At 32.3% G+C, this 72,089-nt stretch overlaps 4 protein-coding genes across 4 annotated transcripts; 3 read left to right on the plus strand and 1 right to left on the minus strand.

The window, feature by feature from the left end:
- Positions 1–7,593: 7,593 nt before the first annotated feature.
- Positions 7,594–43,384, minus strand: LOC134261815 (uncharacterized). Its single transcript, XM_062744211.1, has 5 exons — positions 43,137–43,384; positions 14,045–14,085; positions 12,548–12,776; positions 8,301–8,420; positions 7,594–7,721 (listed from the first exon to the last, which is right to left on the minus strand). The coding sequence occupies exons 1-5, from the start codon at positions 43,198–43,200 to the stop codon at positions 7,594–7,596; spliced, it is 582 nt and encodes a 193-aa protein (XP_062600195.1). The 5' UTR covers positions 43,201–43,384.
- A 4,065-nt stretch (positions 43,385–47,449) lies between these two features.
- Positions 47,450–49,678, plus strand: LOC134261816 (uncharacterized). Its single transcript, XM_062744212.1, has 2 exons — positions 47,450–47,653; positions 47,810–49,678. Exon 2 carries the CDS (start codon positions 47,900–47,902, stop codon positions 49,676–49,678), a length of 1,779 nt encoding a protein of 592 aa, XP_062600196.1. The 5' UTR covers positions 47,450–47,653; positions 47,810–47,899.
- Positions 49,679–49,823: 145 nt separating this feature from the next.
- Positions 49,824–51,641, plus strand: LOC134261817 (uncharacterized). The gene has a single exon (XM_062744213.1). It carries the CDS (start codon positions 49,824–49,826, stop codon positions 51,639–51,641), a length of 1,818 nt encoding a protein of 605 aa, XP_062600197.1.
- Positions 51,642–52,664: 1,023 nt separating this feature from the next.
- On the plus strand, positions 52,665–54,842 carry LOC134261818 (uncharacterized). The gene has a single exon (XM_062744214.1). The coding sequence runs from the start codon at positions 52,665–52,667 to the stop codon at positions 54,840–54,842; it is 2,178 nt and encodes a 725-aa protein (XP_062600198.1).
- Positions 54,843–72,089: the final 17,247 nt, after the last annotated feature.

The raw sequence follows: 72,089 nt of genomic DNA on the forward strand, positions 1-72,089 counted from the left end.
ATATGCACACATAACAACTAGTAAATAAATTTTTGTTAGAAACGCCTGCATATGGTCCATGTATTACAGTCTTTCTTTAAAGGACAGCAACTTCTTTGAACATCAACAGTATAAATTCAATGTGTTGAACACGTTGCCTTCTTTTGACATTGATCTCACTATCAGTTGTTTATACAAAGGCTGAAATACATCTAATTAATCAAATTATGTTATGCAAAGGAAAAATTTGCATGTCCATGCATTATACTTTCATGTAAAGTTGTTGAATTTGATACATCGAGAAACAATTATTAAAAAAACAGTAATACACGCTGAAAAATAAAGCCACGACCTCCACCGTATCAACAGTCAACATTGCTTTACGACATGTGATGTTGCCAGTTCTGAATTTCTGCACACAAGGATCGCTGTAATTTGAAACATTCAGTATCACTTAATAATCATTGTATGTAGCTGAGTGTAACATTGAAAATTTCCACCCCTCTTAAACCTTCTTCGACCTCTACTGCACCTAGTTTGGTTGAAAATGGTTTTTGGGGGTAAAAATTGTCAACTACATGTAATATTTACACATGTATAATGTAAACACATACATACAGACCACACATAATGACATTAACTTCAGAACAACAACACAGTAAAAATTGCATTATGTCTTTAGAAGTTAATGTAACCATGTCAGACTTAAATGTGTAATCATCATAAATTCAATGACTAAATATCAGTCAGACTGGTTGGTTCTGAAGTTATATGACCTGAAGACTAAAGAGCTTTCTAGCCTGTTAGAGAATCTTATAGACATTTCATATATTTCCTGATCAAAGCACTTGAGTCATTGGAAAAGTTTGGCTAATTTCCTAAATTTGACTTGTTATATCCAGTTCTTGATCCTCCTCTTCAATATTGGTTTTTGTTGATATACTTTAATCTTTATTATGCAATCGTTAAGGATCAATCTGCATCAGTCTTTTTTCTGCAAAAGTAAAAACAAATCATCTAGATCTGTAATTCATCATGTAGTTTCTACAAATGTACTTTATGTACAAACTCGCTCTTCTTCATTATTTTAATTACCGAGTAATTGTTTCCTGCAGTTAAGTACAGATATAATTAGGATAAATTACAACCTTGTACAGATTAATTATCAAGTGTGCAATGAGATACCAATTAAGTCCATCCTAATTTTTATCTCTTTTCGTAGTCTGTACTTGAATATGTTTATAATTAGGAAATTCATACAAAGTTAGATCTCTTTTGTAGCTTCAAGTTCTGGCGCAGGTGACTTAAAAACAAAGTGAATTGTTGCCATTCAGTATTACATAAGAATCAGTTGATAAGGAAGTAGTTTCATTGGAATATTTTTTGTGATAATTTTCTCAATAGTTTCTCATGTAATTTAAGCATACAAACTCTTTAGTTACTAAGGTATTCAATTTCGCTATCTAAATTACATATTAAAATGGTACTTATTACAGCTTAAGCGAAGTGTTAAATTCATGTAATATTCAAGATATCCTTATTGGGTAATACTTCATTTCTTAATTTAATAGGGTATTCAGTTTAACTATATTAGCTGCACATAAAGGGATATCAATTATAATTGAGGCAAAGTGTTAAATTTAAGTAATATTTAAATTATATTTAGGTTTTATTTCATTCTAAAAATGACTGAACTACAAAAGGTAATATCTTAGAAGAAGGCTGTTTGTTTTACATATATTAAATACCGTTTTATAAGCGATAACTAGATTCTGCGCAGAAGGTACAAAGCATACTTGTATATGATCAAACATTAAAAATAATCATTATGTTTCCAAGCATAATACAATTGCTTAAATTACAGTACCTCCTGGAAGAATTAAACTAAACAGTTCCAAGGAACGCATTTGTCGCCTGCATCTAGCTTCTATATAGATGAAACTAAATTTAAGAGTGGTGATATACGACGGGTTATCAAAAGGTTCGTTGACTAGCGCCATAAAATTAAAACCGATTTAGACACATCAACGAATTTCAAAATATCTAGTAAGCATCATCTTTTCTATCTAAAGAATAAACCATAAATCATAAATTTAATTTTTTTATTAAATAAGGATTTTTTTGTAAGCAAAGACATATCCAGGCGGCAAGCGGTATATCTAGTCTTCCCGACTCCCGACGGTCCCGGATTTGGGATTTTTAGCGATTTCTTTTTTACCGGTGCACATATTTTATTCAAACTTTTCAGGCACATTTTCTGGGTTTATATGAATTTATTAGTGCATAAAAACTTTACGAAATTTGTCTTTTTATTACTGAATCAGCAGTGTCACCTGCCAAAAAGCGGTAAATCTAGTACTCTGTTATAAATGTTAAAACCAAAAACGGACACCGATGTTTTCGTAGAATCGCGATTAAAAACAACAAAATGAATAATAATTTTTTCAACAAATAAGCAGAAAACCTTATTTACATGCCAGATAATTTGTACGCCTAAAAACACCCATATGATTTCTCTTTTCCGTGTATAAATCGTTCATTGCCACATTATGTTCACAGGCTCTACGTACGACATTGACATCCGTTGACATAATTATACCCATATATCCAGGCGGCGCAATCTTGAACACGACGTTTTTGCAACTTATGTGTAACTGAGAAAAACTCTTTTGATATGACATTTAACATCCAAAAATCTAGCTAACTCAGGTATGTGTCGGGGCAAAATTGTTCCATAAAATATGAAAATTTCACTTCATTTTGGAAGTTCTAAATGAAATTTTATCGTTAATGTCCAAACAAATCAGGCCTTGCAAATGACATCAAAAGTGGGGAGGAGTTTCCTTTCAAACTTTTTTTTAAGTTTTGCCCCTGAAACAACAGGTATAAACCTAAGAAATTTTAAACTGGCTACAGAGAAATAATATGCATCCAGAGTACTTGACTTTTAATTTAAAATAAATTCGGAGAGAAAAGGGATACACAGGTAAGGTCGATTTGTAGTCATTAAGGTGTGAGAAATCAATCACGTCAAAAATGACGATCATCTGTTGTACATGTAGATAATGAACTCCATAAAGCAAAATATCAAATCAAACAATGATGTTTCCAAATGTATAAATAAATTTGGAATATTATATTCATTGAAAGCCAATGTTCACGACAGTGTAAAGTCATATAAACAAGGGGGGTTTAAGTCCTTTCTTAAATCCAGGGAAATCGCATCCAAAAATGTGTATGAGGTAGAAGAAACTGATTGAAAAAAAAAAACAATGACGTTGTCGGACGTCATGAAAATAAACGACGACAGCGCCGAGTGATCATAAAATGTGTTTTATTTTATAATAATTTGGCAAATAATGAACGTATCAAGCTAATTTCTTTAATTTTTGTTGTTTTACGTTTCAAATAAATTTTGAAAGCACATACTACATAGTACTAATTTTATAGCCTCAGTTCACAAACTATTTGATAACCCCTAGTATTTATATCATGCTATCTGCATAGACTGTACTGATGGCATGTCAAACGTTGCAATATTCCATCTTTATCATTTATATTGTATAATTTTTCATTTGTATTGTATAAATTTTTATTTGTATTCTATAATTTTCCAATTGAAATGTATAATTTTCCACTTGAAGTGCATAATTTTCCACTTGAAGTGTATAATTTTCCATTTGAAGTGTATATTATCCTATCTGTATTGTGAAATTTCTTATTTGTATTCGATAACTTTTTATTTGTATTGTTTCCGAGGAATGTTTATTTATTAAATGGAAAAGATCGGATACTGCAACGTTTGACTTGCCATAAGTATTTCATGCAAAACAATCTAACTCTTGTAATTATCATAATATTTTATGATTATCACTTCAAATGCTAAATAGCATAACATTTTCCTTAAAAAATGTCAAACATATGGAACTTTTTAGCTTTTTAGTAAAGTAGGTCAAAGGACAATATCAGTGTTACGAGATCAGTAATCATGGCAATGTACAAATGTAACAAGTACTTTTTTTTTTACAATATACTCGAATAATATGTTCAATGTTCCTTAAGATTGTGAATTTTTAAAATATACATTTTCAATACTAGATTAATTAATATTGTGACGATTTATATGAACACAGATATGGTCTGACGGCACATGAACAAAATCCTTAATATTTTTTTTACATTTAAGTACGACTTTAAGGAGGCTATTGGGTCAACTAATTAATTTTTAATTAACTAACAGATTTAACTCAAATTTTGCTATATGATACTAGTATCTTAAGCTATCAACTATCATCTGGCAAAGAAAAATTTCATATATTTTAGCTTTAAAATTTGTTCATTTTATTATATCTTTATATGGAGCTCTTCTTGTAAAGGAGATCAAAATAGTCTAAATATGGCCACAACTACCCAGCCTCTTTGAACAATAAACATGACAACAATCATCTGGTTTTTATTTAAATCTGACTTCGATGTTTTACAAAATGCCAAAGAAATAAAAACAAATATTAAATGTCATAATGAATATAATATTAAATAATATAAATATTAAATAATATAATAAGGAGTACTATTGGAGGAGAAAGATTGTTTACAGACAAACAGACAGCTAGCTAGACGGACAGACAAATGACGGTCTATAATATCACATAAGCTCCTCTGGTTTTAACCAGTAGAGCTAAAAAGTAGGTCACATTGAATAATTTAAAGGTGATATATGTTGATGCCTTCAGGTGCCTAGACACAAATGTGATATTAACATTTTCTGTATAATATCACGACTTATATATTGTAATAGCATTTCCCACGAAATTATATATAATTTTTTTATCATACTCCCTGCATTCAAGGGTATTTATACTGCATTAATTCTTAATGATGTCCCCTTTAACATGTTTAAGTCCTTCTATTGGGGAAAATGTAATCCCCTTTACACTAGCATTCTCTGTGCCAAGTTTGGTAGAAATTGGCAAAGTGACTATACGGAGAGGAGAAAAGGAAATTCTGAAAAGCTCATACTGTAACAACAAGAAAAACGTTGACAAAATGCAACAACAACAGACAAATTTTGATCAGGAATGCTCACTTGAGCCTTTGGCTCAGATGAGTTAAAAATTACATTTTTAACATGTATCTTTCAGTATTTAATGAAGCATCAATGTGACAATTATTACCTGATTTTCCATTGTCCTTCATGAGTAGTCCATTCACTTTTATTTGTTCAACTGTTTTAAAATATTTTAAAAATGAGTAAGAAAGTCTTGCATTTGTTTAAAATTGTAAGTTTAAATCAATGATCCCATGCCATGATGTGCATGAATGAATGAACGAATAATTTTCATAAGTTTGCTAAAATGGATGCTGATACATATGATAATTAATAATAAATAACCAATATGAAATACAGGTACACTTTTAATTAATACAGATCCGCGTAATAGATATCCTGAGTAGGGATCGAATTCTGATGCCAGTTGCTTATAAAGTGAAATAACATAAACTGGAGGGGGTGTGGGGGGGGGGGGTGCACTGACATGTACTGAATGGTTGCTTCAACTAAATTAACTTATTATATAATTAGTTTATCATTAATTGATAATAAAAATGATTGATTGATTTTTATTGTTTAACGCCGAGGCGGCAATATTTCAGCCATATTTCGGCGGTATAATCACAATTGATAATATCAAAATTACCTAGTAATGCAGAGAGATAAGGTCTTTCAGATATAGGTTTGCATTTTCTTTGTGCATAAATTACAGCTAAAGCATTTCCAACCATTAACAGAATGACTCCAACAGTGATTCCAATGATAAGTCCCAAGTTTATATCTTCCATATCTGACCTATAAATGAAGGGAACAAAAGAGCAAGCATTGATAAATCTCTTCTCAAATAAAACATAATATAAACTGTATTCTTCATCACTTTAATCATAACTATTAATTGATGCTAGTAAATGAATAATTGATGCTCTTGACTATTGATTCATATTTTATGAAATACCCGGTAAATGAATATGGGGCTCAAGGTTTTCAATGAGAAATGGCAACATGTGCATATATATATATATATATATATATATATATATATATATATATATATATATATATATATATATATATATATATATATATATATATATTTTTTTTTTTTTTTACAAGATATATGAATAAAGTCATTAATATCACTAACCAATTGTTTTTACACTATATTATTTTATCATAATGAAATAAATAAATTAAAGCTAGCTACAGGTGAGGCCCGAAGGCTCAAATGACAAATGACCCAGGGATGGGGTAATTGAATAAAGTAATTGTAATTGAGTGTAATTAATTACATATTTCAATGTAATTGGAAGTAATTTGTATTTGAGTGAGCTTTCAATTACAAGTAATTGAATGTATTTAAATACATTTCATAAAAGGTCATGTATTTTCAATTACTTTTCAATTACATTTCAATTACTTTTTTCAAAATAAAAGTTTATAAAAAGTTTATATACTGATACACAGTTTTTACACTGGTCGATATATACTGCCTATTTCCACTTTTTGAAAATCTCAATTCTACCTATTCCCCACTTGAAAGTAACAATAGATGGTTTAGATAGTTAATTTGTTTTTACAATAATTATAGACTAACTACATCCTCTTTAAGATTTACATGTGCATGTATTCTATACATTTTAAGATAGAAAATACTGAATAAATTTGTGAGAAATATTAATTTATTTTATTCAAAAACATGGATTCAAGAAAGTAACAAACTTCTTGTCATACACCATGCTGGTGTAGCATGGGCTTGTGTTTGTACAATAATTAAATGTCTCATTGTGTTTAATTTAATTTGTTTATACAGTGTGTCACACTGCCCATTTAGTCATTATAGGTAAAGGTCAAAATTGGTCTAGGTGTGAACCCCTGTTATATCCAAGAACAAAAACACCGAATAAAAATTCACTATAATTTTTTTTTTTTTTTTTTTTTTTTTTTTTTTTTTTTTTTTTTTACAAAAAAATCTTTCTTTTTCTTTTTTTTTAAATAAAACTCAAGTAATTGAAATGTATTTAATTACATTTGTCAAAGTAATTGAAAGTAATTAATTACATTTGAAAAAATCAAAGTAATTGTAATTGCAAGTAATTGACAAAATTATCAATGTATTTGAAAGTAATTAATTACATTTCAAAGTAATTGACCCCAAGTCTGAAATGACCAAATACATGTACATAGTCATTTATTTTTTTTTTTACGATATATGAATAGTCATTGATATCATTCACAAAATTTATTACACTATATATATTTTTTTCATAATGAAATAAATGAATCAAAGTGTCTGCATTCAGATGAATTTTCTATGTTTGATGATGATTATTATAAAGAACAGGTTAAGATACCAAAGGAAGGATAACTCTTTGAACAATGAATCTTCTGAAATTGAACATAGTATCTTAAAAAGTTATCTCTCTTTGCATACAAGAGCATATTACTGCAAAGTGTACAGGTAGTGTACGAGAAACAGCCGCAGAATGTGTCGATACATTTATTTCCTAGCATTGAGAAAAATAAACAAAAGGACTCCAAACAAGTACTAAAGTGACACTTGTTAATTATATAACGTACTCTTTAACCTTGGACACATTTTGAGTTGGTACATTTGTGTCAGAGGTTGGGACAGAGGCAACCGTAGTTGCATTTTGTACTGTGGATTTCTTTGTCAGCTCATAGCAACCGGGGTCTGAAAAATAAGATTATGATTATAATTTTTGTTTATATTATTCAATGACATATAATTATAATCTTTGTTTACTATCAATTTACATGTACCCGGTAAGTTATCTATAAAGATATATAATGTAGTGTGTATAGACATATGTAATTAAGGATGTCAAATTAATCAAATTTGACTGATAAAAAAATTGAATTATTCATCGGCAAGGTGCTCTTACATAAACTGATTGTGGTGATCAATATATTAAAAGGTAAAAACTGTTTCTAACTTTATATTGAAGTTCCCTTTCTTTATATCATTTTTTTTTTCAACTTATTTTTTCAAATATCTATGATTTGACTTCATGATATACAAGTAGACACACTGTAGGTTAAGTGCAAGTATTTAAATCTAAACTTCATTATGACCTATTCAGGTACAGTTGAAGTGCCAATACAAATAGTACATCTGTTTAATTAAACTGTGACAAAGTCACCCCCTTCATATTTATTTATTTATATTTTTTTCTTATTCGACAATTTAATTGATTTAAGTTTACATAATAAAAAATATCCAGTATAATTGTGTATTTCATTGAACACTTACATTTGTATGCTTCTGTGGAGTGGTAGCCACTGGGACATGGATTCTGGGTAAATTGGGAACAGTCTGTATCATAATTCTGCTGGACTATATTGCCACTGTAGCTGTACTCTGTACAATAACCTGTTAATATTGTCAAAATTAGATGTTTGTGCATATAGGTAATGTTATTGTATGATTGAATAATTTCCATCTCTCTGATTTGCTGAGATCAAACTATAATGTTAGAAAAATACTATGTTATATTTACATCCACTGAATATTTTCTCCTTTATTTCTAAAGAAACCCCATTGCGTTCATCACTGCATAAACTACAGTAGGCATGTCACTGGTACAGATTTCTTAATCAGTGGCTGTTCCATCAATGAAACGTATAAAGACGTTCGCATCATTAATACAATAATTAATCTTTCTAATCCTACTTTAATTGATTATTTAAACAGATATAAATATAAACAATAAAATGTCTTTCTTTGTTTGTTATTACTGGAATGAACGGTCGCAGCTATTGCAGAAAAAATTTACATAACCCGCTTACGCGGGTTATGTATTTTTTCTGCAACAGCAACTTCCGTTCATTCCAGTAACAACAAACAAAGAAAGCATTTTATTGTTTAAGTATTCCCGTACGAAACAGTCCGGGCGGCTTGGACACGGCCCAGGCACGGATTCCGTCTCCAGAAACCCATGCTTTAGCATTCTGTGCTCCTATGTAAAGTATGTTTGGAAAGCCGTGCCTTAAAGTGGTCTAGGCACGGACACGGCACGGGATATTGGCCGAATTATTTAAATGAGATCACACGGTTCTACAAATCCCGAGTCAGAAAGCCGTGCTAGTTTCCATATATGGACTCATGGATTCTGTAAACCCGTGTCTGTCCTTTTCCATATATGGAGACACGGTTTTTTTGGAAACCTGTGTCAAAAAAGCCGTGCTGTATACCATATAAGGAGTCACGGGATCTGAGCATTTGTTTAGATCTAGGTCATGGCCATTAGAGAATCCCCTGATATAACTGTGGATGCCAAAATGGTGACTGAAACCAAACTAACTTCACATTGTTTACATTAATGCTTAGTTTTAGAATTTTAAAAGTTAAAAATCTTTTATGAATATGTCTATTTACTTTCTGTTAAAGATTAACTTTATCAGTTACAATCCATGCTAGTTTTTAATTAAGATTTTAATGATAATGTACAATATTCAATTGTAATTTAATCTAGTAGCTAGTTAATTTTGCACAATCTAAGAAAGCATTTAATTTAAATAAAACTTTCACAAGCACAGTGATGTCACACAAAATATATACTATAAAGGATTAGTGAAAGTCCCACTTAAGTCATTCTAATATAAAACTATTTCATCATGTTCATTGTCAACATTGCAATTCTGGAAGATCATGAAAATTGAAAAATTGACGGTTATTTATTCTAGATTACACTTACTGCATTTAGTTCAAAAGTAAAGCAATTATCCCAGACTGATATAAATACAATTCCAACTGACATCTTAGTTTAATATCCTTTAACTAGAGCAAAAAAAGACATATTCTTAACTCAGGGCCATGAATCCTTCCAATTTCAGATTCAAATAATGGAAGTTATGATTGAGCATGCTCAGTAAAAACCCGTGAGATATAAATAAATAATTTGAAGCAAAACCCGCCTGAGTTAAAAACCGTCTCCCTGGGACACGGATTCCGTGCCTTCACACGGATTTCTGTGAGTGAGGATTCCTCACTTTCAGACACGGAAGCCATGTCCGTGTCTTGGACATGCAGAACCCGTGCGGCTTTTTAAAAACCCGTGCGTATTCCGTGTCTTAGCCGTGCCCTAGCCGTGCCTATTCCACCTCAAACTTTCGTACGGGTTGACCTGCACGTGACGTTCCAGGTGAATACAAGGATGTATTTCCTCTAACATTGATCTAAAAATAGATTGGGAAATTCCAAATTGATACAAATCATTTAAACAACTATGACTTTTTATTCATGTGCCCTTCGGGCTCGGTGAATATTGTACTCCTCAGATAGCTAAATCATTGTATTGACCTCAAAAACAGTAATAATTCAAGCATCTGTAATATGTATAGTTGGTATGTACATGTAAACTGTGACTGAGATTTGGTACAGACAGACACATGGATTAACAGTTAGGAGGTAAACTTCTGATTTTTACAGTTATTCATGATCATCCCAACATATGACATTAACAAACAAAAACGAAGTGCTAAAATTTCATTTAACATCTGGTAAAAATCACTAACTGAAACTTGTTACAGACAGACTGACAAACAGAAGGGTAAAACTGTTTTACCCTCATCTACTACTGAATAGGGGTATAATAAATTAAGAATAAAAAACATGTTTAGTTGATTACACAGCATGAAATGTCATGATATGCCGTTTTCGACCATGTTTGATAAATATTTTAAGCAAAATATTATGAATATTCAGAGTTAAAAAAATAACTAATATCAAATTCAAGGGCAGACATATTGTTAGATCACCCTAAACCCCTTATAGCCCATACACCCCCCCTCCCACCCAAACACAAACACAAAGACTATACACATGTGGAAAATATAAAAAATATACAGTTTGATGTGATACATATATCCTTAATTTAAATTGATAATTTGCTTAGATATCTATATGGGGGAAAAAATTATAAACATTAATGTTTTTGAACAATTTAATATTTAATTTGAATTTGGTATGAAGTGTAATTATGTCAATGCCTTCAAATTTAAAACTCTTCATACTTATTAATTGATCAAGGACCCATTTGCTCACCTGAGAACTATGGCTAGGCAAAAATCAAATTGTGATCAGAAAATCTCACATGAGCTTTCAGCTAAGGTGAGCTAAAAGACTTTTTCCTTTTAATCTGAGACACAATCTAACAGGTGCTAGATAGCTTACGCACTTCTTTGAAGTAATCTTAGGTGCAAGTTAACTGAAAAATTGATTTTCTATATAAATGCACATTTGCTTGATTTCAGCCAGACAAATTGCACTCAAGACAGTCTGTCCATTGTCTACTTGGTAAATATACACTAGATAATTTTTTTCAAATTGTTTATTTCTCCATTTTTTAAAAGACCCCACTTCAACATGTGCATGAGTTTATTAAGCATTGCACTGTGGTCTACATTATACCTATCATTTGAATGGCCTAGTGCCCTAATTGTATGTAATAAAATGTTTATCGAATTTTGCTTTTATTTCTGGTACTAGTGTCTTAAATATACATATACTTTCTTTTAACTCTCCAAAGAAGGATGTGTATAGAAATACTGACCTCGCTTTCACTGCCAAAAATTCAGAAATGAAAATGTAAGGTAGCTGAAAAGGGCTTATTTTAAAGAAGAACATCTTTATACTAGCATTAAGGTATGTGTTGTTTAAGTCTAAAGGGGACAAAAAGTAAATACTCTCTGAAAAATAATAAATTAAAAAAAAAAGTATTTGTATGATGAAAGGGAATACTTAAAATAATAGTGCACACATCGTGCTTACCTGTACTCCATACTCTGTCTATCAAAAACAGTACAAAATTCATGAAAGCTGCATATCCTCTTTATGATAATTGTTGCATAATTTTTATCAAAACATGAAGAAAATCACAAATGCTCAATATCCTAAGTCAAATGGTAACGTTTGAGGCTGACTGGACTTATGTGAAAGAAATCATACATTGATAAAATAACTTTAAACAGAGAGGTCATTATGATTCTTGACCTAAACTCCGTTCAAGGTCACTTGCACATCAATTGGCTAGTGGCACTCTGTGAGTGGAGTATGAACCACGTTGGACCAAGGAGAGAGAAAACATGCTCCGGACAAGGAGTTTTCATATAATTCTGCTTTAACCTTAACCTTACACCTAGAAATATAGTTCAAGGTCATTGCATACGTCTTATCCAGAAATACTCTGTGGTAAAGTAGTAAGCAAGATTGGGCCAAGGAGAGACAATATCTGCTCCAAAAATTATATCCTGGACAGACAGATGGATGAACAGAACGACGGACGTCCAGACTAATCATTAGGAGTGCGGTCCTAATTATTGTATAACTTCTACCTATAAACTATTGTTAAATAAATGTGAAATTCTCTAAAAAATTGTGAAATTGAACTTAATTTTAATGAAATCCATGTTTCTTGATTTTCTTTAATCAATTTCATTTTGCCACATATACATGCTCATCAGTGAAAGATAAGGAATTAAAAAACATATTCTTCGTACCTAAAACAATATACATCCCATAAGCACAGACTTCCAGTGTTTGATTTACAAATGGATTGATCACACAGTGGCACACAAGTTTGTTAGGCTCACTACACTGGCTGGCAAAAGCTGAACAGTTCTTTCTTTGAGAAGCTTTGTTCCATTCTGATTCACTGGTTGGACAGTTTGGAACAATATCCATAGTTTGTCTTGATACTGGACAGGAAACACTGTTACATTTGACTTCCTGTGAAAGAAGCTTAAGAAATTGAATTAAATTTAAAATAAAAAAAAAGACTTCATTGCTTTCTGTTTAAAATTTCCTTAAAATGAGCGTTAAATATTTAGGGGGGGGGTTTGTTCTTTTTTTTAAGGCATAGGTTGATATTTTAAAACCCACTATATTAAACATGGTACCAAAAGAATGCACAACTTCATGTACATACATGCAAAGTTTAAATAATTTATCTAAAATTAGTAGATTGGATTGTATTATATAACAAACACACTAATGAGTGAATGAAAACTTGGAGAGAAGTGATTTTTTTCCCTGTGGACTGTGGCTTTATATATCCATATATGTAGATATATTATACATGTGAATTGTAAACTTTTCAGATGTTATAAATTATACACTTTTAGCAAAGTAATTTAATTTGTCCATCCATGGCACTTGCTTGTATAATTTTACCAAGTGTAAATGTGCACTGTATTCACAAGTATACATTTAATTCTTCAAGGTGCATTGGGTATGGACAGAAGGGTAACAGATTGGGTTGTGTGCACATTTTGAAGATAATTGTATCTACTTTCATCTTTATAGATGTCAAATATTTTTATTCTCATTTATATAACCCTCAAATGGATTTGAAGAGAACATACCAAGGAAATTCATACTTTTTCCTGTTAATGTATATAAAAAAGAAAACTTAAGAATATGTATAGAAATCTAAGTTAACAAACTACATGTAGTACATGTAAGTATTTAGAGATAATAGAATGAATATATCAGAGTATAAGATTCAAATTTCAAAAATTTAACAGAATGACAGCTAGGTGTAGTTCCTACAACACAAATATTTAATAATACGCCCCAGCTGTTTAAAAAGACTGTTTATGTTTCGGTACACTTTTCAAGTTAGGTTGACAATAACGTATATATATATATATATATATACTTAGGAGTTGTAATTTAAACCCCAACTTGATAGAGCATGTTATCATTTTATATCTGTGTCTGGGACATCCACTTCAGAATTACATTTGGAAAAGTTTCAAATTGAGAAAAAAATGCTATGCTTTAATGATTTCAATGACCTTCGCAACATACATCATATCCTTTTATATATATATATATATATATATATATATATATATATATATATATATATATATATATATATATATATATATATATATATATAATTGCATTTGTATTGCGAGCACCCCCTTAAGTTTTAATTTAATGAAATCGATATTATAGTCTTATATATAAATTATAATACTAAAGTATACCTTCAGTATCAGAAAATTGATCATCAAGGCTTCCAATATCACTGCAATGATAAATTTTTATTGAATTAATTTGATAATTATACAATGCTTGATAATTTTTTTGAATAAGGACACTATTAAAAATATTCGTGTATTATAGTGCATAGTAATCTTTTTCTTAAAAATGTTTTCAAGATCTGTGACATCATTTTTATAGTGATAAAATGTGAAAACTTCAACATGTTCAACATATAAGAGGAGTAAAGTAAACCTTGTAATTTTTTGTAACAGGAAATTCGAAACAACAAAGAATCCAAGTTGAAAATACATGTAAATAAACCACTTTAAAATCAAGGTGACAAGTACAAATGAAAGAAGAACATTTACTTATTAACACCTTACCAACCCCTAAATTATTGCCAAAAAGAAAGTAGAATCATAAGAATGCGTAACTATTTCTTATTTAATCAAGAAAAGCGTCAGTATAACTCTCTTCTGAAATATACTTCATATAAGCTGCCAAATTAAAACCCGTCATTACCAGGGTTCTCCATGAGCTGTTTTACAGTGTTGCTCCCGAAACAGTAAAATTTTCTCCGACACAGTAACGATTCAAATTTTATGCACGCAACACAGTAAAAATTTTGCCGACACAGTAAGATCTGTGATAATTAGAAAATCTAAACAAACAAATTCTCTCTAACTGAGACTTTAATTAAACAATTATATCTTCTTTTAATTACAAAAGTTAGATCACTTAAACACTAGGGCTTCACCTTGCATAAACAATTATCTCCTAGACCCTCACCGGACTTTAGACATGACGGAACAAAGACAAATAATTTGTTTTCACACCTCCATGTAAGGGTTAATTGGTAGTTGCAATAAAATACATTGTATTATTTTTTTTAAAAAATATTTCAATATCTTTTCTATAGAGCCACGGCTCTAGAATTATTCTAGCACTGTAAGTCAGAATTGTAATCGTATTGAAGTCATTTACTTGATGTGAATAAATTGCTTAAAATTTTGAACATGTTCAAGGAACTCTTAAAATATTTTACTGTTCTGAAGTTTCTTTCTTTTGTAATGTGATAACTCAATCAAGAAAACTGATAAATAATCACTGCAAATTTACTTTCAAAAATATTAAGTAGTACGACTGTATCGGTCAGAATTTCCTCCACTTTTCAGAACGTGTTTTTACGTTTATCAATATGTATGACCATACCATTTTTGTAGCTAATTAGCGATTTTTAAATGTGTGTGCATGTATTCTTTTGTAATTTTCATTAAGCTTAATAGTGATTTAGTTGCGAATTTGATCGCGAAAATACCGCGAAATTTCAGTTCTTCGCGTTAACTCTGCAACACAGTAACATTTCAAATGATGGGGAACCCTGCATTACATTTGACTTTTACTAAATTAGGCCCTTTCATTTTCCTCCTTTCAGAGTTTTCGTGATCGCTGATTGGTCTCACATGGAAGTCTTCGAACTAAAAAGTATTCCCCACCATGATGACTCATTGTTTACCCGTTTCGTCAATCAACTGAGATACCTCGTGTGTTCGCTAAAACAAGAGGCCCAGGGGCCACATCGCTCACCTGAGATAATCGGCTAGGAAAAAGCACAAATCAAATCATTACTGAAAAGTTTACTGAAAGGGGGGTTTGAGTGGGGGGCTTGCATTTTAATACTACTTGAGAATGCCTTCATATTAATACAGCATATAGCTTTGCTTTTCTTAATTAATTAAAAGATTTTTTAAAAACATTTTCTTCCTATATATAACTTCATGATACACTGTAAATTGAATTTGATTCCCCATTGTTTCTGTCACTACCCCAAAGGGTCATGATTTGAATAATTTAAATCTTCAATCGTGAGGATGCTTACATATCAGTTTGACTAAAGAAAGCTTTTCTGTTCTTGGGATTTTTCCCTTTAATTAAGGTCTTCCATTTCCAACGGAAGACTTTCTACTGATTCTGTTGGTAAAGATTATTATACCCGCACTTTCTAAAGAAAGTTCGAGTATATTGTTGTTACTCATGTACGTCCGTCCGTCCGTCTGTCACACTTTTCTTCCCTGAACTCCTCCTACATTTTACACAGTAGCTTAATCATCTTTTAAGAGATGGTTGGTGGTGTCATGTAGATGTGCAGTAAGCTTTCGGAATTTTGATTTTGCCCTGGGGGGTCAAATGGGGGTCTTAAAATGACGTTTTTTATGCAAAAAGCCCCGTCTTCCCTGAACTCCTTCTACGTTTTACTCAGCAGCCTAATCATCTATTGGAAAATGGTTGATTGTGTCAAGTAGTTGTGCAGTAAGGTTTCGGAATTTTGATTATGCCCTGGGGGGTCAAATGGGGGTCGAAAAATGACGTTTTTTAATGCAAAAAGCCTCGTCTTCCCTGAACTCCTTCTACGTTTTACTCAGCAGCCAAATCATCTTTTGTGGGATGATTGGTGGTGTCATGTAGATGTGTAGTAAGGTTTCGGAATTTTGATTTTTGCCCCGGGGGGTCAAATGGGGGTCGACAAATTATGTATTTATGCAAAAAACCCCGTCTTCCCTGAACTCCTCTTACATTTGACTCATTAGCCGAATTATCTTTTAAGAGATGTTTGGAGGTGTCATGTAGATGTGCAGTCAAGTTTTGGAATTTTTGATTTTGCCTTGGGGGTCAAATTGGGGTCGAAAAATGATGTTTTTATGCAAAAAGCTCCGTCTTCCCTGAAGTCCTCTTACATTTAACTCAGTAGCATAATCTACTAAGAGATGGTTGGTGATGTAGATGTTTGAATTTTCATTTTGCCCGGAAGGGGGGGGGGGAGGATGGTGTCAAATGGAGGTAGAATTTTTTTATATATATATATATTTGATATGTTTAATCACCCTGTTTTCAAGAACTTTCCTAATATGTTATGCAATAGCTTTAAACCATGATCATTTGGAAAATGATTGGTTTGTTTTCCATATGTGTAAAATGGTTTCAAAATTTGAATTTTCATGTGGATGGCAAAAAGGGGCAGGAAAAAAATGGCCCCTCCCTAACCCGGGGGTCATGATTTGTACAAACTTGAATCTACACCTCTTGAGAATATATGCATATTAATCATGCTCTTGTTGTTCTTGAAAAGAAGAATTTTGAAGATGTGTTTCCTTCTATTCCAAATAAAACTTTGATCCCTATTTGTGGTATTAGTGTATAAAATTTGATGAAAATAGCTTGAACAGTTTCTTTAGAATTGAAACTAAAATCTAAATAAATTGGATATAGATATTAAGTTCTCACCAAATTATGTATAAGTGCATGCTAAACATAAAAATGTCTTAAATTATTCCTTTAAAACTAAACAAAATAAAAATTAAAGAGGAGGGAGGTTAAGGTCACAGGAAGTGCAAGGTGAAGATTTTGATGCAGTTGAATAGCTCTCACTAATACATATCAGCATATTATGTTTGATAAAATATCTTGAATGATTTAATGAAACTGAGCTTAACATTTTTTTTAAGAAATGAGAGGTCAAAGGAAAGGTTGGGGTCAAAATGTTGTTGCTGTTGAAAAGCTTATATCAGTGTTAATTTACTATTAGCATATGAAGTTTGATAAAAATATAATTAATGGTTTCTTTAAAACATAGATAAACACATATTTTTAAAAGTGAGGTCAAGGTCAAAAGAAAATTAAAGGCCAAAATAAGTTTATGCATTAATAGCTCTCAGCAGTATGTATTAGTGTATAAAGTTTGACAAATATATCTTGAATTGTTTATTCAAAACTAATCTAGACATTAATTTTAGAAAAATGAGGTCAAGGTCACAGGAAATGTCAATGTAAAAAAAGTGAAGCATTGTAAAGCTTACATAAGTATGTATCATCATGTGAAGTTTAATTACACAACTTGAATGGTTTCTTTAAAATAAAGCTAAACACTAATTTTAAGAAAAGTTAAGTGAAGGTCAAAGGAAAAAAAATATTGCTGCAGTTGGATAGTTTACATCAGTATATGCATGAACATATGAACTTTGATAAAAATATCTAGAAAGTTTCTTTGAGCTCGATGGAAAGACAGATGGAAGGGTGGAGGACGGACATGACAAAAACTATACATGTATTCCTAATCATGACGTGGCATAAAAACCTTGAATCTACATTACATGAGGATGTTTCAATATCAAGATTATACAAGCAAATTCAAAGAATTGTGGTCCTCTGCTTTCTGTGTTTTAGTGAATAGGATGCCATAATTTATGGCAGATTGTGTGTCAAATATGCACCCCTATCATATGTCAACTTTTGAAAATTAGGTCAAAGGGGAAAAATCATAGCATGCTTGGACATATTTTGTTGCAGGTAATGCACATGTCAGATATGAAAGTCCCGTCTCTTTTCAATCAAAAGTTATACAACTGTATATATATAAATATATAATATAATATTTTTGAAAAGTAGGTTAAACTTCTAGGTCAAGGTCACAGAGTCAAAAGTCATGATATATTTAGAAAAGTCTTTTCACATGTAATATATATGCATAATTTAAATGTCCTATCTTTTCTCTTTCAAAATGATTAATTTAAAATGATATTTTTTGGAAAGTAGGTAAAACTTTAAGGTCAAGGTCTCACTTGGGTTAAAAAATCATAGTACATTTAGAAAGTTTTGTGCTAATGTACATGTGAAATATGAAAACCCTATCTCTTATTATTCAAAAGTTATGACCAACTGAGGTTAAAATTATTGTGACAGATGCACATACTGTCAAAGATGGACAGACTGAAAGACAAATAAGATTTAATGTTCCCTCCCTTTCCCAAAAACGGGAGACAATAATGTCCTTGCTGTTCTCGAGAAGAAGATTTATGATGGAAAAAATCCCCTGCATATTTCTTAACGCAAATATCAATATTGTGTTTTTATGTCATTGTTTGTTTGTTGTTAAACATCCCTCTCAGGAATTTTTCACTCAAATGGAGACACCACCACTTGAAAAATAATGAGGACAAGTCAGATTTGAGGTCAACATTCATTTTAGGAGTTTTCATCCATTAAGTCGTAAAGAGATATGAACTCAATCCTTCCCCCGATCATCCCTTCCCAGACCCCTGTTTATTCATGTATGCAAACTACGACTTGTTTTTACATTAAAAAAAAAGTTAATATATACAAATACTTTAATGTGGTCCATCTCTTTGAATGATTTTCATTCCTAATTCTTAATGCAGTCCTATTGTGAACATTTCCAGTTCATTAGGAGAGTGGAAATGACCTCCTGCGGTTCATAACCTTTATACCATTAAAACTTTACATAACATAATAACACAAGAAACAGAATTATATACAATTGTACAGTGAAATGGAAAAAAGTTTCCTTCTATTTAGGAGTCACATGATTATTTGTCATTACAGGGAAAGGCAGTGCATTTGGGAGACCCCCCCCCCCCCTCGGAATTTGCAGGACTATCCTGGTTGGGTGATATTGATGTTAATCAAGATATTGCACTGAATAATTTTCAACTGGTCCACTGTAGCAGTAAGAACAAACATAAAAAGGCTAGGCGACACTCAGGAGGAATATGTATTTTTGCAAAGAGTTGTTTTATGAAAGGAAGAATTCAACTGAAGAATAGTCATCCAGATATAGTACGGATTAAACTTGACTGTAACTATTTCAAACTAAATAGAGATATTTATTTAGCTGCAGTTTACATTTCACCGGAATACTCGGGTGGAAATAATACCGATTTAGAATCAATATATTTACTTTTACTCAATGACATTGAGAAATATAGTAAATTAAGAAATATTATTATTCAAGGTGACTTCAATGCATACACTAACACTCAACCAGATTTTATTTTGTTTGACATTGATTCTCATCGAGTTAATGATGATGATTTAAATTATCGATATGATAATACATTGTCAAGAAATAATCTTGACCATAAACACACTAACAATAGTGGCAAACATCTTCGTAATATATGTAAAGAATCTGGATTAAGAATCCTAAATGGTAGAACCACTGGTGATCTTACCGGTAAACACACCTGTTTCACATATAATGGGAGCAGTCTTGTTGACTATACACTTTCCTCGCAAGATTTACTTAACACACCTCCCAACCTTATTAGCATAATTCGGAAAATTTCGGAAGAACACATTGACAAATTTGAACGAAACCCGAATACGTCCGAACTACTTTGGTCGCGAGATTTCGACGTGACGAGATTGGGACACCTGAAAATCGAGGAACGTGTTGTTCTTGAAAAAAGAGGTAAAACTTTATGTTCCTTATAAATACAGGGGTTACAAATAGCAAAAAACTAGTTAATTTAAGATATATTTTCAGCTCAACTTAAATTTATGTGAGTTCTTTTATTCAGTTATGAGATATTGTACTTGGAACTGGAAAATTTTGCCTCTCGATTTTGTAAACAGTTTAACACGTGCAAGGGAGAAGTTGTGTTGACATGGCATGTCGAATGAAGTTGATAAACTAAATTAATTGGGCTCGGAAGTAATTGTCAATGATTTATTTCTAACGCCTGTGTAACAAAATGGCTAAATCTTTATGAATTAGTTTGTGATATTGTCATTATAGCATATCTAAAGTGACAGCATATGTGCAGGTGTATTATAGTCTATTTCTACAGAAGCTGTCACAGAATAACATTATAAAATATCCCTTCAGGATTACCTGTGATTTGTGACAAAAGAAAACCTTGTATTTTTATATAAACTTCATGAGACACATTTTGAATCCTGTCCTACATGTATTACCATGTGCCATACCGAATTTCCTCTAAATTTAATTGCTTATAGGATTACTTGTACGTTTGTTTACATTGTGTCATGCTTATAACATTTTGTCAACAGTAATAACCAGTCATCATTAGCTTACATGCTAAGTGGAGAATGTTACTTCTTTTATATGGTGTTTGAACACAAACCCGTGTAAATCACAGTCTATGAAAACATGGGATAAATCTCAAATTACATAATAATTAACCAAATGAATTATTTCATGTCAATAAATTAAATTTATGTTATTGCCTATGTGCTGTGCTGAGTAGACCAAACATTGTACAGTTGAACATGGGCTAGTAAAAAAATAAGACTTTATTTCTACTTATTGAAATTATTAATTTTTTGACATCTCAAATCTTTATTACTTATTTAGTTTTTTCTTTGATTAAGTCCATTTCAAATGACATGTACATTTTTGTGTTTCAGGTTGATTTATACATATCCCTGTCAATGCCACTGCCTATTCCATGAAATGGTAAGAAAAGAACAGAAATGTTTGTTAATGTATTAAGCAGTAAATTAAAAAAATATTAAATTGACATGTTTATATCATGACAATTAGGAATATTTATACATTTAATATAAATTTATGTCATTTGAGCTGAAAGCTCAAGTGAGCTATTCTAATCACAATTTGTTGTCCTTCACCCTGTCTGCCTGCAAACTTTTCACATTTTTGAACCAGTGGGTTAATTTTAACCAAACTTGCCAAAAAGCATCTTTGGGTGCAGGGCTTTAAGATTGTTCAAAAGAAGGGCGATGCCCCTAATTCAAGGGGATATAATTCAAAAATAATGAAAATTTAGTGGCATATATTTTTACTTTATTTACTTTATTTACCGAACATATCATACTATCATTATATTTATCACAGGGATGTCACTTTGTAGAGATTTTATTTAATTCCTCCAATAAAAATACAAGGTCATCTTTTTTTTAAGGATGAAAGATTATCCTTTCATATTGTTTATTTATATTCTGCTTTCTATTTCAGCAATTATCCTGAGAGTCATTGGCTTTAAATAGAAATGTTTCAACCAGAATTCGGTAAGTTTGTAAGGAGAAAAAAAATCTATAAAAGAGATATTGTCAAAAAAAAAAACATATCGAAATAAACAAATTATAATTATGAATTTGTATGTGTGCATGTCAACATGTTTTAACTACAAAAGCCGAAGCATATACATGTATCAGTCTATTCTAGAAAGATTGCATGAGTAAACTTAATGCAAACCATACAGGTAAAATATGTGATATTAATGAAAACATTCTTTTTATGCCCTCAATGACCAGGGTATATACAGCTGTGCACTTAGTGTTTATATGTCTTTCTGTCCGTCATTTAATCAAAGTTACTTTCAGGACCATTTTTTTTTTACTTAAACAGGATCTCTGATAGATGCCGCACACAAAATGCAGACCTAGGTCAAGTTTTGAGTCGAGTAAATTATTTTTGAAAGGTATGTCCCCTAGCATTGAAAAAATTCTAATCACTATTTTCTGGCCTTTTTTGTTGTGCTTGTATATTTGGTTAATGATTATTTTTTATACCCCCGCAAACGAAGTTTGGGGGGTATATAGGAATCACCTTGTCCGTCTGTCCGTCCGTCCAGCTGTCTAGCAAACGTGTCCGGTCCATATCTTTCTTACGGAGGAACATTAAAATCTACTACTCAACACAGAGATTGCCCATGGCCTAAGGGTGTGTGATGACGTTGACCAAAGGTCATTTGAGGATATTTCAAGGTCGCTAGAAGAAAAAGTTCTTAATTCGTGTCTGGTCCATATCTTTCTTATGGATAAACCTGGTAGATTTTAATTTCACACAAAGATTGCTCACTACCTAAGGATGTGTCATGACCTTGGGTCAAGGTCATTTGGGGAAGTTCAACGTCACTGGAAGAAAAATATTCTAATTTGTGTCTGGTCCATATCCATGGAAAAACTTGAATCTACTACTTCACACAAACATTGCTTATGACCTGAGGTTGTGTCATGACTTTGAACCAAGGTCATTTATGCAAGTTCAAGGTCACTGACAGAAAACTGGTCTGTATATTTCAAAGAAGGGAGGGCTTATTGCTTTGCTGCTGTCTTTCTCTCAGCCAATAATTTCTGTTCATTTCCTTTGTAGAGGTTGCATATACTGAATTAAAATTTGGAATTCGGCTTTATCATTATACATATATCACATGGCTTCAAGGGCGACATACTGGAATATTTGTCCATACATATATTACATGGCTTCAAGGGCGACAAACTGGAATATTTGTCCTTCGATGAAAGGAAAACCTTGGAATTTTATGTCACCCAATGCGGAAGGCACTCCTAGGCTTTCCTGTCAATGAGAGGCAAATATTCTGGTATCGTTGCACAAGAGGACATGTTGTATATGTTGTATGACATTTTTAAAATTAAAAAATTAACTGGTATCAAAAATACTTAAATTTAGACAAAATATCCAAAATACTTTCTTGATGTTGTTTACTTCTGCTTAGCAACCGACGTCATAAAATCTCAAAATGCGTTACATAAAAACAAATGAACATGATCAAGAGGGAGACATTTGAAAAGGTTATGCCCCTGGATTCAGAAAAATTCTAAATATGTATGGGGCGGGGAATGATAAGTGTTATGTGTTTCACAACCATCTCTTGTTCAGTTACATCCATTCATATAAGAGGAAATTTTATATTAAAGTCTCATATTTGTAGATGGCGAGTTACAGAGAAATTTTGATGCCACCTTGAGAGAGAGAGAGAAAGAGTGAAGTATATTGGGCAAGTATATCTATTGTTATTGATTGTATATCAAATATCTCTTGTTCAATTACTTTTATATAAAAGGATAGATTAAATTTATGTCTCATATTTGTAGATGGAGAGTTACAGATTTAAGTTGAAAAATCCATGAAGAGAAAGACATGACCAATATGTGCAGTAAGTATTTTCATTGATTATGTGTTTTTAGTGAAAAAGGAGAGGGCAATGGGTGTTCCTTTGTCTGTCAGTCTGTGCAACTTGATTTTCAATACTCTCTTATAACACCATACATGTATTTCAACCTTCATTGTTTTACAACGTAAATTTTCAAGGGGAACAACACTAAATACGTGGATAGGGGACTAGCATTTGTTATGAAAATTATAAACATAATTTTTTAAAATGAAAAGATCAAAACAATCAGATAACAACAACAACAACAAAAAACCCAGATATGAAAAGTTTTCCAGGGGGACTCAAGTACATACGTTAGGAAAAACTATTTCCTGTCAGACAGAAAATTTACAAATAGATGTAATTGAAGCTGGAACACAGAGTGCTATTGGTCAAGAAACACTTGGTGTCCAAACAAATGAATATTTTGGAGTTGATAAGTTTGTTCAGACAACCAATGAATGTTCATCTGTTTTATTTCAAAATGAGAGTGCTCATGCATGTACTACCCAGTCTTGTATTGAAAATGGTGTTTATTTATACCAACATTTAGATAGTCTCATTGACACCGTTGCTGAAACAAATAAGTGGGATAAAACTTATTTGCTGTCACTCATTGAAAACTTTCTCTCTGCTCTAAAATTATTGGGGGGAAATGAAAATTTTTTAATGCTGTGCTGCAAAGCTATTGCTGACAAACACCTTGTTATCAATTCCCCTTTGTATAACTTACTTTTAGAGCAGTTCAGTTTTCTCTGTTTGGAAAATACATCTAGCATGAGGTATTCTTTTTCAACTAAATGTATTTTCAAAGTCGCAAAAGGTTTATTTGGTGGAGCTGCCCTAAGATTTTTATCTGGATTTAAAAACGAAAACCAGATTAGGAAAGGAATTTGTACCCCTGGCTATTTTGATCCTGGAGATGCCAGTGTAATCCTTGCTGTCCCGTCTGAGTCTATTTTAGACAAGTTCCACCCTTTGAATTTTGAACTACCCAAAAGAATTAAACCTGGTGTCAATTTTGACTTTATTGAAATCAGCAACAAATCAATGCCTTCAACATCATCTCTTATCATGAAATTTGATGGCCGTAGAATAAGACCTGGATTTGAAGGAGACGATGTTGGTGATATTGATTTGGGTGGCTTTGAATCATCATCTGAAGTTTCAGACAATTTGCATTTTATTGACGAGAAAATAAATATTGTTAGAGGTGTTCTTCAGAAAATCAGATCAGAAAGTAACAACTTAAAGGAAAGTAGTCGTTTGAAAGATATCTTGCCAGATCTATTCCTTACCCTTGATTTGCTTAACAAAGTAGCTCTTGCATCAAGACAGCACAAAGAAAGTATGGATAAAAGACTTTTGAAATACCAAAATCTTGCAGGTAAAGACTGGATAAAGTCAAAATATAAGAAGATCATTTCTTACTTATCAGCTCTTTCTAGAAAAACATCTGAAATTCTTAAGAGCTCACTTGAAGTCAGAAATCATCTTTCTTCATTTATTTGTAAACTGCAAAACTCTGACAGTTTCTGGACTGATAGTTCATCAGTGCCACTTTCATCCATCCAAAATTGTCATATTTTAACTGAAAATTTTGAACAAGTAATTGATCTTAAAAACTGTGCAGATGTTCATTTACCTATCAAACAGAGATCTTCTGGTTGGCATGATCTAAGGTCACAATTTATGGTCACTGGTAGCACTCTGTGTGATGCTGCAGGTTTCAATGGCTTGTCATGTCGCAGGGCACTATATGATAAAATTCATCTTGGGAAGGCTATGCCACCCCCATCACCAGATGTGCAAAAAGCAATGGATCATGGTACAGACAATGAGATCAATGCTGTTGCAACAATTTGTACTAAAATCCTTCCAGTGTTCTATCCGAATTTGGATTTTGTAGAAGTTGGGGTATTTAGAAATCCTTCTTACACTTCAGCTCATTCTCATGTTGAAAGAAAATGTGTCAATGGGACTGAATCAAAAGAGTTCTCATTATTTTCACTAGATGGTGTTTTCATTCCAAGGAAGTCTTCATTTGTTGAAATAGATACAAGTGAAATAGAAATGTGCACAGAAATAAAATGTCCATACTTTAAAAAGTCTCCACATCTATTTGTTCCTCAAAGATATGTTCCTCAGTTGCAATCTGGGCTCTCTGTCACAAATTGTGATAAGAGTTTATTTGTATCTTTTACAGATGAAGTAACAACTGTGTTCTTGTGTTCTAAAAATGAAACATTTTTCAAAGACATCATGGAACATGTCAAATATACCTTTGTTGATGGAAAACGCACAATAAAATCAAATGTCTTTCGATCATTAAAGGAACAGAACTGTCTCTTGAGTAAGTCAGCAAAATTTTTAGCTGAGGTGAAAAGTGTAAAGTTATCAAAAACATGTTCTTTTACAAATCAGCGTCCCTCAGAATCTTTGTATTCAAATCATTGTAACATCAATGAACTTTATGGTGTGGGTTCTTTTTCAGTTTGTGATGTAGAAAATCTTTTGGTAAAATCCCTAGAAATACTTAAAGATACTAGGCAAGTTCAAAGACAGAGAGCAACTGAGAGTGTCACCTTTATGCTCTCTAACTCAGATAGGTTTTCTACAAATGATAGAGGACATGGTATTCAAATTGGGTATGTCCTCTCTGGGTCATCTTTTCCAGAGAAGGATGTGCGTAGTGTGGTTAATGGTTTCTACAAGTCCTGTATAGATAGGAAAGCTCCAGTTGTTGCCTTGGCCTTTGATGGACAGCATCACTGTCTTTTGAACACCTCTAATGATGAAAAGCCACTTACAGTTTTTAGACTTCAGAAAAACTGCTGGGATATTGTTAAAAAGAAATCAAAATCTGAACTGTTGAAGTACATTTTTGACATTGCTAAAAAAACTTCAGATTATCAATATACAAAAACAAGACAAGGAATCAATGTGAGTTGTCCTAGTTTTCACAGTAGCTTAATTCTTGACAAAAGCATTTTTTCTACCAGTGCTATGACAGACAAAACAAGTGTGACTTTTGATGAGCATACTGAATGTACAGAGACCATTAATGAAGCAGAAACAGAATCTGATGTAGACATTTTAATGACTGATCTCTATGTTGAATCATTGTTACAAAACCCTGTTTTAACAGAGGACACAGACACATCGATTGGCTCTGAGGATAGAGAATGTGAAAAAAGGTTTGAGAACTTTTCTGTTGAATCTGATGAAAATCAACTGATTGATACACTCACTAGTACATCTGATAGTGCTACAAATATTCCAGGTGTTAGTACATGTATTTCAATTCATCACGTTTCATCTTTGAGGGTGTTTTTAAATCATAAGTCTAAACTTCATTCTTTGAAAGATGAGGAATTATATGACATACTTCTAAATTCTGAAAAACTATCAGATAAATGCACTTCTCTTGATTTAAAGAGCATAATTAGGTGGTTGAAGTCAGTTTTCAATATGAAAAACATAGCTCTGTCCGGCAAGAAGTATGACCTCATCAGTAGAATTTATCAGAGTGTTACATCTGACAACTCTAAACCCCCAGTTTCTACGAAAATTTCCAAAAAGAAATTAAGAAAAGTTAAATCCTTGCTTGACCTGTCTACAAACATAGTGAAAAAGTTCAATAAATCTTCTTTAAATGTTATTGTAGCACATCATACTATGTTGTTAGAACATGAAAAATGGAAAAGTGAAAGTAATATTTCTTTCACTATGTCTAGTTTCCCAAATCTAGAATGGTGTTATGTTCCAGAATTACATCCTGAGAGTGACCAATTGCTTCTCTCATTTTTAGACTCGCACCATTTGAATATCAGACTTAGAATGTCCTTGATAAGGGATAAATTGACTTTTGTTAATTTCAAAGCTTGGAAACAAGTTTCAGAAGTTCCAGGATCTCCCTTGCCTATCCCTATTGTCAATGGAGCAGATCCTCAAAGTGAAAACTTTGCTCGAGCAATGTTTAGCATAGATGTTCAAAATTATTTGTCAACCATGGGTTTCTCAAAGGAAAGTAGCTATTGTGAATTGGTTAGGGATTTCATGCTTGCTAATGATGAACCTGGCATATCGGCACTTACTCGTCATCAGATGAGATTTGCATTAAGAAATTTCTTATTACAGTTTGTTGATGTGTATTCTTTCCCACCACCTGGTGACAATGTTAGGGGAATGCCTTTCCAGTTATTTGAGGCTATTGTTTCCCTTTCTGATGCTTTTTTACAGCTACATGCCTTAACTCCATCAAATACATACAACGTTCGTTCTGTTGGCACTAATGACAATGAGACTTTACATGGTATAGAGGAAGCAATGCTAAAACCTTTTGGGGGAGTACCAAGTGCTAAACAGCTCCAAGTTGTCAAGTCCAAAACAATGGAAGTCTCGGCTATATTAAATGATCCTTCCATTGATTTTCCCATAAGACATGCCCGTTATCCAGTTTATAGACACAAATCTTACATGTCTAATTGTACAGATAATTTAATTGACCACACAGCATTTTCTGTACCAAAATATATTGATGAAATATGTGTAAGGGATCACTTATTTGACCAACAACCCTCCAATGTTAAGAAAAAAATTAAGAAGTTGTCAGCATGGCGGGAACCACCTAAAGGTGTACCAGGGATAAGAAAGTATTACAAACTCAATGAAATGTCTTTTACCCTCTCAGATAGAATGGGATTTGCAGAGATCCCATAAAATATATTGTTCTGATTACTTGAAAGACTTGGTCTTTAGTTATTGCATCAGTCTGTGTTGTACATAACTTTGTTGATAGTTGATAGACATATAGTGCTAGTCATTTGGATAAGTTGGTCCTCTGTTCAGTGCATTTTAATGTTTTATTGTTTTACTATGGGATATGTCTCAACTACCTCATGAGCATCACTATGACAATTCAGTGCTGGTGATATTACTGGTTTTTAAAGTTTATTATTACCATGCAGTAGTGTTTGTTTTGTAAATAGTTTTGGTTAATAGTTATACATGTACTTTGCATTTATTATTGATATTGCAGTTTCAAGTAGTTTATCAATTGTAAGCATTTCTTCTTTGGTTGTAAATATTGTTTAGAGTTCATGTGTGGTGAAGTGTGGGGATATATTTGAAGTGCAGGACTAGGAAGAACTTCATTGTGGTTAAAGGAGCATGGAGTCCTATATCCTCATTACTGGGGGTACTTTAAAAAACTAGCAAATTTGTTGTTCATTAATGAAGAATATAAAAAGCTATAATCCAAAAGTCCAGAGTAGAAATATGTGAAAGCAAAACTAACTCACCAGTTTTGCCAATCCATGACCCCTGATATATGCCGAGGCGAACAAATTGAACAGTCATCCATAAAACCTAAACTGTTTTGTAAACAGGGCATGGGCCCTCTTATTATTTATTTGTTACATTTCCCGGGTGTGTTCAATTTGTTCAACTCTGCACTCATCATGGATCATGGACGGGCAATACTGGTGAGATGGTTTTACTATTTACATTTCTACTCTGAAATTTTTGGATTGTAGTTTAAATATTCATTAATACACAGCAAATTCCTTAAAACACAACAAAATTGCTACTTTTCTTTAATATTTTGGATAGGTTTTTTCACTTTTTGTGAAAGTGCAAGTATTTACCAATCAAACTCCTTGCAAAATTTGTGTCTACATTTATTTTCTTATGAAGTTTTCTTTTCAATTCAGGTGCATCATTATAGCTAATAGTTGCACAAATTATAATGGTGCAAAATAAATTTATGCATATATGGAATGCAGTCACATTATGTAAGTCACTGCATCATGTAAATGTCTATTTTAACAGCAAATAAAATTTTCATTTGCAGTTAATTTGCTTTAATTGGTCATTCTAGAAAACTAAATGTCTTTGAAGTAACACTGGATTGTGACAGAGACAGTTGGTTTCTAGTACTTTTGAAATGAGTTCTTTGTTGTGATTGTTGATTACTTTCTGATCTGATTGGATTGGATGAGGTGTTTTAATAATGAATTGATAGGTTTATCTTAAAATATGTGCTCGGTTGTTTTAGGATTTTTTTTGTTAATGCTAGAAAACTAAATGTCTTTGAAGTAACACTGGATTGTGACAGAGACAGTTGGTTTCTAGAACTTTTGAAAGAAGTTCCTTGTTGTGATTGTTGATTTACCTTCTGATCTGATTGAATGAGGTTAGAAGTTGTTTTTAGGAACCTATTTTCCTGGAGATGATTCAAAACAACCCTATATATAAATAGTGCATGTAGTTATGTGTAACATTGAAAATTTTCACCCCCAAAAGCATTGTCCATTGAGATGCAGCTGAGATTGACAATGATTTTCAAGGAGTGAAAGTTTCCTATGTTACACTCAACTAAATGCAATACTGCTGTATTATTATATTTTATTGGATATTTTCTACAAATACATAATATAACAGTGAACATTGAGTGCTTAAATTCTGCACAGTCAAAATTTTTTTTGAAATAACACAAATTGTCAAGCAATCTTGATTGTATTGTTTTTGCTGTGCTGGAAGGCGTGGCTTCATTATTCAGCGTGTACTATTGTTATAGTGTTTTTTAACAAATATTTCCTGACCTGTAAATAGTATTATATTTTAAAAAACAAGTTCTCTATTGATCAAAAGTGTATCACTTCACAATATATATGGTTGTATTAATTGTTTAATAATAATGTATATTGCTGTATACTATATTATTCATATCATTATAGGGGGGAAATAGTTTTTTATAGGCTTTATCAGAAATAAATAGGAAATAGCAGATTAAGCAAGCTGTAGTCTCCCTCTTTTTGGGTCTTTTTGGCCATGGGTAAACTATAAAGTCCAAGTAATAAGTTCAAAAATCATGATACATTCAGAATCATTTTGATAACCTAAATGCAATAAATATGAACCTCTACCTTTTCTCATTCAACAGTTAATATCAAAGTTTAAGTTTTTGGTACAGGCAGACTGACAGACAAATGGTTCAATGTTAGGACAAGGTGTCTTGTGAAAATAATAGATGCAATATAAATTAGTTTTAATACCATCAAGATACATCTTTAGAATAAAGTTTACCATATTAGTTTAACATGAATCTTTATAAATGAGATTCATTTCTACTGAAGTGTGTGCAGGTAGCAAAAGCACTAAGCTATAGATTACTGGATTAACTTTAGTGACACTTTGTGATTGGTCTTATGTATAAATATACACAGAGAGAGAAAAAGAGAGATGCAAAATGCATCGACAAATAGGAGTATTTTCATTCATACAAATCGAACTGAGCAATGTTTTATATTGATTCATTTATATTTTCCAGGCTATGCTACAAATGAATGATTCTTGAATGCATGAGGATTGGAATGAACCTTTCTATTCTTATTAACAAAGCACACTCATCATTTGAAGACATCTTCCTGAACCCAAGAACAGAAGAAATTTTTTACATCTATCTAAAATGCACATACTTATGTAACATAACTCAAAACAGGTGTTGGAAATTGAAATTGTTCCTGTATGAATTATATTAACATGTACTGTTTATTTAATGAATATTAGCATCTTGTAAGTGTATTCTGGTTGGGAATACATGTACTACATCACAGAAAAAAAAAAAACAGTGAATACAACACTTGAAAATGAACACAGTTTTTAATACATGCACTTTTAATACTTATTTTTGAATTGTTTGAATTTGCCTTTGTATATTGCATATTTTATCTTTATAACAGTCAAACATCACTAAAGAAAATAACGAAAAAATAATTACTGGCTTTTGTTAAGATTTCATATTGAATCAAAAATCATAAGAATAATGAAAATGCACAGTAATGAAATTTTTCTTTACAACCTTATTTTCACTGAATATTCTATTTAGAAGAAAACATATTAACTTGAAATAAGTGCATAAGACAGGATTCACAAACATAAGGCAACATGAAATTTGTGTAAGCTAGAGTATGAAGTATGATGAAAATATTTTGAAGAGTTTCTTTGAAACAGAGTTTTTATACAATAAAAAATAATGTCAAAGGTCTTTGGGAAGGCAAAGATAAAAAAATGGATAAATTATTGCTAAATTACCTAGTATCAGTACATTTTCTTTAAAAAAATACCTTGAATAGCTTATTGAAATTCAGCAAAATGCAAATCTTAGAAACATGGAATTAAGGTCAAAGGAAGGGTGAAGGTCAAAAGAATTGAATTAGTTGATTAACTCTCATCAATAGCTAGCTATCAGCATACATGTATAAGGCATGTATCATATCTTGAACAGTTTCTTTAAAACATTAAAACTGTACTTAAATATTAAACTAGAAATGTAAGGTCAATGTTAAAGTAAAGGTAATGGTCAACACTGCTAAAACAGTTGAATGGCTCTCATCAATTTGTATAAGCATATAAAATTTGATAAATATATCTTGAATAGTTTCTTTGAAACTTAGATAAAGCCAAGTTGAGTGGAAGGACAGACGAAAGTACAAATGGACATGTCAAACACTACATGTCCTGGCCATACTAAGGGTGATGCAGAAAATATGTCATTTTAAATATTTAAACATTATTTGAATTTTATGGAATATTCTATTGGTGTCGTATAAGTGTATAATTTGCTAATTATTTTTCTTCTTCATGCTTGAAATTGTTATGTATTACATGATCTATTAAAAACAGCTTTGTTTTGGTTGATATTTTGTTGTCTGTCAAGTATGTATTTTTGTTAATATTTGGATTTTTTCACTGTAAATGAATGTCAAGTATATTTACAATTTTTTATCATTCGCTCATTTAAAAAAATATTAATTGAATGTAGTTGGTAGATTGATACCTACCAACAACATACATTTAATATTTATCTGGTACATGTACCAACATATGTTAAAAATGTTTGGGTTTTTTTAATAAATGTTGTAAAGAAAAGAAAAATTGTTATTAGACCATATTCATTTTTTTCCGGTCATTTTATATATTATTATCATTTAAAATGCTAATAAAATGTCATTTTGATTGAACAAAAATATCTGTGTTATCATTCTATGCAATTAAACACAACTGTCAACTTTCAGTTTTATTGTTGTTTTTTTAGCTATTTAAATGGATAAAAGAAACTGACTATAATCATATATTTTTTTCAGAGTTGTCTTCCTTTAATGATATTTTATTTATACAACGAATGCTCCCTACAGTTCATGACCCTGAATATTGATAAGGTTAGGAGGTGTGCTTAAGTCTGTTGGATATCTTGAAATCCTTGAATTTAATTTATTTTCAAACCGCTGTCCAATCAGCTGTTCTTTGTTTGTAAATGATTTTTCTGAACAAGAAATTAGCAATACATGTAAATTAGAACCTCTACCAGGAAAATTTATTTGGACTAAAGAATCTGTTGAATTGTATTCTAAAAATATCAAGAGTCCAACATTCAGAGCAAGATTTCTGACTTTATTGATACTAATTATGAAAATAGTGACACAATTGTGAACACATTTAACACTATATTGCAAGATTGTGCAAAACTTTCAACAAATATGTGGCTAAAATACCAAAATTCAAATCCCATAGAAAAAAGAAACCGTGGTTTACTGAGTCATGTACTGATCTTCGAAACACAGTAAAACAATATGAAAAGTTAGTAAATCAATATCCTTCCAATGGTCAATATAGAAAACTCTTTTACACATACAGGTCTAAATACAGAAGGCTATGTAAACATGGAGAAAAATTATACAAACAAAAAATCTGTCATGAAATTAACAACAATCTTGATACAAATCCCAAAACATTTTGGAAAATGTTGTACAAACTATATAAAATGCAGAATATGCATAACAACTCTCCTGATCTTCCCTGTGAAATATTTTACCAGTATTTCAAAACACTGAATACTGCAAATAGCAATCAGAATGATTTCCACAAATTCATTACAGAACAGTTTAATGTTTTAAAACAGAAACTAGAGCAAGATGCTAGTCCCCGTATTACAACTCATGAAATAATGAATGCCATAAAAAATCTAAAGCAGGTAAAAGTACATTCATGGATCTTATTTCAAATGAAATGCTAAAAAATGGAGGCAGTGTATTACTAAAGCCACTACAAAAACTATTCAACTTTATTTTAAACTCAGGACAATTTCCTACTTTATGGAATAAAAGTATTCTGGTGCTCTTACATAAATCTGGTAACAAACTTGATCCCTGTAATTATAGAGGTATATCTATTACATCAAACTTGGGAAAACTTTTCAATAGGATTATTCATTTCAGATTGCTAGATTTTATTAAGGACACATCACTTATTAGTGAAAATCAAATTGGTTTTAAAGAGAGGAGCAGAACATCAGATCATATTTTTACAATTAAGACTATAGCTGATCATTATAAAAACAGAAAGCAAAAGGTTTATGTGGCTTTTATTGATCTCCGTAAAACCTTTGACACTATATGGAGGGTTGGACTTTATTATAAACCTCTGAAATCCAATATACACGCCAATATGTTCAATATCATATTTTCAATGTATGAAAATACAAAAAACAAATTAAGTTTACTAATGGTCTCAGTAAAACATTCACATCTGAATGTGGTGTTAAGCAAGGCGATATTTTAAGCCCATCTCTTTTTAACATTTTTATTGATGGTATTGTTGATAAACTTAAAACAGGCAATTGTGATCCTGTTAAAATTGGTGAAATCTCTGTAAATTGCTTATTGTATGCAGATGATATTGTTTTATTATCTGAAAGTAAAACTGGGTTACAAAATTGTCTGAAAATCCTTGAAACATATTGTTCTAACTGGCAACTACAGGTTAATGTGGAGAAGTCTAAAGTTCTTATTTTTCATTCAAATGGTAATTTTTGCATTAATGAGTTTACATATAATGGAAATGTCCTTCAAACAGTTTCAAATTTTTGTTATCTTGTATTAACTTTGAAGTGCAATGGAAATCTGAACTTAGCTATGTCAGTACTTATGGAAAAGGCCAGAAAAGCATATTTTAAGATTAAGAAGTTAGGATTTTCATTCATTACTAAAAAAGAAAATTCAATAAAATTGCTTTTGAGAAGCATAAAACAAAGAATATCAGATCAATGCGTACAAGAGGAATATGCAAAGATTCATAATTCATCGAAATTAAAATTTTATCAAGTTGCTTTTAATAATTTCAAACGATGCGGATACACTGATATATTAAAAAAGAAAACAGAAAGATCAATTATAAGCAGATTGAGACTTAGTGCTCATAACCTTGTCATAGAAAAAGGAAGACATTCTTCTAAACCCACAGATAAAAGAATTTGTAATATATGTAACACAGGGGAGGTTGAAGAGGAATTTCATTTTCTCTTCATCTGCCTTAAATACAATAATCATAGGTTAACTTTTGAAAGGAATTTGATGAATTTTTTCCATGATAAAATATTAAATATGTCTAATACTCAAAAAGTTAAACTTTGCTTTAATAGCCATTGTCCAGAAGTACTGAAAATAACAAACTCATTTATTAAAAAATATATTGCATCTAGAAATTACTGCATAACATAATTATTTTACAAATGATGTACAATTTAGCCATGATTATGTATAGCCTTACATTCTATACCAGATTATTGTCTAAATATAATGAACAATTGATGATGTGCCTTTGCCAATTATTGTAATTTTGTTTGTGTCAATAAATATTTGTATTTGTATTTGTATATACTGAAGCAAACAAAAATGACTTTGGATGCCCTCAATCCTAGAAAAGAGACCCCACCATAACTTCTCTTTTTTTGCTTCTCAGGAAATTCTGGTCTGGAAATCCCCCCTCTCTCCAAGAAAAAATTCTGTATCTTGTAACTGAATGTAACTTCGATAACGGGCGATAACTCTTCAGAATGTGAAATTTGCAGCATCGGATGACCTTTGATCCTTTAAACTTTAGCCTAACCAGTTCCATTTCAGACTATTTAACCCAAATCTATACCAGTACTTACCGACTGTCATAGGTCCCTTCAACTTCATGATGATAATCCAATTAAAACACAAAATAATTCCAACTGACATACATGCAATGATGTGTACACAACACTAGTACTGCATGTGCAGTGCTATCTAAAATGATTATGGTAAAACTAGTACTTAAGTTGGGTACGTGACGCAAGCCCAATGTGATGCAGATGTTCAGATACATTTATAGTACAAGAACAAATTTTAAAATTATTATTTAAAAAAGATGTTTTATCTTAACTTTGCCATCTAGGCCTATTTCCAAACACAGGCAAATAAGGTGTGTTTGTGTGTTGATGGGAGAGGGGTAGGGGTTGACTAAATTGATTGGGTATATATATATATGGCAGTTTTCAAGGTGTTTCTGCATAATCAAATACAAAAAGGTTTGTACATTTTGAAAGAAATATCAAAAACGCTTTACACCAATTTGAATAATATTATTTTTTTTGATCTAGAAGAGAAAATAGATTTGAAAAGTTCCAATTATGGGCCAAAAATTTATATACCCCCTTTATCAAATCTAATTTAACATTAATTAAATTCTGTTGTTTAATTTCAGACTGGTACGGAATTAAGAATATGAAATACCTATAAGATCGAGGCCCATGGGTCACATGGTCACCTGAGAATATTATGCTCAATTTGATGAATACATATATTATGTAAATTATTGAATTATATTGACTTTTTCCTTGGTAAAGCCCAATATGAAGGAGTGTGCATTTAGAGGCAATCACCTTAGTGGGGGTACTATTGTCTCATGACAGCATCTAGTTATTCTTTTTTTTTCTTCTACTTCCTAAATGCCAAATTTGAAGCCTCATATCTCACTCATTTCTTAATTGACATCGCTCAAATTTTCAGAGTTTGTAGACGTTACTAAACTCTATTAGAATGCGGTCTAAAATTTACTTCCAGTTTTGAGTTATTTCTTTTTAAACGAAAATGTATAGGCTTATATAAAAGCTCAGAGACCACAAAGGCTGGAACAGAAATTCTACTGACTTTAGATAATAGAAGGATTGAAGTTGTGCTCATCGTTTTTTTTTTTTTTTTTTTTTTTTGATTTCTGTATTCAAAATGGCGCTATAAGGGGTCAAAAATAAGAATGCCTAAAAGAGCGAAATTTTACACATATTTTCCTTTTTATCTTCTAAACTAAAAATATTTTGTTAAAACATATAGAACAAAATTTGTGCAAATTTACAAGATCTTTCAAATGATATCCCAGACAAAGGGCTGACTCCTAAATTAAGGGATCTAGAGGGGCCAACAGTTTTTTTCCAGGTATCTTTATTTAGTATTAAGAACTTGTCATACATCAATGCAATGAAGCAAAGTTGTTCAAAATTTTCAGTAAAATCTATGGCGATCATCAAAATACATCCTGTGATGTCATTTCCGGCCAAACCAGAAGTCAGAAAATGACTATTTTTGCCGTTCTTGACAGGTTTTTAGGAAATATTTGTCACTGGGAGTATAAAACTTAATTTTTCGTCCGTTGATGTCACTTCCAGTCGAACAGGAAGCTGCAAAATTTGCTCACTTTTGTAATTATCAACATAGAAATGGAAAATTTAAATCATTAGAGACATCATTTTTTTTCTTTTTTTTAATAAAAGTTTCTTCCGCTCAAACAGGACGGAAGACCTTCTAGTTGCTTTGCAACGAGCTCGGCTCTAATTGGCTTTATTTTTCTACACTCCCCAAAAATGCTTACATATAAATACTACTAGCGCTAATCATGGCTTTGCTATTCTTGAGAAAGAGATTTTTTAAAATATACTTTAATGTAAAACTTGAATCCCCAGTTGCGACCACATCAAATCCCTGGGGGTTATGATTTGAACACACTTGAATCTACACTACATAAGGATGATTTCATATAAATACCAATAATAATGGCTTTGAAGTATTTGAGAAGACAATTTTAAATGATTTCCCGATATATTCCTATGTAAAACTTTGATCAGCCACTTTAGCCCCATCCTACCCCTGGGGGTCATGATTTGAACAAACTTGAATCTTCATTACATGAAGATGATTCCAAATAAGTTTCATTTTTCCTGGCACAGCGGTTCTTGAGAAAAAGATTTTTAAAGATTTTCCTATATATTCCTATGTAAAACTTTGATCGGCCATTGTAGCCCCGCCCTACCCCTGGGAGTCATGATTTGAACAAAGTTGAATCTACACTACCTGAGGATGATTCCAGATCTAGTTTCATCTTTCCAGGCCAAGTGGTTTTTGAGAAGGAGATTTTTAAAGATGTTCCCTATATACTCCCTATGTAGAACTTTGATTGGCCATGGCAGCCCCACCCTACCCCCAAGGGTCATGATTTGAACAAACTTGACTCTACATTACATAAAGATGATTCCACATGAGTTTCATCTCTCCTGGCCCAGTGGTTTTTGAGAAGAAGATTTTTAAAGATCTTCCCTATATACACTTATGTAAAACTTTGATCAGCCATTGTGACAGCATTCCTACATGTATCCCAAGGGATCATGGTTTGAATGAACTTAAGTCTACTCTACCTGAGGATGCTCCCTCATGAGTTTCATGTTTCTTGGCCCAGTGGATCTTGAGAAGACTTTTTAAAAATGCCATTTATTTTTCACTTATTCATAATTATCTCCCCTTGATAGAGGTTGTGTCCCTTCATTTGAACAAACTTGAATTCCCTTTACCTAAGGATACTTTGTGGGAAGTTTGGTTAAAATTGGCCCATTGATTCTTTAGAAGCAAATGAAAATGTGAAAAGTTTACGACGACAATGACGGCGACGACGACAACGACGACAACAGATAACGAACAAATTTTGATCAGAAAAGCTCGCTCACTTGAGCCTTCGGCTCAGGTGAGCTTCAAAGGAAACTGTCAAATCATAAATATTTTACATTTGTACATATATTATAGGATTTTTAGCCGGGTTTTGCTGAAAGCAAATTCCATGCTATAGGCATCATGATCGACTGTCTTATTATGAATAGCACAGTAAACAAAAAAACCAAACAGCGTCAAAGCAGACCCTTCCGATAAACAAAATAGTTCCATTGCGAGATGATATTTAAACAATATATTAATATTGCATTTAGTTGAATGTAACATTGAAAATTTTAACCCAAGAATACCATTGTCAACAGAGGCAAAGTCGAGGGTGACAATGGTGTTCGAGGAGTTGAAAACTTTTCAATGTTAAACTCCCACAAGAGTTTCATGTTTCTTTGCCCACTGGTTCTTGAGAAGATTTTTTTTAAAAATGCCATTTATTTTTTCACTTATTCATAATTGTCTTCCCTTGATAGAGGGTGTGGCCCTTCATTTGAACAAACTTGAATCCCCTTTACCTAAGGATACTTTGTGGGAAGTTTCGGTTAAATTGGTCCAGTGATTCTTTAGAAGCAAATGAAAATGTGAAAAGTTTACGACGACAATGACGGCGACGACGACAACGACGACAACAGACAACGGACAAATTTTGATCAGAAAAGCTCACTTGAGCTTTCGGCTCAGGTGAGCTTAAAAGGAAACTGTCAAATCATAAATATTTTACATTAGTATATATATTATAGGATTTTAGCCGGGTTTTGCTGAAAGCAAATTCCATGGTATAGGCATCATGATCGACTGTCTTACTATAAATAGCACAGTAAACAAAAAAAAAAACAAACAAACAGCGTCAAAGCAGACCCTTCCGATAAACAAAATAGTTCCATTGCGAGTCGCTATTTTTTTTCATTTTGGAATAGTTTAATTTCACTTTTATCAAGCAATTTTATTGGCTGAATCATTCGGAGGAACATATATTATTTTGGATAACATGATTTGCCTACGTCACAATGAGTTACGTCAAAAATGTATTACTCCGCTTGACGTTACTTTTAAAATAATGCTCAATTTGAAGTCTTTTTCCGGAGGAAATATTGTCTCATTGTCTACACTGGAATTAAATTATAAGGAATGAAGCTAATTTCAACTTATGTTATCCGATATAAAAAAACTTGGGGCAGTTTACGCTTTTTATAAACCGCTTCGCGTATGAGACAATGTCTGTAAGAAGGTCATGCATGATTTTTTACTTATTTTCTTCTCAACTTAATGTTTGCTGTATTTTATTACTAAATATTTACATCCACTGAATATTTTCTTCTTTATTTCTTAAGAAAACCCATTGCGTTCATCACTGCATGAATAACATTAGGCATATGACCTATACAGATTTCTTAATCAGTGGCCGTTCCATCAATGAAACGTACAAAGACGTTCGCATCATTAACACAATAATTAATATTATTAATCCTACTAAAAATGATAATTTAAACAGATATAAATATAAACAATAAAATGTCTTTCTTTGTTTGTTATTACTGGAATGAACGGTCGCAGCTATTGCGAAAAAAAATTTACATAACTCAAACTCAAAGAAGTACGATTCTCTATATATTATGCTTTTCTTTATGTAATTATACCTTTTTGCTTAATATATATATATATATATATATATATATATATATATATATATATATATATATATATATATATATATATATATATATAATTTCATCACAACATGTATTGGTTAACAATCCTCTAAAAACTAATGTCCAAATAACTGTATCTCACTTCCATTCTGAATGACCGTGTAGTGTAGGGCAGCGTTGTGAGAATTCCATCGGCATGGAAAGCAAGTTTTTTTTTTAACTTGCCTAGATAGCCGAGCGGTCTAACGCGCTGTTCCTGTACTGCTAGGAGACAGATTCCGTAGGTCGAGAGTTCAACCTCGGGCTGGGGCGGAAGTGAGTATCCTTGTAAAAAAGTGGATTTCTCTGTGCTTTCTATATTAATATTCCTTCACTTAGGGCAGTTATACTAGTTTCAGAGTTGTTGTAATTTGTGCTTCATAAATAAAATTAATTTCATCACAACATGTATTGGTTAATAATCCTCTAAAAACTAATGTCCAAATAACTGTATCTCACTTCCATTCTAAATAACCGTGTAGTGTAGGGCAGCGTTGTGAGAATTCCATCGGCATGGAAAGCAAGTTATTTAACTTGCCTAGATAGCCGAGCGGTCTAACGCGCTGTTCCTGTACTGCTAGGAGACAGATTCCGTAGGTCGAGAGTTCAACCCCGGGCTGGGGCGGAAGTGAGTATCCTTGTAAAAAAGTGGATTTCTCTGTGCTTTCTATATTAATATTCCTTCACTTAGGGCAGTTATATTAGTTTCAGAGTTGTTGTAATTTGTGCTTCATAAATAAAATTAATTTCATCACAACATGTATTGGTTAATAATCCTCTAAAAACTAATGTCCAAATAACTGTATCTCACTTCCATTCTGAATGACCGTGTAGTGTAGGGCAGCGTTGTGAGAATTCCATCGGCATGGAAAGCAAGTTTTTTTAACTTGCCTAGATAGCCGAGCGGTCTAACGCGCTGTTCCTGTACTGCTAGGAGACAGATTCCGTAGGTCGAGAGTTCAACCCCGGGCTGGGGCGGAAGTGAGTATCCTTGTAAAAAAAGTGGATTTCTCTGTGCTTTCTATATTAATATTCCTTCACTTAGGGCAGTTATATTAGCTTAAGAGTTGTTGTAATTTGTGCTTCATAAATATATATATATATATATATATATATATATATATGTGTGTGTGTGTATATATATATATATATATATATATATATATATATATGTGTGTGTATTTTCTTTTTTTTATTGGGAAGGGGGGGTTATTTATTTATTTACTTGTGCGAGCTTTGATTTCTTTCTTTCTTTTTTTTTTTTTTTTTTGTTTCTTTCGTTTTAAAAGAAATTCAAAATCTTTAAAGACTTGTGCAAAATTTTTCAACATTGATCAATATTATCTACACATACTAAAGAAAAATACTCACACTGACGTTGCAGTGATATCGAGAATAAATAGAACCGTAACTCTATGGTCTTAAGGAATTAAACATTTTCCGGGGGGGGGGGGGGGGTAGAAAAACTTGATATCAACTTCTGTACCAAATTTCAGAATTTTTGTTAATGCCAGAAAATTAAAATTGAATCCAAATGAATTGGAGATATTTATAGGACACTAACACGCGCACAGAAATAGAACGCCTTGATAACAACAAGATACCTTGATTAGTTTTAGCTTACTACGAATCGTTTTCTAAAATGATCTGCTTCTTTTTATTCATTTTAGTCCAACTGGTTAAATAAAAGAGGGTGTATTTTTTAATACGTGTATTTTCTGTAAATAAATATCTATAAAGTTATCTTAGTCTAACCCTGCCAATTCCCCCATCCCACCCCACCACAATATATTCTGGTGATAGATATTCACTGTCTACCTAAATACACTTAAGAAATTTATGAAACTTTTTTACTATGATTTTTTTTTGTATTACAGAATATTTTGAACATCAAGATTTTGTCAAAAGAAAGCGTGTTATAAAGTTCTGCGACCAAGAGATCATACTAATGCTGAGGAGCTACCAGATACACTCGTGTGCCTGGATTCAAATTCGTGAATCTCTGCATGAAAATATCCATTAACTCTCATTTGAAACACAAAATATGTACAAATCATCATCAGTGAAACAAATTAATGACAGAATGTCTGCACAATTTTCAAAACTGCTTTCTATGTCAGAAGGCGACATTGAAAATAGTGTAATCAGTTAAGACACTTGCATATACCAGTACCTAATGGAAAATTTTAAAAAATCCAAATTACAAGTATGTCATCTCCGTGTTTTCCTTTCGAGTTTTGCTATGTGTAAGACGTTCCAGATGTTTAAAAATAACCTTGAAATAAGTTTTTCTTACATTTTTTTCTTTTCAAATGCATAGCTGGGTTCGGCCGTTTCAACATTGTTTGATTGTGACGTCACAATGTCGCTTCACGTCCACTGCCCTTCCGGTGAATTCCGCCTCAATTTCGATGAATATGTATATTTATCTCATACATGTAGGTGATACAGGCCCTTCGATTAACTTATGCTTTATCCACGGGTAGATGCTTTATCAATAGCACTTCCGGTTTTGACGCGATACTGTATCCCTCGCTTCAAAATTTATTTCAATTGTAACTTTTATTTTTGAAAATTATAGCCTTAAAAAATGAATGATGAAGAGAAATAATATCGTTTAAACAAGAAAAAAGACTCGTATATGTCAAAGAAAAGTCTTATTTTATCAAGGAACCTGTATTGGCTACTTGAAGACAGACCCCCCTCCCTCTTTAAATTGCTTTCGGAGAAAATAAAGACTAGCAGTTAGGTTATTGTTTTAATAATGCTTCTTTTTAATTATCATATTACGTATGCCTAACTAGTAATATAGGTGTAACTTACCATGGATCAACAACGAATCTACAAGAAGGCCTCTAGCCTTGCCTAACACGTTTTGTACTGCCATTGTACAAAGAGTTCATTTTCACAATCCCATGGTCCTTACAACTTTCAGTCAGAGGTTCGGTCGATGAAAAGCTCCAGCAATTAACACATAATGTTTTCAAAGACGCAAACAATTTAAATTTTGAACATGATCTGCATTCTTTCGAGGCATGTCAACATCAAAAGGTGCTAGATCATAAAGTTATTCGTCAACTAGAAATGATTTATGTAGTTTCACAGGGGTCGTCTCAAAGTTTTATTAAAACGAAAGTCGTTAGAGATAAATAAGTCATTGATAATTGTGTGATTTGATATTGGCTTTATCCAATGCAATTCTTTAAAATAGTGTAATTTCGCTCTGCTTACTATTTCAACTCGTTGGATGAAGCCAATATCAAACCTCACAATATAGATATTCTCTATTTATGAACTGTTTGCACTTTTATAGATTATAAAGGGACTATAAATAAAGTGTATAATACTTCACGACATGTTGTTGAAAAGAATGAGATAAAACTTGTAGATAAAATTGCTGACGCATTAAGGTAAGATTAAAAGGACAAACTTTATTTAATTCCATGGAAGTTAGCACAGCCATTCATACAATGGAAGAATCGAAAGAAAAGGTGCGAATATAGCTTACTAGTGGTATTTGGCGCAAAAAGAACGATTCCTTCATTTTGTAGAATCTAAATGGACTGATACAGTAGTATAGAAATGCAAAAAGAAGGATACACAGACAAATTGAAACGGTGAATCATATTGAAAAATATGTTCCATTCAAAATAATAAAGGAAGTGAACACTGCAGTTTTTTGCATCAGTAATATCTTTCTTTTTTCTGTTTCATATAAAATACAGGGAATGCATTTCGTTGTAAATCAGCTTGCACAAAATATAACTCTCTAGGCATGATCACATAGTTTCGGATCATGTAAATATTAATCCTTTTTACAGCCTGACATCGTGATGTCAGAGAATAAATGATACATTAAATAATCATGATAATGTTTGATTTCAAATTCTTTGTAATATGGAGCAAAAACGACAAAAAGAAAAAATGAGATCTGTTATATTGATTCATAGTCCAAGTTAATTTGTTTAATATGTTGCTTCGTTGAAAAAAATCATATTGAGAAGTATTCCTCATTGTAAACGACAAAAACGTTGAAGTCAGTGGCGGATTTAAGGGGGGGCGCACCCGGCGCGCCCCCCCCCCCTAAAATTGTCAAAGTTAGCGTAAATCAAATATGTCTACTTGGTAGACCTCATTTTCACCCTTCAAAATCTCTAGAATCCAGGAGCTTCCGGGGCCTTCGCCCCCTGGGCCCCCACCAGGGCTTTGCCCTGGACCCACTGGGGGCCTCCTCAGACCCCTTGCCTAATTTTGGCGCCTCCCCTAACTCCAAATCCTGGATCCGCGCCTGGAAGTGTTAGAACGTCACAGAACATTTTTTATTATACTCGGGAAAAATCCTACATAAAATAAAAATAATACAGGAATAAAAAAGCATGTCTCCTGTAGTTCGTGCATGTGTGTGTAATGGTACAGGAGATATTTGAGTGACAGGGACTCTGTACGTGATGAATACAATCGGTGAAGAAACGGTTAACCTGAAACATGTAAATCTTACAAAAGTAATTGAAAGACATATGCGCTTCAGAGTTGCTGATCCTCTGAAAGCACAGCTGAGTGGTCAAAGATATTAAAATGTTAACAAAAGGAAATTACATAACGAGAATAACTGTTACAAAAAAAAATTATTGTTCAGTGATAGAAAAAGGTTTTTAATGAGTAGTTATGGGACTTATATTTTGTTTAACGCGTACAGGTAGTATTTTTTAGGAATGTTATGTTTTTGTTGTTGTATTGAAGTTTAGTATCCTCTGTGCTTACAAACATGTTGATCTTAAAGGGAAGTAAATTTGTTTCGATTTAATCTAATGAAACAAGACTTCACAAATTAAGAGATATATATTTTTACACTTGATACAGAGCTTATTTTAAATTTCTTGAAAGTCGTAAAAGAAAGATTGAGTTCGCTCACTAACTTTTTAATTCGAACATCTTGCGTATTAAATTAAAAAAAACCGTAAACTTATGAAAATATTTTTTTTTTCTAAAATGGAATAATGATATACACTTTGTTGCAAGATACACTTTAAACTTAACTTATATTAATAATGAAAAAAAACCTTTCTTACTCAATGTTCTACTATTCAGTGAACATTCAAAGTTTTTATACCGGTCGCGGTAGCCTAGTGGTAGAGAGTTCGCTTCGTGATCGGGAGGAACGGGTTCGATTCTCGTTCGCGGCGCCGAGTCATATCTAAGACATAAACAAAGGCAGTGACTGTTCCTTCGCCAAGCGCTCGACCCTCGCTCACTACTCAATGGCCCTGAGTGCCGAGCATAGGTCTAAATTTGAAGCCCTTCACTGGTATAAGGCGACGTCTCCATATGTCTCAAGAGGGACGTTAAACAATATACAATCAATCAATCAATCAATTAAAGATTTTATAGGGAATATGGATGTTGTGCCGGTGTAACTTTGAATATTGACCCGAGCTGAAAATTGAACCGGGTGTGTTTTTTCTCCGTTGAAAACTGAGACCAAAAGTCGTTCAATTTATACCTGGGGTCATTTTTCAACGGCTTTATATTTTTTTTTTTCCTTGATGACCTCAACGAGTTGAAAATTTACCCTGTTGAATATTGACCCCATCTCATATTTTGAACATTATTTGAACTGGGAGGTTGTTTTACGGGAATTATCAGTATTTTTCACTGCATGAAAATTCGGCTTACAAAACAAGTAAAGATAATGTAAATTTATTATGTACACTACCTTTAATTGACTTTTCTGAAAAAAAGTCAATGATGTAATATCCCACATTGTCTTGACTTTATAAAAAAGTAAAGTTAATATTTACAACCATTAAACACTGTGTTTAGGATATATTAAATCTGATAATTACAGATCTTAAATTTAATCAAATACCATCTTCAATTACCTGAAAAGTTAACCATTTCTGTTTTCCGTTCTAGTCAATGAAGCCTTATGCAAATTATAAATAAGTTTTTTCTTCCAAGTCAATACTGCGGATATCTGGACATCATAACTAATGTATAAAAAGTAACAAAAAGTTGACTTTAACTTTGTTTTTTTACAATTCAAAACATTTTTTACAAACATAAGATCAAAAACATCAAGATTCCTGACAGTATACGATGCCCACATCCTATCCTGCAAATCACATACACATATAAGTATCCAAGAAAGAGTACATTTAACGAAAATGTTTTTCGAACTTGACTTGTTTTATAATAAAACCATCTGTACATTCTTGAATTTTAAGTTGTGAATCAACATAAAACTACTATGTTCCTCTCTCTTGTTGATATTGGTTTCAATGGAAATCAATAACTGTCAAAATGTTTTTGTGACATCTCCCTTTTCAGAGTCCAAAACTTTTCTTCCCATGCAGGCATTCTTCTAATGCTTTTCCTAAAAGAAAAAAAAAATCTATAAGTATATCTTTAGTTCTATGCTTAAGTATGAATATTTTCAAATTCATCTGTTATCAGAATTTACAATGCATGTACAATGATTAATAAGAATAAAAACAATACACAATCTAATTAATAAATAAAAATTTCATTCATGACTTTAACCTCATAAAGAAAAATTGTATTAATTTAATAAGACAAGTGGACCTTTTGTTATTGACATATAATATGAAGAATCAATGGGTTAGTTCATGTATCCCTTATAACAAAAAGCCTAATCCCTAAAATTACAGTTTGAGAATAATGTTTTTTTAAGGGTAATTAACAAAAATAAAGAACAAATCCCTGAAATATAAAGAAATCATAGGTTTTCCTGACTACTCGGTAGTCAGTTTACAAAAAGAACACTATAGTGCTACATATTTAGCTTAGCTGTATATGTATACAGAATCATACTTAATTTATGGTTTAGGATATGTGTACCTTTTCCCCTAATAGCATGTTTCTGCTTATGAACTTTTCCCTGATATGGAACAGTAAATGGACTTTAGGTGAGAATCCCTCAAATTGAAGATGACAATCTTGCTGAAATAGAATTCATACCATGATTAACATTTTATACATCTGGACAAATATATAGTCAATATTTTTGTTAAAAATTATGAGTTTGAAGCACACGGTCACCAAAGAATAAATTGATTTTGAAAATTAATACACAATGCAATCACAGTTAATAGTTATGAACTGAAAAACACTGTGCCGTTACACGGCATATATGTATATATGTTCGTAGACTGTTTTGTGTTATTCCGTTTTTGTCCGTGTGAAATGTTTTAGTCTACCGTTTATATCCGAATACTACCTGTGTTACTATTCAGTGTTTCTCGTGCATTCAAGATCGCAACTGGCGCCTCGGCCGCACCACTGTTTTTCTATCATGTTTGAGACTTTAGAGCCACAATAGAGTGAGTTAACAATGCTAAATCAATTTAATGTACATTCTTTTTATATAAATTCAGTTAGGAAATATTTCTTTATGTAAATTTAACTTTAAACTTGCAAAACTCAGTGTCAATGTCAGTGATGTGTATTCAGTCTTGTTTTGTTCTTTTTGTTTGTAGCCTTTATCGTAAGATCATCTATATGTCAACTGAATAAAATCTTAAACGATGATTGAGGCGTGATAATAAAGGTCTATTACCTACACCATCATGGCTAAGAAGAACGTGGTAGCGGATGACCCTCACACCACCGAGGACGGCGTCAAAGAAGAAACAGACCCTGAGCCGACGGAGGAAAGAAACACCACACCATCAGAAACAAGTGAGAAACGAGTAAGAACATTGACAGTAAAAGCTAAAGAACTGTACGATGCTGAAGTTAAGAAATACAACTCAAAAATCGATTTAATTTGGACTGATATAGAGAACATTCCCAGTGAAATAGAAAACATTAGTCATAATACACCAGCATTGCGTGTTCTGGGTTCCAGACTTGACTATCTTGGAGATAGATATGAGGAAGAGTGTGTGTCATTTCGTGAATATCTTACCCGAAGAAATACAACAGAAAGCCAGCAGGAGTTGGACTCCCTCACGGCTGCCTTTGACAAAGGAAAAAGTATTATTCAGGAATTAAGGAAAAGAATCAGGGATACTCGTATGGAAGCAACAGAAACTGCCTCACGGAGGTCCGCTTCAGTAAGGACGTCGTCATCCCGTGTTGATTCAATCCTGTTCAAGAAACGTGTGGAAGCAGAAACACAACGTGCTAACATTCTATTCCGAGAGAAGGAACTTGCGATCCTCAAAGAAAAAGCATCACTTAAGGAACATGAAGCAAAACAACAAGCTGAAAGTGAACGAAAGAAAGCAGAGCTTGAAGCTACTCATCACTTGTTAGAAGAAAAAAGAAAAGCAGCACTCGTAGAAGCAGAAGTGAAAGCAATAGAGAACTTTGAGTCGGACACTAGACAAGGGTCTGTTATACCATCAGATATCGATGTACCAATAAATCGCAAACAGTATACTGCTCGTTACATCAGTGATCACAGTGATAATAGTGTCTTCGGTAAACAAACTTCAAAGTGTGATAATGGTCCCATAGATCCTGTGATTGATCAAGACATACCACATCAGAAAGAGACTCAGTCTAACCTTAACCCTATGGCAAAAGAATTCGTTAGTCAACGTGTGAAAAATTCTGAAGATCAGAATGTTGTCAGTGATCTTACAAGATTTCTACTCAAGAAGGATCTGTTATTCTCAAGATTTTCGCAGTTCAGTGATAAACCAGAAACATTTGTCACATGGAAAGCTAGTTTCAAGAGTATAACAGAGGAATTGAGAGTTACACCATTTGAAGAAATGGACTTACTAGTGAAATTCTTAGGACCAGAACCCTCAAAGTTTGCAGCCAATATCAGAGCAGCGAATACAGCATACCCAGAACGAGGCCTTCATAGGATATGGAAAAGACTCCAAGAGCGTTATGGAAGCCCAGAATTAGTAGAACATTCTTTAAAGAACAAACTCAGAGACTTTCCCAGAATTAGTAATAAAGACAATAAACGTTTGTATGAATTAGTCGACATTCTAGCAGAAATCGAGTCTTTAAAAGAAGATTCAAACTACTCGACATTATTGTCCTACTTTGACTCATCTTCTGGCATTATACCTATTGTGAATAAACTGCCTTATAACTTACAAGAGAAATGGACAACCCGTGCCGCAAGCTACAAAGCCATACTGGATGTTCCATATCCACCATTTGATTATTTCGTGGAATTCTTACAAGAAATGAGTAAGATTAGAAATGATCCAGGATTTCAATATGAAGGATCTTTTAGTACCCCTGGACCAATTCAGAACAAGAAAACCAAGAATACTACAGTTCTGTCATGTAAAACTGAAGTGGAACCAAACAAGTATGTGTCTCCCAGAGGACAAAGGTGCCCTATTCACAACACACACCACAGTCTTAGCTCGTGATTGTAAAACAGTAGAGATTTGTGAAAGTGACACTCATCATACTGCGCTCCATGACTACTACAGATCCAAACACTCAGATCAAGGCGGGGAGAAAATCAACCAGGACAAGACAGATGTGCAGAATAAGTGTACCGTGATATGTGGAATGAACTTTAAGGGCAAATCGTGCTCTAAAATTATTCTGGTCAACGTTTATCCCACTGATCGTCCATCAGAGAAAAAGACTATCTATGCCATAGTTGATGACCAAAGCAGTCGTACACTCGCTCGTTCACAGTTTTTCAATATGTTTGATATGAACACTGACTCTGTGACTTACACATTATCATCATGCAACGGTTCTGTGACACTCACCGGCAGATGTGCATCAAACTTTACGTTAGAACCAGTATTAGAAGGAAACCGAATTCATCTACAGTCTGTGATAGAATGTGATGACATACCCAACTGCAGAGAGGAGATTCCTACACCAGATGTGGCACGTGCATACCCTCATCTAGCAGACTTAGCCACTCATATACCAGAATTGAATGATGATGCAGACATTTTGTTACTCATTGGAAGAGATCATCCAGATGCTCATCATGTCTTAACACAGCGAACTGGACCTCATGGAGCTCCGTTTGCACAAAAACTATCGTTAGGATGGACAGTTATAGGAGAATGTTGTCTTGATAAGGTACATGTACCTACGAACATTGTGACCAACAAAACGCACATTCTACCATCAGGAAGAAGCTCGACATTTCCACCTTGTCCTTCTTACATACATGTGTCTAAAGTTGCAGACAACCCATTCTGTAGTGAGGAAATAATGACTACTGATATTTTTGTGAAAACGCCCCAGGACAATGAACCAGGCCTGTCAGTGAATGATCGAGAATTCCTAAAAATTATGGACAATGAATGTTACAGAGATGAGAATGGAAACTGGACTGCTCCGCTTCCATTTAAGACCAGTAGAGAGAAACTTCCGAATAATCGTGAACAAGCCATGAAAAGAACTCTGTCATTTCTAGCTTCTTGTAAAAGGAACAAGTTGAAAATGGAACACGCAATCTCGTTTATGAACAAAGTGTTTTCTAAAGGACATGCAGAAAAAGCACCAGAGCTTAAGGACGGGGAAGAGTGTTGGTTCCTACCGATCTTCGGCGTCTACCACGCAAAAAAGCAAAACCAAATACGTATGGTTTTCGATTCATCTGCAGTATTTCAGGGACACTCCCTGAATTCAGCTCTTTTAAGTGGACCCGACCTTACCAATAGTCTACATGGGATTCTACTAAGATTTAGAAAAGAGAAAGTAGCTGTGACAGGTGATATTGAACAAATGTTTCACTCATTCAAAATTCGAGAGGATCACAGAAACTTTGTACGATTTATTTGGTTCACAGACAACGACCCAGCTCTACCTTTAATGGAATACCGTATGTGTGTTAACCTATTTGGAAACTCACCTTCTCCGGCAGTAGCAACATATTGTTTGAGACAGTGTGTTAAGATCAAGGAGTGTGACCCAAGAGTTCGTGAATTCGTTAACAGAAACTTCTATGTAGATGACGGTCTCGCATCTTACCAAACAAAAAATGAAGCATTAGAAATCTTACAGAAAACACAGACTACACACAAAGAAGAAGGGAACTTGAGGTTTCATAAGTTTGCATCAAACAGCTCGTATATCATGGATGTACTACCTCCAGGCGACAGGGCTAAAGATTTATCTGACGTGAATTTACACTTGAATGCAGCACCATTACAACGGAGTCTGGGACTCATGTGGAATGTAATGTCCGACGCATTCACCTATCAGTTTGTACCCAGGGTCAGGGACCCTCCGCTAACAAAGAGAGGAATTCTTTCATGTCTGAACAGTCTGTACGATCCACTTGGATTTATATCCCCTCTCGGCTATGTTAAGGAAGGTCAGAGTTCACATTCCTTGTACATCCTATTGGAAGTTTAACTGTGACGTCATTGAAATTTAACAAGCCACGAAAATTAATTAACGACATGATCATGCGTAAATAACCACTTGAATTTATTTATTCTTATCGATTGATCATGAAATCTTGTAAAATTGCAATACTTGATAACGATACAGTCGAGTAATAGAAGAAAGCCTTTTGTCAAATATGACGTCATCAGCCCTGACATGACGCAGCACAAGTGATCCAGAGGAGTAGATTCACTGGTTTAATTATTACAAGAATGCTTAAATAAATATGATACCACTGCTAATTTTTAGACCTAATCATTAAAACTAAAAGAAAATAATTTATTAGATACAATGTGTATAGAATATGAATTTATCTAGTAGCATTGAAGCTGCACAGGGATAAGGAATATAGAGAATATCGCTAAAACGATGAGCGTATTCATGATTTACATCAAAAGTGCAAGGGCATAGACTATTTGTTCTGAGCTGAAATTTGGAATATTTATTGCTCATATAGTGTATATTTTGAAAAGTGCTGGGAGCTAATCCTGGTCTGCATAACATTAATTTTATTTATAACAGAATTTAAGCGAAGTGGAAATTTTTAGCTATTATTAGCATTTTCGGCAAAATTTTAAGTACTTCGCAAACAGCACTGACTAGCTCCCAGCACTTTTTGGGTAGAGGATATAAACCTCTTTTAATGTGTATCAATTTTTTTCTTGAAAAACAAGCGAATGCCCTTGCACTATCCCATTTCCTACATTCAGCTTAACAATTCTATTTATATACAAGTCACGTGACAAACAGCTGATACGTGCGATATAACTGGTAATAACTACGGCCCAGTCCTATCCATTATTGATAGCTATATTACATTTTCTACAAGTATGCAGTTGCTTTGTTAAATTTTTTAAAAAGAAGCAATACATATTAAAACGGTGCAAAGGTTACACTTTCCATATTGGTCCTTAACATTGCTGAGCTGTGATTCTGCAAGGCAGATTCTTATTTCGTGAAGTGATAAACTTACCTGTTGGATGGGACGACATGGTTCCAATGAATATCGCTAATGGATGGAAAACTTGGTGCAACACCTTACACCATCTGTCAAGTTTACAGATTTCTAGAACTATCGTGCCAATTTCCCTGGGAGAAGACAATCGAAAGGAGATACACTTCTTCTCAGATGCTTCCGAAAAAGCCATTTGTGCAGTGGCTTACTTACGTGTGATACCAAATGACAATGCACGCATACAGGTTGGATTTTTGATGGGGAAGTCGAAACTTTCACCCCAACATGGTCACACTATTCCCAGACTTGAACTGTGTGCAGCAGTTTTGTGTACAGAACTCGCAGCATTTGTGTTAAAACACATAGACACTACTATCCATGAAGTGAAGTTCTATACAGATAGTCGCATAGTCCTTGGATACATCTACAACCAAACCAAACGTTTTCATACTTACGTCGCTAACCGAGTACAGCGTATCCGTCAGCACTCAGCTCCAGAGCAGTGGAACTATATTTCCACTGAGGAAAATCCCGCGGATATCGGGAGCAGAGGAATTCTAGCGAATGAACTACCTCACAGCATTTGGCTTCAAGGACCTGTTTGTTTACAACAACAGAGTCATCTATTAGAAAAGGAGGATTTTCCACTTATTGACCCAGAAAAAGACAGCGAAATTAGAAACGCTAACATTGTTGTACAGAAAACGTGTTTCAACGCTCATGAAGTTTACACCAGGATAGATAGATTTTCCTCATGGACATCCTTAGTCAGAGCAATTACTGTTCTCCGAAAAGTTGTGACAAAGAAACTTGGTTTACCATTGTTGGATCCTGTACACATGAACCGTGCAACAGAACTGTTCTTAGTGAAACTCTGTCAAAATGAAACATTCTCTGCGGAAATCACAAACTTGGCCAACGACAAACCAGTATCTAAAGATAGCTCGTTACGCTACCTGGATCCTTACCTTCATGATGGAATCATACGACTAGGAGGGAGAATTCGTACTGGAGACGCCCTGTGTGATGAACATGGCCCAATCATTATTCACGGAAGAACTTACCTAGCTCGTCTCCTTGTTCTACATTGTCATGAAGTTGTGAAGCACCAGGGGAGACACTTAACTGAGGGAGCCGTTCGCTCGTCTGGATATTGGGTGATTGGTGGAAAGAGATTGATATCGTCAGTCATACATTCGTGTGTTACCTGCAGAAAACTCCGAGGTAAACTGGAACATCAGAAGATGGGAAATCTTCCGGAATGCCGTACAAAACCTTCACCTCCATTTACCTATGTGGGCGTGGACACATTCGGACCTTGGGAGATTGTTACGCGCAAGACCAGAGGAGGTTCAGCTAATAGCAAACGCTGGGCTATCTTATTCACCTGCCTGACAAGTCGAGCCGTACATATAGAGCTAGAGGAAGATATGTCATCACCTACGTTTATCAACGCCCTCAGACGTTTCATAGCCATAAGAGGAAAAGTTACAGAATTTCGCTCGGATAGAGGTACAAACTTCGTCGGCAGTACAGACGCACTAGGAATCACCGCAGTAAACGTAGAAAGTTCGCAAGTGAAGAAGTTTCTTAAAGACAGCGGATGTTCTTGGATCTTCAACCCTCCCAACTCTTCCCACATGGGAGGGGTGTGGGAGAGGATGATTGGCATCGCTCGACGAATCTTGGATTCTATGCTTCTAAAGGAAACAAAGAAAAACCTTACACATGATGTATTAAATACCCTCATGGCGGAAGTTACTGCAATTATAAACAGTAGACCAATAGTACCTGTATCAACGGATCCATCTCAACCCTCTGTACTATCTCCATATACCTTGTTAACACAAAAGACAGAACTTGATGTTGGACCATTTGAGCCATTTGATACGAAGGATATGTACAAGTCCCATTGGAAATACATACAAATCTTAGCCGACCAGTTCTGGAGGAAGTGGCGCTCACAGTACCTCCAGTTGTTACAGTCAAGACGTAAGTGGGTGGACCCTCGTAACAATCTTACCGAAGGCGATGTCGTACTCTTGAAGGATCAAGACTCCGTCAGGAATGAATGGCCGATGGGTATTGTTGTCCGTGTCTTTCCGGGTGAAGATGGAAAAGTACGTAAAATTGAACTTCGTGTAGTGAGAAATGATCGTGTCATCAACTACGTTAGACCCGTTACAGAAGTGGTTTTGCTGTTTTCACCATAGAGACTGTTTGCGATGTTGGACATCACAGGCGGGGAGTGTGCCGTTACACGGCATATATGTATATATGTTCGTAGACTGTTTTGTGTTATTCCGTTTTTGTCCGTGTGAAATGTTTTAGTCTACCGTTTACATCCGAATACTACCTGTGTTACTATTCAGTGTTTCTCGTGCATTCAAGATCGCAACTGGCGCCTCGGCCGCACCACTGTTTTTCTATCATGTTTGAGACTTTAGAGCCACAATAGAGTGAGTTAACAATGCTAAATCAATTTAATGTACATTCTTTTTATATAAATTCAGTTAGGAAATATTTCTTTATGTAAATTTAACTTTAAACTTGCAAAACTCAGTGTCAATGTCAGTGATGTGTATTCAGTCTTGTTTTGTTCTTTTTGTTTGTAGTCTTTATCGTAAGATCATCTATATGTCAACTGAATAAAATCTTAAACGATGATTGAGGCGTTATAAACACCCTTATGTTTTTCTTTATCAAGAATACTTTAAAATTAGATCTATACAATACTTGCCATCTGTAAGATGAAACTTGAGAACCCGCCTCTTCTTCATGGCAGATCTATTAATTTTCTCATGGTAGGCTGAGTAGCTTGAGCCTATGAAGTATGCAAAAAAATTGAATATTGTATACGAATACTTTTGAAAATAATGACTCCCGAGCAAGTCAAGCATTAAATAATGTAAATGTTTGTTCAAGTAACATTTCATGATACTTATTATTTGATTTTTAAAAAAATAATGTGCTTGTACCAAAGAACTTTGGGATCATAAATCTGGGTATTCATGTTTTGTCGTCTTCCTCGCCCCGTTTTGATGTTTTTCCATCAACAATCTGCATGCTGAATTTACTCAACCTGTATTTTAACAAAATGGACACAGTTTAAAATACAAAATGTTATAAATAAAGCAAACTTCATTTGTCAATTTCGGAGTTGAAACTCTCAGCCAAGGCATAGTTACACCTGTAACTAAGTTTTATGACAACTGATTGTGTGAAGTAATTCTCAGTAATTAGCAAAAACCCAGTTTCAGTTTCATATTCCCGGTCCGGCTCGGTTTTTTACTACTTATTTAAGTCCCACTCCAGAATTGTTTTTCTATGTTAGAATTAACTGAAAGAAACACATAAACATTTAATCCCAAAATTATCAAAATTCTAATATAAGATTCTGGCAGTAAAAACTTAGACAGCGTAGTTTTGCAACAGGCACAATGTACTGATCTATGCTGAAAGTAAAAACGGCTGGAAATCGTAAAAAACCTTCAATGCATGCCAGTCCGGGAGTTCGAGCGGCTGACAAGGCAAGAATCTCCTTAAATCAAGATGAAGTTTCAAAAAAATTATCACTGGTTGCAAACTTCATTGAAATATATATGCAGACCCGTTCAACTTGATTTCAAATGATTGGCTATTCAACCGAATCATGGACCCTTCACTTTAGGTCTATGACCGAATACACAGTTTAGCCTTTCAAGATAGAATTTTAAAACAATATTTAAGATTTTCAAATACCTTTCTACAAATATTACTTAACACTGCATTGAATATTGATATATTAATAGTATGGAAAAAAAAACGAAATTATAAATAATTGCATTTTTAAGGAAGATAACTCTAAAAAAAAATCAATAAACCTTATAGTCTTTTTCAAAAATTTGTGCAGCAGTGATCCAACTGTGTATTGTCTGAAAATGAAATAAATACTTATATTAAGGAATAAATATTCTTATGTTACATATTTATAATGAAATATATGGCCCTAGTAATCAGTAATGCAGGCATACTAAAATTCATTAGCACAAAGTCTCGCAATGTTTACAAAGTCAAGTCAAATGAAAAATGATATTTAACATATGCCTTCTTCTTTATTCCTTTTTGATTGAATCAAATTGAAATATTGTTTTCAAAATATTAATAATTCATGACGAAGAAATAAAATATAACTTGACCCTGTAAACAAAATGCACATCTTATATAGGTTTGGGGATTTAAAAAATTTTCATTGTGTGATTTACTTACATGCAAACACACTAAACCACTTTAAAATGAGTTTAGTATAAACTTCATATCAAAATGCTAAATACTGAAGTAATCAAAAATTACTTTCCATTCTCATAAGCAAGGATTTCCCCATTCCATTCAATATTCTCGTATTCGTTGTTTGTCCAGACATATATGATATGTTTTCTAACTAGAGAAGATGGAATCACTAAGTCTTCCTGTTGGGTACTTTCCCTTTTCAATTTTATGATACTCTTCAAGTTTTCAATTAATATTTCTATACTAAAGACTTTTCCTTTCTCTGAAACTTTAATTAAACATTTATGTTCTGTTTTAAGGGGAAATATTGTTTTATTGATTTAATTGCTTTTTTACTGCTGCGATTTTTTCCTTCTTCTTATTTATCTTTTCTAATGTAATGTCAACTTTACTTTCACAGTCCCACAATCCATCATTGCCTTAACACTGTCTTGTCGTTATTTTATAATTTTCAAGTGATTTTGAAACAATATATTTTTTTCCAACTTATTCTTTGACAAAACTTCTCTTCCTTCCTTCTTAACGTTATTTAAAAATTCTTTCTTTTTTTTCCTTCAACCATTCACTTGTCTTATTGTCACAGATTTGTATAGAAAGAAAAATCACATGGAACAGACTTAATAATTAACGAATATTTTATAGAATTTAAAGAAATATTAATGCCTTATCTATGTAAATTGTTTAGCAGAATATTATTGTCTGTTTTTTTCCCACGAATGTGGTCAGAGAGCATAATAGTTCCTATATTTAAAAAGGGAGACATGTCAGACCCAAATAACTACAGAGGCATTAGCTGAATCAGTTGTTTTTTGAAAATTATTCACGTCAATTCTAAATCAGAGTTTACTCGCATGGTCAAATGATAATAACATTATTACAGATGCTCAGTTTGGGTTTCAACCAAATAGGGGAACTACAGATGCCATATTTTGTCTCTCTTCTATAATTGGTATCACATTACGTAAGAAAAAACGCTTGTATTGTTGTTTTATTGATTTTAAAAAAGGGTTTGATTCAGTAGATAGAACTAAACCTTTTTGCACTCATGTACGCTGATGATATGGTAATTTTTGCAGAAAGTGTAGATGAATTACAGTCTATGTTAAATTCATTGTATAATTATACTACAAAATGGGACCTTACAATCAATATAGAAAAGACTAAAATTGTTATATTTAGAAATGGGGGGAAAATTTGTGATAATGAAATATGGAATTTGAACGGAGAAACTATTGAGATTGTTGACAAAGAACTATATAGGGTTTCTATTATAGTTTGGCCCCCGTTTTTGTTACAATTTAAACGCCAATAAACCTCAATGAAATTGATATTTTTTGAAAGATAAGAATTTATACTTTTCTTTTATGGTTAAATTGATATGTTGATTTAAGTAATATGCAGAGAAATAAAGGTTTAAAGTGACTAAGTTTACAAGAAAACGCCTAAAAGTGACATTTTTAGCATCGTTATCGGCGATTTTAGGTATGTGCGACGCCTTGAACAAGAAAGATATTTACACACGTAAAAGATATATTCAAAGAAAGTCTTCATTCAAAAAATTAATTTTGTTCGTAAAGTCGCACACACTTAAAAAATTTAAAAACCTTGAGAAAAATAGCACTTTCTGACTCGCGTGACGTCACAAGCATGTACGGAGAATGACGACGGCGTTGTTGACATGTGTTGAATTTTTTTGATTTCGAAGGCAACATCATCTATCGATTGCTTCATGTATATTTTCCAACATAAAGTTCTAGACATATTTATTTTTGAAACATATTTGTGATTAAAGAATATATTTTATCGGTATCGACATTGATCTGTTGATGTGTGAATGTACGGGTGTGGATCAAAAGGAACACGATGATCGAGATTGACCTTCGAATCGCTTGAACTCCGTCTACTGTACATTAAATCAGTTCACAGAAGAAATATATACACAGTATACATTTTACAAAATTATTTGATCATGTTAAAATACGTTCATTGTGTGTGCATATTTCCATATGTTATTTACAGTACTGTACTTTATACGTTGTCATTTCTTCCCGTTTCGTTCATTGTTTACCTGTTTACAAGGCAACAAATGTACGGCCAACCAGACGTGTAAAAAATTCAACGTTATTCTAAGAAGTTCGGGGCATTAGTAATTTCAATAAAACCAACTAACATATTTTTTTTCTAAAAATGTTGAGTACAAATAGACAACAAAAATAATATTAATATTTCTATGATAATAAAAATAATAAATAGGCCTAAATAAAAATAAATAAATATAATAGTAAGAAAGTTTTGAATCAACATTTTATTTATATAGTCACGTTGCTACAAAACAATAAGAATACATCACATCTTTAATTATAATAATTCATTAATTTAATTTCTGAATTTTTAGGGTTAATTTGTTATTATAACAATTATCATAGTGTGAAATTAGGCTTATACTTAATTAGTTGTATGACGAAGGACCCGTTATACATGTACATATAAATAAGGTCATATACCCTTTCTCTAAATTTTTTTTGCTGATTACTGCAGTAGCACTCAACATGATATTGATTTTTTTTTAAAATATTATACTATTTAATTTCTTTTTAATTTAATTAACTAGTTAAAACATTGTGATTTCTTTTCCGGACTCTACAGATAGGAAGTTTGAAAATACATTTTTTTTAGTGTTGAGAAAGTGGCGTGTGTCATTGCTACCTTCGTAGTTTTTAATACAGTCAAGGTTGTTACCCGTGTAGTTGTATATATTTCTTGTCGGAAAAATCTCAAAAAGTACACTGTACCAGTTGAAATTAATTTCTTATCGAAGAGGCAAAAGACTAGAAAGTGATTGATTACTTGGCATATTTTACTGATTGCACCCTTCCCCCTCTATGATATCAAAACAAGATTCCAGTATTTCACCAGGTCTATTGGTACACCCATGGCGCAGTGGTTAGATCATTTGCCCATGAGTCGCAGAGTATATATAGCGATCCTTTAGTACAGGGTTCAAATCTCACTTCGGAATCGAGACATAACATTTCGAACAAAGTTCTAGAAAGGGTAGATAACACATCAAACAAACAAATCTGTTCATTGAATTTATGTATCTCCTAAATTGCCAGTTACATGAATTCGTAGTGTTTTTCTTTAACATTTTTATGTTTAATTAAAAAACCTTATATCATTATGCCTTTTGAATTTTTTAACAACGTATTGTAGGCAATATTTACACGATCTTTCCATTCTGATACTAGAATATTTGTACATGTTAATGAGAAAAGACCATCAATTTCAATGGAGAGAAAATTAAAAATGATTGATAGATTGTTGTTTAATGTCCCTGTTGAGAATTTTTCTTTATATTGAGATACCACCACTTGCAGATGAAGGGCAACAGATTCTAACCTATACTCGCACTTAGGGCAATTGACCAGCGAGAGATCTTTTTCGTGTCATCTCCTACTACACACGGGACCTCAGTTTATACGAAGTCAAAGGAAAGACCGGTCTCCACGTCCCTGGGTGGGATTCGATTCCTCGACGTAAAGATTGACTCCTTACTTTGCTACTCTATAGAAAGATACTCTAACTACTGCGCCACGCAGGAAACACTTTGGCTCTAGAATCATAAATTAAAAATTCCTGAATATAAAAAAAAATACAAGTCTATATGTTGTTTCACTACTTATTTCTGCACTTCAAGTATGATCATGCTATGCAAAATTTTAATGTTCATATTGTAAAATTATGCTGATGATACAGATGTATTTTTTTAATGAATTCCTCCGTAAAATGATAAATGATAAAATCCAATTAATAGCATTTTTCATATTTTCATCTGCCAGTGATTTGAATTTTATAAATGATTATGGTATAACAATTTTTGACAAGACTTTGAATTAGAGATTTAATCAAATCATAAATCATATGTATACATGTACTAGAATATAAACTTCTAATTTTTCTAAGTTACAAAGTTATTATCGGAAAGGACTGCATTAACGGACAGACTTATTGTAAGAGAGAAAAGTTGATTCATGTCAACAACTACGTCCCTCAATGCCAAGTTTTTGTTAAAATGTTAAATATTTATGCGTCTGAATTTATTTGGGGCGTATATTAGTTTTGTCCTGTCTGTCTGTTTAAGTGTTTAGCTGTTTGTCTGTCTGTTTTTCTGTTTGTCTGTCTGTTGTCAACTTTAACCTTTGCCATAACTTTTGAACCGTTCGAAATAGAGACTTCATATTTAGAATGCAAACTCCATTAATCAAACACTTTCAACCGACACCAAGGTCAATGACTGTGACCTATATGCTAAAAATAGATTTTTTGAACTTTCGCTCTAATTTTGAACCATAGGAGATGGACTTTATATTTGGTATGCATACTTCACTACATAAGTGTTTTCAAATGACACCAAGGTCAAAGACCTTGTGACCTTGACTGTAACCTATATGCTAAAAATAGCTTTTTCGATCTTTGTTGCCGCCGGGCGCATAGTGTTTCACAAAAATATCTTATTTTCTTTTTCCTAAAAATATATAGTTTAACCCCCCCCCCCCAAAAAAAAAAAACAAAAAATCGAAAAAAAATTGTATTAGAAAATTAACGATTGTTTTTGTTTGGTAAATAATAATAAAAACTGGTCTAAGGAAATAAGTTTGTACAAAATAGTTGCCATGGCAACGGAACTGCCTATCAATTTAATATGATTCGAAGTAAAAAATCATCTTAGGGTATCCAAAATATAAATATAACATTTATGGAATATTTAATAGATGCTACCAAAATTACAGATTTCTTAATTGTCAATAAAGCTGTGATTTCAGATATAAAGGAATAAGTTTGAATACAGTTTCCGTGGTAACGTAATACCTATTAAATTTAAAATATATTTTCTTTGTAAAATAGTCACTTTGACATATCCCAAAATATACATACTATCATTAACTTAAGACAATATAGTTGGTATCAAAATTAAAGATCGTTTATTAATAAATAAAAAAAGATGGCATTAGATGCCAGATTTAGAGGTCTGAAGGTGTATGATTTTGACGACGGTTTCCATGCCAACAGAACGCCTGATCAAATTAAATTATATATTTTTAGTAACATCCTTGCCTTATCCCTCTCCATAGTAAAGATAAACATTTTCTGAGTGGGGGCCTTAAATGGCCCTTACCCTATATACTTCTTTATTTACTTGGAAATGCATTTAAATTATAATGGAAAATTTAATATTACACAGAAGCAATTATCTACACAAGGTAGAAAGGCTATGTTCTCTTTAAAAGCTATACCAAGTGAAATGTATTTGAATACAGATACAATGCTGTCTTTGTTTGACACTTATGTTGCTAGTGTTTTAAATTACGGATGTGAAATTTGGGGTTTTCATAATGCAAAAGATATAGAAAGTGTACATTTGCAATACTTAAAATATGTTCTAGGTGTAAGAAAAAATACAAACTCTGTAATGATTTATTGTGAAACTGGGAGACTCCCATTGAAGGTGGTAAGGTTACTTAGAATTATCAAATTTTGGTTCAAGGTGTTAAAAAGTGAAAATTGTATTCTTTTAGCCTGTTACAATATGCTACTAGAGGAATGTGAAAAGAGTAAGAAAAATATAAATAATTGGGTAACAAATATAAAAGAAAAATTGTTTGAAATTGGACTAGGTGATGTTTGGTATAGTCAGGAAAGTATTCAAATGAAAACACATTTCCCTATCATCAAGCAGCGGATTGTAGATATTTTTATTGAAACAAGTTTTGAGCAAATAAATTGCTCATCGAGATGCAAAATTTATTAGTACATCATTGACAATTTCTCTCTCCAATATTACTTAACAAAAGCCATTCCTACTAAATATAAGAAGCAATTAAGTAAAATACGTATGTCGTCCCATAACCTAGCTATTGAAAGCGGTCGCCACAATAATATACCAGCAAATGATAGATATTGTGAAATGTGCTATTTAGATATTGAAGATGAATTTCATTTTATTTTAAAATGCCCTCAATTAAGTGATATTAGATGTCGATTCATTAAAAAATATTACTGGAAAAAACCTTCAGTTTTCAAATTAGTACAACTGTTAAGTGTAAAAAACTTTAAGGAACTGTGCAATTTAGGTATTTACCTCCACCATGCTTTTGAAATACGTGAAAGTGTCACAAAAAACATTTTCTGTCTAAAGTATATGCATAAACTCTATATTGTTTAAGGTTGTCACTATCTATTATTATATACTACATTTGTTTACATTACCATGTCACGTATTCTATTATTTGATGTTTGTTACATTTTCTTATAATGCTATAAGATGTATGTCTTGGGCAATAAAGATATATAATATAATTGTATACAAAGATCTAAAAATTCCACAACTCTTCTGTACACACTAGACAAAACAGTGGGTAGCTCTTCTGCCTTGGACCAATCAGATTCAGTAAATGAATTGCATATAATACCGAGTGCTCTTAAAATACATAAAATATGATTGTTTTGTAAACCACACACGATAAAAATCAGTACAAAAATTCAAAGAACTTTTTGTAGATAACAAATACTGTAAAATATGCTTTCTCATACAAAAACTTCCTACAGCATTATAAAACAAAACATTAAATCTATTCCCTTTGACTTTCACCACAGGTACTTTGTCAAAACCTTGTTCTTTTACATAGGTTGCTGTTAAAAAGGGATCACCTGTTCCATCTTTAAAAAAAGTTTTGATACACACGAAATGAGATAAAAGGTGTAAGATTCCTTACTTCTACAAGATACATTGTTAAAAGAAACATTTACATCTTTTTCAAAATTTAAAACTTCTTTCAAACACTGATCTGAAAACCGTAAAAGAGCATGTAGAATAAAAGTCCTTGTCACAATTAAAATCACCCCTGCATTTGTTCATTAAAATACTATTAACTTTCTCTTCCGTAACACTACGGTCTGTCATAAAACTGGAAATCTTATTAAAAATTTCACAAGACTGACCATCAGTTATTTCATTTAAAATATTTAAAGTAGTTTGGACGTAAGTATCAGCCTTGCAATCACTTACTTCCTTTAAACCAGCAGTAAAAACATTATCATTTGTGGCTATTTTCACACCATAAATACATCTTCCTTTTTTTGTGGTAGCATCTCTATGCATAGTTAAATTTTCTGTATTTACAAAAAAATTTTTACATAAAATACCCATTTCATTGCTAAAAATTGCATTAGTACTCTTGGATGGCAGTTCTTTCACTTTAAAATTTACTAAAGATAAAACAGCATTAACTACTGGTTCGACATGTTCGATACCAATGTTATGCGATCTAAAAAAAAATATAAGTTCCCTAATTCTATGATCATATGGTCTACCTCTGGTATTTTCCCTAAAATCTAAAAAAAAAAAAATAACTGTGTCACACCCTTCCTGTTTTTCCTCTTTTTCACAACGTAAAATATTTACATTTACTGTGTTTTTCTACTAAGCCAACTGTGAAAATGATTTTAATATCATTTTCGTGTATACTCACGCGTAGAAATATACACGGAGAAACGTGCGTTAACGTGACGTCACAATGAGGCTGCAGCGACGTTAGTAAAAATGCACCGATATAGGCCAGCGAGAAATTCAAATATTGAGTTATTTAAGTTGCTTTAGACATGTAAAATGTAAATATAAGAAATGTTTTTCAGTTTAGTGTGAATTATTGGTGTGTGAATCACACAGACTTGCACGTAGGCATATTTTTCATGAAGAGTTAGCGCGCCTAATGAAATATGCCTACGTGACAAGTCTGTGTGTTTCACACACCAATAACTCACACAAAACTTAAAAACATTCCTTAAATATCAATTTCTTTTCGTAAATCATTTAAAATACCATTTATCGAGTTGCAATGAACACTTTTGTCTTTCAGTATTTTATCTACCGGTACACATACTTTTTTATCTTTTTTTCTGTCTATCTTCTCTTCCTTTTTTCATTTTCCTTGATACATGTAATTTTGTTCGCAGATTTTTAATAAATCTGTCTTTCCTTTGTTGTGGCTTGTTCATATCTTCTACTTTTAATTTTCTTTAGCTGATCTTTCAAAAGCAACACTTTCTTTTGTAATTGAATAATCTGAATACTCTGGTCTAATGGTGGTGGTGGTGGCAGTGAGGGTGGTTCAGCTTTAGATGTCACTTTCACTGGTACATTAAATGCACTTCTCAAAAAGTGTTCACATTCACATTTTTTTCCCTTTAAGCTGTTGAATCTTTGCTTTAGTTCTTTTAATTTTAACATAAAGTGATTTCTTGTCAATTTCTTCCCGACTTTTACCAACAACTCTGCATATATCACTCTGAATTAAATTGATGTTTCCTTTGCATCTTTCATATATTTCGACCAATAATTTGTTGGTTAGGGACATTTTGGTTATAATAAGTTTGGTTTAACAAATATATTTACCCTATATACACATATACTATGTTGGCTGTTTTGAAAGAAATGATGATATTGCATGTTAGTAAAACGAGACAAACACTATACAATGCACACACATCATACACATATATAATTCATACTGATAGTGTGGCCTGCATTGGTATTTTTTTTCAGATTGACAGATGAACAAGTGCCATAATAAGTTATCCCTCTGTATTATTCATTAAAAACATACCTTAAAAGCTCAACTGAATAAATCTTTTTCTTTTCTTTTTTTTTAATGGTTTTAGGAAAAATCCTCAATGAAGAAAAACCAAAGATGAATCTGAAAATAAAATTCATAATATATATTGAATTATTTATCATTAAAAAAAACAATTGTCATTAATAATTTCAAAGAATTCTCATACATTCTAACATTTCATATGTAGCAAATTTTATAAGTGTTCTTCTAAATATTGTAAACAAATTACCTTCGAGTTTTCAAACAAGGGGTTTGAACAGGAATAAACAAGTGAACGATTATTTACACACAGTCTCTGGCTAGGTAATCAGAGAAATCTTGAAGAAAAAATGCTTATTGTTGCAAATAATTGTATGTACAAATGTAAGCAATAACATTTAATGAAATTCTATTTACCTTGATTATCCAGCAAAGTCTATTTACACCTCATAAAGCATCTTAACATAACTGGTGAAATTTATCTGCAAAAAGATATATAAATCACTTTTTCATATGATATATTGAAAAAAAAACATGATGAAAGGGAGGTAACTCAATTATTAGAACGGTTGAAACTATTGGGAGGCGTAAAATGAATTGAATAAATTAAGCTCTAACTTGATTTTTCGTAAATATATATTTTTATATCTTAAATTTACGTATGTACATATATAAATTAATTATTGAAGAAAAGTATGAGTGTGCCCTCATGTTGCCATTGCAATATGAATTTCCCATGTCACATTACTGAGGAAGTAATTTTTTTAAAAAATCAGCAAGAAAAAGCCCTAGCTTCCAAAATTTCAGTAATCGTACATATTGTAGCAGTATGTCTACCACTTACGAAAATGAGTGAAACTTTAGCGTACTCCATCATTATCCTCCAAAAAAAATTTATTCATATTTTCATTACGCCCGTTGGTTAATAAAATACCATTATTCGTGCTTTAGGTGATTTTCCAAAAACAAAACACTGTCTGAAAGAAGATTTTTACTCAAAACTAACCAACATTAATCAATTTTTGTTATGTCAAGGTCCTATCTTATTTTATATAATTAATCACAAAAACATACTTACTTACTCTGAGCCATATGAAGTCAACATAGCCGACTCCGAACAAGTTCTGCAATAGATGAGAGTTATCGTTCTTGGCAAAGATGGCGTTATCTGGAAAGACTGCAGGTGTCACAACAGTATTAATTTTTGCTATATATTCTTACCAAAAATGCGCAAGTTTGAGTAGATGTAACTAATTCAAAACAAACTTCTGAGAAGTTTCCTTTTCAGATCTTGTAAAACCATTCTTTATAAAGATTTTAGTACCAAAAAATACATAGCCATCCAGCAAGGCACGCAAGTTTGTTTCGGTCGAAGTCGAGCAGGTGCTTGAAAATCTAGTCCACGGCCTAATCACTCCCCACTCTTGACAGTTTATATTTATAGAAAAATCAGCACGCCCTAAATTTTAATAAATCTGGTCAATACAGGAAGTTTCCATGTTGTTTTTCATTTCATAGAAAAATACACTCCAGTCTCGTCTCAAAATGCCCGAATCGGAAGGGAAGATTTCGGGATTATTTTGCGTCAGCCATGATTTGACGTGAACCAAAGGAATTCTGGATGTTTCGGGACCGCGACGTTTCGGGACCCCGACGTTTCGGAACCTGACAACACGTTTCGGGACTTGGGCTAACACGTTTCGGGACTTCTAAATATTTTGTTAAGGAAATGAAATAAAACTTGTTTACTTGTGTTTTTAAGTTTATACATGTATAATTTCTTAATTTTATACACAATTTATAATTTAAAAAGCACAGAATGGAGTTTTTATTAGTTTAAAAGTTTGCATACGCATGGAACAGGCCTGCCGATAAAATCAAACGCCCGGGGTGTTGTCTCTTTCATTTCTTATTTCATTATTTGATATATTACCTTTCTAAAATAGATGGTTAACAATTGACCAAAAGTTAATTCAAAAAATTTTTTTTTTTAAATATGTATTTGATTTATTTATAGTGTTTGATACGAGAGGTTGTAGAATACAGTCATAACTGCTGTGTAAAGACCACTGACCACTACTAGAATGTATATAAATGCATATCAAATAGCCTTTCATGTACTTTTTTCCCACTTTTTTAATACCATTCATTAAAACTGCGAAGTTTATTTTATATATGTACAAGTGTACATGCACCAAATAGAATAGTGTTTTCCAACAGTTCGTAAAATAGCCAAAAAACAGTGTATGATAGGAATTAACATATTTTAGTGGTTTTGATTGTACATGGTAGGCAAGGCCAAAGGAAGACCAATGAGAAGGCAGTATTCAGTAAGGTGTTCAAATCATTCTAAGACAGTGTTTTTCACTACACACACGTTTTTTTGTTTTTGTTTTATATATAATATATATCATGTTTGTATTAATATATCGGTAATGAAAGTAACAATATTGTTGAAATGCATTTTTATTTTGTTTTTTCATAGATGCAAATATTATTTGAATGTCATGCAATTTTAAATAAAGCACCGAATGCACGTCCGGCATTCTCCCTTGAGATCTTATTTACATAGCGACGGACAAAGGGTTTCCACAGTTAACCGTCTATGGTTTTTGCCTGGGTGGTTTTTAATGTCTGTGATATGGGTATAATTTTTACACATACAATAATTTACAAATTCTTGTTCATTCCAGTACTTTATTTACAATATGTAATGTATGTTCAATATATATGTATTGTTATCAAAATAAACACCAGCTACTCCCAGTCAGCTAGCCTGGAATACAGCATAGGTGTTATATTATTTGAGATGTATTCTGTCAAATAATGAGTGGAGATTATAAATAATATTGTATTGTATTTTAACGTGGTTTGGGACCTCCATGTTAACACAGTTTTCAGATAAAGCAGAAATGTATTTTTTTTATATACACCACCTGTATTTTTTTCTATTTTGTATTACATGTATATGAATGTTTGCACAGAAACAAATGTAAAAGATAAGCTCAATATTTATATTCAAGGTTATTGATTGTGCTGCATAATTTATAACTCATATGATGCGAAACTAAAATAGGAATATTTTTAAAATCATTTTTGCTTGGAAAATGAAAACGTTCAATATGCTTACTTTTTTTTCAATTGCTATATTATCAATATATATTTCAATGCACATATAAAAGATCTACGCCATCTAATCCATGGAGTTGTATGCAATCTTGGTACAGATTATAAGGGATTCTCTGATGAGACTTTATACAAAATTTCTTTATGTAAAAGCTGAATATTAAAAATATTTTAACTTTGTAAATTTATTGCCTGTTTTAGTAAATAATGTATTTTTGCATTGTTTGTAACAGTTTATGGTTGATATTTATGAAGAAGTTAACGCAGAAAAGCTTTCAATATTTCTTTATCAAAAGCAATTCAAAATGAGTTCTCCCTCTATCATATATTAGGAAATCAGATAACAAAAGTTTTCATTTATTAGGAATATAAGGTTTATTGTATCTTTATTCTGATTTACATTTTCGATTGTCCCTCTGCAGTTTATATAAAAAGTATAAATTTGTTGGTTTTTGTTGATGACAATTTCTTATATTGTAATAATTACAACTGGAAATGAATATGAGATAATGTTTTGTTTTGAACATATTTTATTGAAATAAAGGGATCGGAAACGAAGTCTTACAACTTACGAGTTCCTCTCCTTAACAAAATGTATTTAAAAATGTTTTTCTCTGACATTTGTCTTAAAAATCTGGGTTACAACTTAATCAGATTCCTATTTTTAAATAAGACTTTGATAAAATTTCATGTATATTTATTCAATAAAAAGGAAACTTTAATGAGGCATTAAAGGTGAAAGGTTATTTTTAATTACCTTTTTGCGTTAGTAAAGGTTATCTTTTCACCTTTACTTTTTGTCGAAAATGTGAAAAGTTTACAGACAGACAGACGGACGCCTGACAAAATGTGATCAGAAAGGCTCACTTGAGCCTTCGGCTCAGGTAAGTTAAAAATATCTCTTTGTTTGTTATTACTGGAATTAACGTCGCAGGTATTGCAGAAAAAAATTACATAACACGCAGTTTATGTATTTTTTCTGCAACAGCTGCTTCCGTTAACTCCAGTTATAACAAACAAAGAAAGCATTTTATTGTTTAATTCATTTTAATTTCAGTGTCCTGGTACATGGGTGCAGAATTTTTACCATCGCATTATACCGTACATTCGTCTTCGTCAGAAATTGATTGGATTCAAATTTCAGTGCACGGAATGATATTCCTTGTTATCGACATAGCAAGTTTAATTTCATTGTCAGCATTTATTTCTTTTGCCATAACAAAATATTTTTATGTGAAAATAGGGATGAGAAATTATCAACGAATATCAAGAAATAACAAGAATTGAAAATCCCGAGAGCTTATATGAAAGAGTAGACATTTAAGATATTTTCAGAGTGATTTCAAACGTTCATATAATTTATGAAAGTTCCAAAAAAACTGTACAAGATGAATTTGAGTCGTGATAGTTTGAAACGGATGACATTTCATCTACAAACTCGGAGTATGACAATTTTGACAACACTGAGGCATGAGAAATATCACACCGCCACAGAGGAAGGATGTATATTTAATATTTTTTTATCTACATGTTACATTGTCATTTAGTATTCATATTCTGATTTCGAATTTTATCCGTACTGCACCTCGTTTCATAAAAGTATGAATATTTTTTCCTTTTCTGTTCCTATATTAAACATTCAAAGTAGAAAACTGAGCATATATAAATTTCAGACCTAAGCTACTGCTTCAAAGCAGATTTTATGTATATAAATCTAAGTAGTTCTTTCATCACTTTTTACTAATTTTCTAACAATGTATGTCCCAAAAAGGAACAAGAAATAAAATTAAAGTGTCTACCACCTTAGAACATGTCCACCCTAATTCTGTATCAAAACATAAATAAATGATCGTTTTTTGTATGTGTCCAATGGCTAACAAAGAAAGAAATACTATGTCAATTTTAATTTTTATTGGCCGTTTTTAGCTTTTCTTATATTAAAAGATATAGATCTTGTGTATCATACATGCTTCGCAAATTTAAGAAATATTTGATTTTTTTTTTTTTGCTAGAATGTTCATGTTTGTCTTGAGTTATACTCTTTTAACTGAAGACATTTCAAAGATAAAGATAGCTGTACTTGTTTGATATGTTTTTTTTTTATTTTTATCTCCCTTCCACTGTTTGTTTTAACATTAAAATACCCAAGTGTGAATATGTATATTTTCACAATTGAATATGTATAAATCACTGTGTCAAGTAGGGGAAAAACGTGTTTATTTAAATTATTTAAATTAAGTGAAAAACTGAAAATGTTTAGATCGTTTACTTCATATTTAGTATATATATTTACCTTAGTGGTTTTATCTGATAACATACAATCTGGTATTTAAATTTTACACAAAAGTAAATATTTCTACAAATAAATTATGTGTAAACAAAGTGTAATGTATGTCACCCCCTATCCCTTTTTTAAAAATTTTATATTATGTATTTAGGTTATTTGTTCTTTATCATGTTTATTACTTAGTCCAGAATAGTGTATAACCATTCTGAGTACATGTCTGTAATATTTTATTATATTTGTGTAAGCTTGAAGCGGGTTGATTTTTCTATCAAATAGAGGCAGTGTCTGTAATATGTTATAATCATACATAATGGTTAATTAGAAATGTAATATGTGATTTGTGTGTGTGTGTGAGGGTGTGTGTGTATGTGTGTGAGGGTGTGAGGGAGTGTGTGTGTGTGTGTTAGTTAATTGATATGATGTCTGTAAACAATCTGAACTTACATGTATGTTGACACAAGTTAGACAATTTTAGCTCTTCTGATGCACAATGTACTTTCAGTTTAGAAACTTGTAAATCTATTTGATAAATTATTCTCCTATTGGTTGTGTAACCGATGAATTTATTGGGTTAAAAGTGGCGCTATCTTAAGAAGGAATATATTTTGAGATGAACTGAATATTGTTATGAGTTGAATATATTTTGTTTAAATTAATTGTAGTGAAATATATTTTTATTTAATAATTAATAGTATTTGAGAAATAAGATTTTACAATTGAATAGATTGAATAGAAAGGTCGCGATGTTTTACTTTTGACCAAACAGAATGATTGATATAATTAATCATTTATTGTTTATACAGTGAAATTTCATTGTTAATAATACCGTCAATTTCCAGTATTTTCTGTCTTTTTCAGTCATTTTCTGTCCAAGAGTAATGCATCTATAACAGTTAGACGCTGAGAAATTTTAAACACTCTTCAGCTTATTTTCATTTGGTAGGCCTGTTAAACGGAGCTTTTAGATTTTTGTTAGGATGTTATTTTAACTTTTATTCTTCTCTGTCTTTTATTTCATTTAGGAATTTATTTGATTTTGCGTTTCTTTAGTTAGTATATGATTTTACCGTGTAGGACCAAAAATAATTAAAATACTTTTGTCCGTGATCGGTTGTTTTAGTACTCAA

This window comes from Saccostrea cucullata, unplaced genomic scaffold, assembly GCF_032062105.1.
Source record: "Saccostrea cucullata isolate Sc308-1 unplaced genomic scaffold, CSIRO_AGI_Scuc_v1 ctg1985, whole genome shotgun sequence".
Lineage (NCBI taxonomy): Eukaryota > Metazoa > Mollusca > Bivalvia > Ostreida > Ostreidae > Saccostrea > Saccostrea cuccullata.

Coding starts and splice junctions, on each gene's coding strand:
- LOC134261815 (XM_062744211.1), bottom strand. CDS start 43,200: ATGGCAGTACAAAACGTGTTAGGCAAGGCTAGAGGCCTTCTTGTAGAT. Junction 14,086..43,136: donor AGATTCGTTGTTGATCCATG/GTAAGTTACACC, acceptor TTATCATTGCAG/TGATATTGGAAGCCTTGATG. Junction 12,777..14,044: donor TCAATTTTCTGATACTGAAG/GTATACTTTAGT, acceptor CTTCTTTCACAG/GAAGTCAAATGTAACAGTGT.
- LOC134261816 (XM_062744212.1), top strand. CDS start 47,900: ATGGCTAAGAAGAACGTGGTAGCGGATGACCCTCACACCACCGAGGAC.
- LOC134261817 (XM_062744213.1), top strand. CDS start 49,824: ATGAACTTTAAGGGCAAATCGTGCTCTAAAATTATTCTGGTCAACGTT.
- LOC134261818 (XM_062744214.1), top strand. CDS start 52,665: ATGGTTCCAATGAATATCGCTAATGGATGGAAAACTTGGTGCAACACC.